Source organism: Microtus oregoni, unplaced genomic scaffold (assembly GCF_018167655.1).
Source record: "Microtus oregoni isolate MIOR12 unplaced genomic scaffold, Mior012 000050F_000, whole genome shotgun sequence".
NCBI classification, from domain to species: Eukaryota; Metazoa; Chordata; class Mammalia; order Rodentia; family Cricetidae; genus Microtus; species Microtus oregoni.
In genome coordinates, this window is record NW_024543224.1 from 42,587 (window position 1) to 105,045 (window position 62,459).

General features: G+C 37.6%; 1 protein-coding gene and 1 pseudogene across 1 annotated transcript; one reads left to right on the plus strand and one right to left on the minus strand.

The window, feature by feature from the left end:
- Positions 1-39,178: 39,178 nt before the first annotated feature.
- Positions 39,179-58,809, plus strand: LOC121436634 (lys-63-specific deubiquitinase BRCC36-like; the record flags this gene model as incomplete). The annotated part of the gene is made up of 4 exons (XM_041636650.1): positions 39,179-39,234; positions 50,587-50,718; positions 51,231-51,274; positions 52,986-58,809. Coding segments are annotated over 4 exons (384 nt in total), but the record flags the coding sequence as incomplete, so codon positions are not given.
- On the minus strand, positions 46,018-46,111 carry LOC121436652 (annotated as a pseudogene).
- Positions 58,810-62,459: the final 3,650 nt, after the last annotated feature.

The window sequence follows — 62,459 nt, forward strand, 5'->3', positions numbered from 1 at the left end:
ACAATGTAGTATAGAGGGGAAGATGATGACAATGTAGTATAGAGGGGAAGATGATGACAATGAAGTATAGAGGGGAAGATGAGGACAATGTAGTATAGAGGGGAAGATGAGGATAATGTAGTATGGAGGGGAAGATGAGGACAATGTAGTATAGAGGGGAAGATGATGACAGTGTAGTATAGAGGGGAAGATGATGACAGTGTAGTATAGAGGGGAAGATGATGACAGTGTAGTATAGAGGGGAAGATGATGACAGTGTAGTATAGAGGGGAAGATGATGACGATGTAGTATAGAGGGGAAGATGATGACAATGTAGTATAGAGGGGAAGATGATGACAATGTAGTATATATGGAGGGGAAGATGGTGACAATGTAGTATAGAGGGGAAGATGATGACAATGTAGTATATATAGAGGGGAAGATGTCAATGTAGTATAGAGGGGAAGATGATGACAATGTAGTATAGAGGGGAAGATGATGACAATGTAGTATATATAGAGGGGAAGATGATGACAATGTAGTATAGAGGGGAAGATGATGACAATGTTGTATAGAGGGGAAGATGATGACAATGTAGTATAGAGGGGAAGATGATGACAATGTAGTATAGAGGGGAAGATGATGACAATGTAGTATAGAGGGGAAGATGATGACACTGTAGTATAGAGGGGAAGATGATGACAATGTAGTATAGAGGGGAAGATGATGACAATGTAGTATATATAGAGGGGAAGATGATGACAATGTAGTATGGAGGGGAAGATGATGACAATGTAGTATGGAGGGGAAGATGATGACAATGTAGTATAGAGGGGAAGATGATGACAATGTAGTATAGAGGGGAAGATGATGACAATGTAGTATAGAGGGGAAGATGATGACAATGTAGTATAGAGGGGAAGATGATGACAATGTAGTATAGAGGGGAAGATGATGACAATGTAGTATAGAGGGGAAGATGATGACAATGTAGTATATATAGAGGGGAAGATGATGAAAATGTAGTATAGAGGGGAAGATGATGACAATGTAGTATAGAGGGGAAGATGATGACAAGGTAGTATAGAGGGGACGATGATGACAATGTAGTATAGAGGGGAAGATGAGGACAATGTAGTATAGAGGGGAAGATGAGGACAATGTAGTATAGAGGGGAAGATGAGGACAATGTAGTATAGAGGGGAAGATGAGGACAATGTAGTATAGAGGGGAAGATGATGACAATGAAGTATAGAGGGGAAGATGAGGACAATGTAGTATAGAGGGGAAGATGAGGACAATGTAGTATAGAGGGGAAGATGAGGACAATGTAGTATAGAGGGGAAGATGATGACAGTGTAGTATAGAGGGGAAGATGATGACAGTGTAGTATAGAGGGGAAGATGATGACAGTGTAGTATAGAGGGGAAGATGATGACAGTGTAGTATAGAGGGGAAGATGATGACGATGTAGTATAGAGGGGAAGATGATGACAATGTAGTATAGAGGGGAAGATGATGACAATGTAGTATAGAGGGGAAGATGATGACAATGTAGTATAGAGGGGAAGATGATGACAATGTAGTATATATAGAGGGGAAGATGATGACAATGTAGTATAGAGGGGAAGATGATGACAATGTAGTATAGAGGGGAAGATGATGACAATGTAGTATATATAGAGGGGAAGATGATGATAATGTAGTATAGAGGGGAAGATGATGACAATGTAGTATAGAGGGGAAGATGATGACAATGTAGTATATATAGAGGGGAAGATGTCAATGTAGTATAGAGGGGAAGATGATGACAATGTAGTATAGAGGGGAAGATGATGACAATGTAGTATATATAGAGGGGAAGATGATGACAATGTAGTACATATAGAGGGGAAGATGATGACAATGTAGTATAGAGGGGAAGATAATGACAATGTAGTAGAGAGGGGAAGATGATGACAATGTAGTATAGAGGGGAAGATGATGACAATGTAGTATAGAGGGGAAGATGATGACAATGTAGTATATATAGAGGGGAAGATGATGACAATGTAGTATAGAGGGGAAGATGATGACAATGTAGTATAGAGGGGAAGATGATGACAATGTAGTATAGAGGGGAAGATGATGACAATGTAGTATATATAGAGGGGAAGATGATGACAATGTAGTATAGAGGGGAAGATGATGACAATGTAGTATGGAGGGGAAGATGATGACAATGTAGTATGGAGGGGAAGATGATGACAATGTAGTATAGAGGGGAAGATGATGACAATGTAGTATAGAGGGGAAGATGATGACAATGTAGTATAGAGGGGAAGATGATGACAATGTAGTATAGAGGGGAAGATGATGACACTGTAGTATAGAGGGGAAGATGATGACAATGTAGTATAGAGGGGAAGATGATGACAATGTAGTATATATAGAGGGGAAGATGATGAAAATGTAGTATAGAGGGGAAGATGATGACAATGTAGTATAGAGGGGAAGATGATGACAAGGTAGTATAGAGGGGAAGATGATGACAATGTATTATAGAGGGGAAGCTGAGGACAATGTAGTATAGAGGGGAAGATGAGGACAATGTAGTATAGAGGGGAAGATGATGACAATGTAGTATAGAGGGGAAGATGATGACAATGAAGTATAGAGGGGAAGATGAGGACAATGTAGTATAGAGGGGAAGATGAGGATAATGTAGTATGGAGGGGAAGATGAGGACAATGTAGTATAGAGGGGAAGATGATGACAGTGTAGTATAGAGGGGAAGATGATGACAGTGTAGTATAGAGGGGAAGATGATGACAGTGTAGTATAGAGGGGAAGATGATGACAGTGTAGTATAGAGGGGAAGATGATGACGATGTAGTATAGAGGGGAAGATGATGACAATGTAGTATAGAGGGGAAGATGATGACAATGTAGTATAGAGGGGAAGATGATGACAATGTAGTATATATGGAGGGGAAGATGGTGACAATGTAGTATAGAGGGGAAGATGATGACAATGTAGTATATATAGAGGGGAAGATGTCAATGTAGTATAGAGGGGAAGATGATGACAATGTAGTATAGAGGGGAAGATGATGACAATGTAGTATATATAGAGGGGAAGATGATGACAATGTAGTATAGAGGGGAAGATGATGACAATGTAGTATAGAGGGGAAGATGATGACAATGTAGTATAGAGGGGAAGATGATGACAATGTAGTATATATAAAAGGGAAGATGGTGACAATGTAGTATAGAGGGGAAGATGATGACAATGTAGTATATATAGAGGGGAAGATGTCAATGTAGTATAGAGGGGAAGATGATGACAATGTAGTATAGAGGGGAAGATGATGACAATGTAGTATATATAGAGGGGAAGATGATGACAATGTAGTATAGAGGGGAAGATGATGACAATGTAGTATAGAGGGGAAGATGATGACAATGTAGTATAGAGGGGAAGATGATGACAATGTAGTATATATAGAGGGGAAGATGATGACAATGTAGTATAGAGGGGAAGATGGTGACAATGTAGTATAGAGGGGAAGATGATGACAATGTAGTATATATAGAGGGGAAGATGTCAATGTAGTATAGAGGGGAAGATGATGACAATGTAGTATATATAGAGGGGAAGATGATGACAATGTAGTATAGAGGGGAAGATGATGACAATGTAGTATAGAGGGGAAGATGATGACAATGTAGTATAGAGGGGAAGATGATGACAATGTAGTATAGAGGGGAAGATGATGACAATGTAGTATAGAGGGGAAGATGATGACAATGTAGTATAGAGGGGAAGATGATGACAATGTTGTATAGAGGGGAAGATGATGACAATGTAGTATAGAGGGGAAGATGATGACAATGTAGTATATATAGAGGGGAAGATGATGACAATGTAGTATATATAGAGGGGAAGATGATGACAATGTAGTATATATAGAGGGGAAGATGATGACAATGTAGTATAGAGGGGAAGATGATGACAATGTAGTATAGAGGGGAAGATGATGACAATGTTGTATAGAGGGGAAGATGATGACAATGTAGTATAGAGGGGAAGATGATGACAATGTAGTATAGAGGGGAAGATGATGACAATGTAGTATAGAGGGGAAGATGATGACACTGTAGTATAGAGGGGAAGATGATGACAATGTAGTATAGAGGGGAAGATGATGACAATGTAGTATAGAGGGGAAGATGATGACAATGAAGTATAGAGGGGAAGATGAGGACAATGTAGTATAGAGGGGAAGATGAGGACAATGTAGTATAGAGGGGAAGATGAGGACAATGTAGTATAGAGGGGAAGATGATGACAGTGTAGTATAGAGGGGAAGATGATGACAGTGTAGTATAGAGGGGAAGATGATGACAGTGTAGTATAGAGGGGAAGATGATGACAGTGTAGTATAGAGGGGAAGATGATGACAGTGTAGTATAGAGGGGAAGATGATGACAGTGTAGTATAGAGGGGAAGATGATGACGATGTAGTATAGAGGGGAAGATGATGACAATGTAGTATAGAGGGGAAGATGATGACAATGTAGTATAGAGGGGAAGATGATGACAATGTAGTATATATGGAGGGGAAGATGGTGACAATGTAGTATAGAGGGGAAGATGATGACAATGTAGTATATATAGAGGGGAAGATGTCAATGTAGTATAGAGGGGAAGATGATGACAATGGAGTATAGAGGGGAAGATGATGACAATGTAGTATATATAGAGGGGAAGATGATGACAATGTAGTATAGAGGGGAAGATGATGCCAATGTAGTATAGAGGGGAAGATGATGACAATGTAGTATATATAGAGGGGAAGATGATGACAATGTAGTATAGAGGGGAAGATGATGACAATGTAGTATGGAGGGGAAGATGATGACAATGTAGTATGGAGGGGAAGATGATGACAATGTAGTATAGAGGGGAAGATGATGACAATGTAGTATAGAGGGGAAGATGATGACAATGTAGTATAGAGGGGAAGATGATGACAATGTAGTATAGAGGGGAAGATGATGACAATGTAGTATAGAGGGGAAGATGATGACAATGTAGTATAGAGGGGAAGATGATGACAATGTAGTATATATAGAGGGGAAGATGATGAAAATGTAGTATAGAGGGGAAGATGATGACAATGTAGTATAGAGGGGAAGATGATGACAAGGTAGTATAGAGGGGAAGATGATGACAATGTAGTATAGAGGGGAAGATGAGGACAATGTAGTATAGAGGGGAAGATGAGGACAATGTAGTATAGAGGGGAAGATGAGGACAATGTAGTATAGAGGGGAAGATGATGACAATGTAGTATAGAGGGGAAGATGATGACAATGAAGTATAGAGGGGAAGATGAGGACAATGTAGTATATATAGAGGGGAAGATGAGGATAATGTAGTATGGAGGGGAAGATGAGGACAATGTAGTATAGAGGGGAAGATGATGACAGTGTAGTATAGAGGGGAAGATGATGACAGTGTAGTATAGAGGGGAAGATGATGACAGTGTAGTATAGAGGGGAAGATGATGACAGTGTAGTATAGAGGGGAAGATGATGACGATGTAGTATAGAGGGGAAGATGATGACAATGTAGTATAGAGGGGAAGATGATAACAATGTAGTATAGAGGGTAAGATGATGACAATGTAGTATATATGGAGGGGAAGATGGTGACAATGTAGTATAGAGGGGAAGATGATGACAATGTAGTATATATAGAGGGGAAGATGTCAATGTAGTATAGAGGGGAAGATGATGACAATGTAGTATAGAGGGGAAGATGATGACAATGTAGTATATATAGAGGGGAAGATGATGACAATGTAGTATAGAGGGGAAGATGATGACAATGTAGTATAGAGGGGAAGATGATGACAATGTAGTATAGAGGGGAAGATGATGACAATGTAGTATATATGGAAGGGAAGATGGTGACAATGTAGTATAGAGGGGAAGATGATGACAATGTAGTATATATAGAGGGGAAGATGTCAATGTAGTATAGAGGGGAAGATGATGACAATGTAGTATAGCGGGGAAGATGATGACAATGTAGTATATATAGAGGGGAAGATGATGACAATGTAGTATAAAGGGGAAGATGATGACAATGTAGTATAGAGGGGAAGATGATGACAATGTAGTATAGAGGGGAAGATCATGACAATGTAGTATATATAGAGGGGAAGATGATGACAATGTAGTATAGAGGGGAAGATGGTGACAATGTAGTATAGAGGGGAAGATGATGACAATGTAGTATATATAGAGGGGAAGATGTCAATGTAGTATAGAGGGGAAGATGATGACAATGTAGTATATATAGAGGGGAAGATGATGACAATGTAGTATAGAGGGGAAGATGATGACAATGTAGTATAGAGGGGAAGATGATGACAATGTAGTATAGAGGGGAAGATGATGACAATGTAGTATAGAGGGGAAGATGATGACAATGTAGTATAGAGGGGAAGATGATGACAATGTAGTATAGAGGGGAAGATGATGACAATGTAGTATAGAGGGGAAGATGATGACAATGTAGTATAGAGGGGAAGATGATGACAATGTAGTATAGAGGGGAAGATGATGACAATGTAGTATAGAGGGGAAGATGATGACAATGTAGTATAGAGGGGAAGATGATGACAATGTAGTATAGAGGGGAAGATGATGACAATGTAGTATAGAGGGGAAGATGATGACAATGTAGTATAGAGGGGAAGATGATGACACTGTAGTATAGAGGGGAAGATGATGACAATGTAGTATAGAGGGGAAGATGATGACAATGTAGTATAGAGGGGAAGATGATGACAATGTAGTATAGAGGGGAAGATGATGACAATGTAGTAGAGAGGGGAAGATGATGACAATGTAGTATAGAGGGGAAGATGATGACAATGTAGTATAGAGGGGAAGATGATGACAATGTAGTATATATAGAGGGGAAGATGATGACAATGTAGTATATATAGAGGGGAAGATGATGACAATGTAGTATAGAGGGGAAAATGATGACAATGTAGTATAGAGGGGAAGATGATGACAATGTAGTATATATAGAGGGGAAGATGATGACAATGTAGTATAGAGGGGAAGATGATGACAATGTATATATAGAGGGGAAGATGATGACAATGTAGTATAGAGGGGAAGATGATGACAATGTATATATAGAGGGGAAGATGATGACAATGTAGTATAGAGGGGAAGATGATGACAATGTAGTATAGAGGGGAAGATGATGACAATGTAGTATAGAGGGGAAGATGATGACAATGTAGTATAGAGGGGAAGATGATGACAATGTAGTATAGAGGGGAAGATGATGACAATGTACTATATATAGAGGGGAAGATGATGACAATGTAGTATAGAGGGGAAGATGATGACAATGTAGTATATATAGAGGGGAAGATGATGACAATGTAGTATAGAGGGGAAGATGATGATAATATAGTATATATAGAGGGGAAGATGATGACAATGTAGTATAGAGGGGAAGATGATGACAATGTAGTATATATAGAGGGGAATATGATGACAATGTAGTATAGAGGGGAAGGTGATGACAATGTAGTATAGAGGGGAAGATGATGACAATGTAGTATAGAGGGGAAGATGATGACAATGTAGTATAGAGGGGAAGATGATGACAATGTAGTATAGAGGGGAAGATGATGACAATGTAGTATGGAGGGGAAGATGATGACAATGTAGTATAGAGGGGAAGATGATGACAATGTAGTATAGAGGGGAAGATGATGACAATGTACTATAGAGGGGAAGATGATGACAATGTAGTATAGAGGGGAAGATGATGACAATGTAGTATATATAGAGGGGAAGATGATGACAATGTAGTATATATAGAGGGGAAGATGATGACAATGTAGTATAGAGGGGAAGATGATGACAATGTAGTATAGAGGGGAAGATGATGACAATGTACTATATATAGAGGGGAAGATGATGACAATGGAGTATAGAGGGGAAGATGATGACAATGTAGTATATATAGAGGGGAAGATGATGACAATGTAGTATAGAGGGGAAGATGATGACAATGTAGCATAGAGGGGAAGATGATGACAATGTAGTATATATAGAGGGGAAGATGATGACAATGTAGTATAGAGGGGAAGATGATGACAATGTAGTATAGAGGGGAAGATGATGACAATGTAGTATAGAGGGGAAGATGATGACAATGTACTATATATAGAGGGGAAGATGATGACAATGTAGTATATATAGAGGGGAAGATGATGACAATGTAGTATAGAGGGGAAGATGATGACAATGTAGTATATATAGAGGGGAAGATGATGAAAATGTAGTATAGAGGGGAAGATGATGACAATGTAGTATATATAGAGGGGAATATGATGACAATGTAGTATAGAGGGGAAGGTGATGACAATGTAGTATAGAGGGGAAGATGATGACAATGTAGTATAGAGGGGAAGATGATGACAATGTAGTATATATAGAGGGGAAGATGATGACAATGTAGTATAGAGGGGAAGATGATGACAATGTAGTATATATAGAGGGGAATATGATGACAATGTAGTATAGAGGGGAAGGTGATGACAATGTAGTATAGAGGGGAAGATGATGACAATGTAGTATAGAGGGGAAGATGATGACAATGTAGTATATATAGAGGGGAAGATGATGACAGTGTAGTATAGAGGGGAAGATGATGACGATGTAGTATAGAGGGGAAGATGATGACAATGTAGTATAGAGGGGAAGATGATGACAATGTAGTATAGAGGGGAAGATGATGACAATGTAGTATATATGGAGGGGAAGATGGTGACAATGTAGTATAGAGGGGAAGATGATGACAATGTAGTATATATAGAGGGGAAGATGTCAATGTAGTATAGAGGGGAAGATGATGACAATGTAGTATATATAGAGGGGAAGATGATGACAATGTAGTATAGAGGGGAAGATGATGACAATGTAGTATAGAGGGGAAGATGATGACAATGTAGTATAGAGGGGAAGATGATGACAATGTAGTATATATAGAGGGGAAGATGATGACAATGTAGTATAGAGGGGAAGATGATGACAATGTAGTATGGAGGGGAAGATGATGACAATGTAGTATGGAGGGGAAGATGATGACAATGTAGTATAGAGGGGAAGATGATGACAATGTAGTATAGAGGGGAAGATGATGACAATGTAGTATAGAGGGGAAGATGATGACAATGTAGTATAGAGGGGAAGATGATGACAATGTAGTATAGAGGGGAAGATGATGACAATGTAGTATAGAGGGGAAGATGATGACAATGTAGTATAGAGGGGAAGATGATGACAATGTAGTATATATAGAGGCTAAGATGATGAAAATGTAGTATAGAGGGGAAGATGATGACAATGTAGTATAGAGGGGAAGATGATGACAAGGTAGTATAGAGGGGACGATGATGACAATGTAGTATAGAGGGGAAGATGAGGACAATGTAGTATAGAGGGGAAGATGAGGACAATGTAGTATAGAGGGGAAGATGAGGACAATGTAGTATAGAGGGGAAGATGATGACAATGTAGTATAGAGGGGAAGATGATGACAATGAAGTATAGAGGGGAAGATGAGGACAATGTAGTATAGAGGGGAAGATGAGGACAATGTAGTATAGAGGGGAAGATGAGGACAATGTAGTATAGAGGGGAAGATGATGACAGTGTAGTATAGAGGGGAAGATGATGACAGTGTAGTATAGAGGGGAAGATGATGACAGTGTAGTATAGAGGGGAAGATGATGACAGTGTAGTATAGAGGGGAAGATGATGACGATGTAGTATAGAGGGGAAGATGATGACAATGTAGTATAGAGGGGAAGATGATGACAATGTAGTATAGAGGGGAAGATGATGACAATGTAGTATAGAGGGGAAGATGATGACAATGTAGTATATATAGAGGGGAAGATGATGACAATGTAGTATAGAGGGGAAGATGATGACAATGTAGTATAGAGGGGAAGATGATGACAATGTAGTATATATAGAGGGGAAGATGATGATAATGTAGTATAGAGGGGAAGATGATGACAATGTAGTATAGAGGGGAAGATGATGACAATGTAGTATATATAGAGGGGAAGATGTCAATGAAGTATAGAGGGGAAGATGATGACAATGTAGTATAGAGGGGAAGATGATGACAATGTAGTATATATAGAGGGGAAGATGATGACAATGTAGTACATATAGAGGGGAAGATGATGACAATGTAGTATAGAGGGGAAGATAATGACAATGTAGTAGAGAGGTGAAGATGATGACAATGTAGTATAGAGGGGAAGATGATGACAATGTAGTATAGAGGGGAAGATGATGACAATGTAGTATATATAGAGGGGAAGATGATGACAATGTAGTATAGAGGGGAAGATGATGACAATGTAGTATAGAGGGGAAGATGATGACAATGTAGTATAGAGGGGAAGATGATGACAATGTAGTATATATAGAGGGGAAGATGATGACAATGTAGTATAGAGGGGAAGATGATGACAATGTAGTATGGAGGGGAAGATGATGACAATGTAGTATGGAGGGGAAGATGATGACAATGTAGTATAGAGGGGAAGATGATGACAATGTAGTATAGAGGGGAAGATGATGACAATGTAGTATAGAGGGGAAGATGATGACAATGTAGTATAGAGGGGAAGATGATGACACTGTAGTATAGAGGGGAAGATGATGACAATGTAGTATAGAGGGGAAGATGATGACACTGTAGTATAGAGGGGAAGATGATGACAATGTAGTATAGAGGGGAAGATGATGACAATGTAGTATATATAGAGGGGAAGATGATGACAATGTAGTATAGAGGGGAAGATGATGACAATGTAGTATATATAGAGGGGAAGATGATGACAATGTAGTATAGAGGGGAAGATGATGACAATGTAGTATATATAGAGGGGAAGATGATGACAATGTAGTATAGAGGGGAAGATGATGACAATGTAGTATAGAGGGGAAGATGATGACAATGTAGTATAGAGGGGAAGGTGATGACAATGTAGTATAGAGGGGAAGATGATGACAATGTAGTATAGAGGGGAAGATGATGACAATGTAGTATAGAGGGGAAGATGATGACGATGTAGTATAGAGGGGAAGATGATGACAATGTAGTATGGAGGGGAAGATGATGACAATGTAGTATAGAGGGGAAGATGATGACAATGTAGTATAGAGGGGAAGATGATGACAATGTACTATAGAGGGGAAGATGATGACAATGTAGTATAGAGGGGAAGATGATGACAATGTAGTATATATAGAGGGGAAGATGATGACAATGTAGTATATATAGAGGGGAAGATGATGACAATGTAGTATAGAGGGGAAGATGATGACAATGTAGTATAGAGGGGAAAATGATGACAATGTAGTATAGAGGGGAAGATGATGACAATGTAGTATATATAGAGGGGAAGATGATGACAATGTAGTATAGAGGGGAAGATGATGACAATGTATATATAGAGGGGAAGATGATGACAATGTAGTATAGAGGGGAAGATGATGACAATGTATATATAGAGGGGAAGATGATGACAATGTAGTATAGAGGGGAAGATGATGACAATGTACTATATATAGAGGGGAAGATGATGACAATGGAGTATAGAGGGGAAGATGATGACAATGTAGTATATATAGAGGGGAAGATGATGACAATGTAGTATAGAGGGGAAGATGATGACAATGTAGCATAGAGGGGAAGATGATGACAATGTAGTATATATAGAGGGGAAGATGATGACAATGTAGTATAGAGGGGAAGATGATGACAATGTAGCATAGAGGGGAAGATGATGACAATGTAGTATATATAGAGGGGAAGATGATGACAATGTAGTATAGAGGGGAAGATGATGACAATGTAGTATAGAGGGGAAGATGATGACAATGTAGTATAGAGGGGAAGATGATGACAATGTAGTATAGAGGGGAAGATGATGACAATGTACTATATATAGAGGGGAAGATGATGACAATGTAGTATATATAGAGGGGAAGATGATGACAATGTAGTATAGAGGGGAAGATGATGACAATGTAGTATATATAGAGGGGAAGATGATGAAAATGTAGTATAGAGGGGAAGATGATGACAATGTAGTATATATAGAGGGGAATATGATGACAATGTAGTATAGAGGGGAAGGTGATGACAATGTAGTATAGAGGGGAAGATGATGACAATGTAGTATAGAGGGGAAGATGATGACAATGTAGTATATATAGAGGGGAAGATGATGACAATGTAGTATAGAGGGGAAGATGATGACAATGTAGTATATATAGAGGGGAATATGATGACAATGTAGTATAGAGGGGAAGGTGATGACAATGTAGTATAGAGGGGAAGATGATGACAATGTAGTATAGAGGGGAAGATGATGACAATGTAGTATATATAGAGGGGAAGATGATGACAGTGTAGTATAGAGGGGAAGATGATGACGATGTAGTATAGAGGGGAAGATGATGACAATGTAGTATAGAGGGGAAGATGATGACAATGTAGTATAGAGGGGAAGATGATGACAATGTAGTATATATGGAGGGGAAGATGGTGACAATGTAGTATAGAGGGGAAGATGATGACAATGTAGTATATATAGAGGGGAAGATGTCAATGTAGTATAGAGGGGAAGATGATGACAATGGAGTATAGAGGGGAAGATGATGACAATGTAGTATATATAGAGGGGAAGATGATGACAATGTAGTATAGAGGGGAAGATGATGACAATGTAGTATAGAGGGGAAGATGATGACAATGTAGTATAGAGGGGAAGATGATGACAATGTAGTATATATAGAGGGGAAGATGATGACAATGTAGTATAGAGGGGAAGATGATGACAATGTAGTATGGAGGGGAAGATGATGACAATGTAGTATGGAGGGGAAGATGATGACAATGTAGTATAGAGGGGAAGATGATGACAATGTAGTATAGAGGGGAAGATGATGACAATGTAGTATAGAGGGGAAGATGATGACAATGTAGTATAGAGGGGAAGATGATGACAATGTAGTATAGAGGGGAAGATGATGACAATGTAGTATAGAGGGGAAGATGATGACAATGTAGTATAGAGGGGAAGATGATGACAATGTAGTATATATAGAGGGGAAGATGATGAAAATGTAGTATAGAGGGGAAGATGATGACAATGTAGTATAGAGGGGAAGATGATGACAAGGTAGTATAGAGGGGACGATGATGACAATGTAGTATAGAGGGGAAGATGAGGACAATGTAGTATAGAGGGGAAGATGAGGACAATGTAGTATAGAGGGGAAGATGAGGACAATGTAGTATAGAGGGGAAGATGATGACAATGTAGTATAGAGGGGAAGATGATGACAATGAAGTATAGAGGGGAAGATGAGGACAATGTAGTATAGAGGGGAAGATGAGGACAATGTAGTATAGAGGGGAAGATGAGGACAATGTAGTATAGAGGGGAAGATGATGACAGTGTAGTATAGAGGGGAAGATGATGACAGTGTAGTATAGAGGGGAAGATGATGACAGTGTAGTATAGAGGGGAAGATGATGACAGTGTAGTATAGAGGGGAAGATGATGACGATGTAGTATAGAGGGGAAGATGATGACAATGTAGTATAGAGGGGAAGATGATGACAATGTAGTATAGAGGGGAAGATGATGACAATGTAGTATAGAGGGGAAGATGATGACAATGTAGTATATATAGAGGGGAAGATGATGACAATGTAGTATAGAGGGGAAGATGATGACAATGTAGTATAGAGGGGAAGATGATGACAATGTAGTATATATAGAGGGGAAGATGATGATAATGTAGTATAGAGGGGAAGATGATGACAATGTAGTATAGAGGGGAAGATGATGACAATGTAGTATATATAGAGGGGAAGATGTCAATGTAGTATAGAGGGGAAGATGATGACAATGTAGTATAGAGGGGAAGATGATGACAATGTAGTATATATAGAGGGGAAGATGATGACAATGTAGTACATATAGAGGGGAAGATGATGACAATGTAGTATAGAGGGGAAGATAATGACAATGTAGTAGAGAGGTGAAGATGATGACAATGTAGTATAGAGGGGAAGATGATGACAATGTAGTATAGAGGGGAAGATGATGACAATGTAGTATATATAGAGGGGAAGATGATGACAATGTAGTATAGAGGGGAAGATGATGACAATGTAGTATAGAGGGGAAGATGATGACAATGTAGTATAGAGGGGAAGATGATGACAATGTAGTATATATAGAGGGGAAGATGATGACAATGTAGTATAGAGGGGAAGATGATGACAATGTAGTATGGAGGGGAAGATGATGACAATGTAGTATGGAGGGGAAGATGATGACAATGTAGTATAGAGGGGAAGATGATGACAATGTAGTATAGAGGGGAAGATGATGACAATGTAGTATAGAGGGGAAGATGATGACAATGTAGTATAGAGGGGAAGATGATGACACTGTAGTATAGAGGGGAAGATGATGACAATGTAGTATAGAGGGGAAGATGATGACAATGTAGTATATATAGAGGGGAAGATGATGAAAATGTAGTATAGAGGGGAAGATGATGACAATATAGTATAGAGGGGAAGATGATGACAAGGTAGTATAGAGGGGAAGATGATGACAATGTAGTATAGAGGGGAAGCTAAGGACAATGTAGTATAGAGGGGAAGATGAGGACAATGTAGTATAGAGGGGAAGATGAGGACAATGTAGTATAGAGGGGAAGATGATGACAATGTAGTATAGAGGGGAAGATGATGACAATGAAGTATAGAGGGGAAGATGAGGACAATATAGTATAGAGGGGAAGATGAGGATAATGTAGTATGGAGGGGAAGATGAGGACAATGTAGTATAGAGGGGAAGATGATGACAGTGTAGTATAGAGGGGAAGATGATGACAGTGTAGTATAGAGGGGAAGATGATGACAGTGTAGTATAGAGGGGAAGATGATGACAGTGTAGTATAGAGGGGAAGATGATGACGATGTAGTATAGAGGGGAAGATGATGACGATGTAGTATAGAGGGGAAGATGATGACAATGTAGTATAGAGGGGAAGATGATGACAATGTAGTATATATGGAGGGGAAGATGGTGACAATGTAGTATAGAGGGGAAGATGATGACAATGTAGTATATATAGAGGGGAAGATGTCAATGTAGTATAGAGGGGAAGATGATGACAATGTAGTATATATAGAGGGGAAGATGATGACAATGTAGTATAGAGGGGAAGATGATGACAATGTAGTATAGAGGGGAAGATGATGACAATGTAGTATAGAGGGGAAGATGATGACAATGTAGTATATATAAAAGGGAAGATGGTGACAATGTAGTATAGAGGGGAAGATGATGACAATGTAGTATATATAGAGGGGAAGATGTCAATGTAGTATAGAGGGGAAGATGATGACAATGTAGTATAGAGGGGAAGATGATGACAATGTAGTATATATAGAGGGGAAGATGATGACAATGTAGTATAGAGGGGAAGATGATGACAATGTAGTATAGAGGGGAAGATGATGACAATGTAGCATAGAGGGGAAGATGATGACAATGTAGTATATATAGAGGGGAAGATGATGACAATGTAGTATAGAGGGGAAGATGGTGACAATGTAGTATAGAGGGGAAGATGATGACAATGTAGTATATATAGAGGGGAAGATGTCAATGTAGTATAGAGGGGAAGATGATGACAATGTAGTATATATAGAGGGGAAGATGATGACAATGTAGTATAGAGGGGAAGATGATGACAATGTAGTATAGAGGGGAAGATGATGACAATGTAGTATAGAGGGGAAGATGATGACAATGTAGTATAGAGGGGAAGATGATGACAATGTAGTATAGAGGGGAAGATGATGACAATGTAGTATAGAGGGGAAGATGATGACAATGTTGTATAGAGGGGAAGATGATGACAATGTAGTATAGAGGGGAAGATGATGACAATGTAGTATATATAGAGGGGAAGATGATGACAATGTAGTATATATAGAGGGGAAGATGATGACAATGTAGTATATATAGAGGGGAAGATGATGACAATGTAGTATAGAGGGGAAGATGATGACAATGTAGTATAGAGGGGAAGATGATGACAATGTTGTATAGAGGGGAAGATGATGACAATGTAGTATAGAGGGGAAGATGATGACAATGTAGTATAGAGGGGAAGATGATGACAATGTAGTATAGAGGGGAAGATGATGACACTGTAGTATAGAGGGGAAGATGATGACAATGTAGTATAGAGGGGAAGATGATGACAATGTAGTATAGAGGGGAAGATGATGACAATGTAGTATATATAGAGGAGAAGATGATGACAATGTAGTATATATAGAGGGGAAGATGAGGACAATGTAGTATAGAGGGGAAGATGATGACAATGTAGTATAGAGGGGAAGATGATGACAATGTAGTATAGAGGGGAAGATGATGACAATGTAGTATATATGGAGGGGAAGATGGTGACAATGTAGTATAGAGGGGAAGATGATGACAATGTAGTATATATAGAGGGGAAGATGTCAATGTAGTATAGAGGGGAAGATGATGACAATGGAGTATAGAGGGGAAGATGATGACAATGTAGTATATATAGAGGGGAAGATGATGACAATGTAGTATAGAGGGGAAGATGATGACAATGTAGTATATATAGAGGGGAAGATGATGACAATGTAGTATAGAGGGGAAGATGATGACAATGTAGTATATATAGAGGGGAAGATGATGAAAATGTAGTATAGAGGGGAAGATGATGACAATGTAGTATAGAGGGGAAGATGATGACAAGGTAGTATAGAGGGGAAGATGATGACAATGTAGTATAGAGGGGAAGATGAGGACAATGTAGTATAGAGGGGAAGATGAGGACAATGTAGTATAGAGGGGAAGATGAGGACAATGTAGTATAGAGGGGAAGATGATGACAATGTAGTATAGAGGGGAAGATGATGACAATGAAGTATCGAGGGGAAGATGAGGACAATGTAGTATACAGGGGAAGATGAGGATAATGTAGTATGGAGGGGAAGATGAGGACAATGTAGTATAGAGGGGAAGATGATGACAGTGTAGTATAGAGGGGAAGATGATGACAGTGTAGTATAGAGGGGAAGATGATGACAGTGTAGTATAGAGGGGAAGATGATGACAGTGTAGTATAGAGGGGAAGATGATGACGATGTAGTATAGAGGGGAAGATGATGACAATGTAGTATAGAGGGGAAGATGATAACAATGTAGTATAGAGGGTAAGATGATGACAATGTAGTATATATGGAGGGGAAGATGGTGACAATGTAGTATAGAGGGGAAGATGATGACAATGTAGTATATATAGAGGGGAAGATGTCAATGTAGTATAGAGGGGAAGATGATGACAATGTAGTATAGAGGGGAAGATGATGACAATGTAGTATATATAGAGGGGAAGATGATGACAATGTAGTATAGAGGGGAAGATGATGACAATGTAGTATAGAGGGGAAGATGATGACAATGTAGTATAGAGGGGAAGATGATGACAATGTAGTATATATGGAAGGGAAGATGGTGACAATGTAGTATAGAGGGGAAGATGATGACAATGTAGTATATATAGAGGGGAAGATGTCAATGTAGTATAGAGGGGAAGATGATGACAATGTAGTATAGCGGGGAAGATGATGACAATGTAGTATATATAGAGGGGAAGATGATGACAATGTAGTATAGAGGGGAAGATGATGACAATGTAGTATAGAGGGGAAGATGATGACAATGTAGTATAGAGGGGAAGATCATGACAATGTAGTATATATAGAGGGGAAGATGATGACAATGTAGTATAGAGGGGAAGATGGTGACAATGTAGTATAGAGGGGAAGATGATGACAATGTAGTATATATAGAGGGGAAGATGTCAATGTAGTATAGAGGGGAAGATGATGACAATGTAGTATATATAGAGGGGAAGATGATGACAATGTAGTATAGAGGGGAAGATGATGACAATGTAGTATAGAGGGGAAGATGATGACAATGTAGTATAGAGGGGAAGATGATGACAATGTAGTATAGAGGGAAAGATGATGACAATGTAGTATAGAGGGGAAGATGATGACAATGTAGTATAGAGGGGAAGATGATGACAATGTAGTATAGAGGGGAAGATGATGACAATGTAGTATAGAGGGGAAGATGATGACAATGTAGTATAGAGGGGAAGATGATGACAATGTAGTATAGAGGGGAAGATGATGACAATGTAGTATAGAGGGGAAGATGATGACAATGTAGTATATATAGAGGGGAAGATGATGACAATGTAGTATGTATAGAGGGGAAGATGATGACAATGTAGTATATATAGAGGGGAAGATGATGACAATGTAGTATAGAGGGGAAGATGATGACAATGTAGTATAGAGGGGAAGATGATGACAATGTAGTATAGAGGGGAAGATGATGACACTGTAGTATAGAGGGGAAGATGATGACAATGTAGTATAGAGGGGAAGATGATGACAATGTAGTAGAGAGGGGAAGATGATGACAATGTAGTATAGAGGGGAAGATGATGACAATGTAGTAGAGAGGGGAAGATGATGACAATGTAGTATAGAGGGGAAGATGATGACAATGTAGTATAGAGGGGAAGATGATGACAATGTAGTATATATAGAGGGGAAGATGATGACAATGTAGTATATATAGAGGGGAAGATGATGACAATGTAGTATAGAGGGGAAAATGATGACAATGTAGTATAGAGGGGAAGATGATGACAATGTAGTATATATAGAGGGGAAGATGATGACAATGTAGTATAGAGGGGAAGATGATGACAATGTATATATAGAGGGGAAGATGATGACAATGTAGTATAGACGGGAAGATGATGACAATGTATATATAGAGGGGAAGATGATGACAATGTAGTATAGAGGGGAAGATGATGACAATGTAGTATAGAGGCGAAGATGATGACAATGTAGTATAGAGGGGAAGATGATGACAATGTAGTATAGAGGGGAAGATGATGACAATGTAGTATAGAGGGGAAGATGATGACAATGTACTATATATAGAGGGGAAGATGATGACAATGTAGTATAGAGGGGAAGATGATGACAATGTAGTATATATAGAGGGGAAGATGATGACAATGTAGTATAGAGGGGAAGATGATGACAATGTAGTATATATAGAGGGGAAGATGATGACAATGTAGTATAGAGGGGAAGATGATGACAATGTAGTATACATAGAGGGGAATATGATGACAATGTAGTATAGAGGGGAAGGTGATGACAATGTAGTATAGAGGGGAAGATGATGACAATGTAGTATAGAGGGGAAGATGATGACAATGTAGTATAGAGGGGAAGATGATGACAATGTAGTATAGAGGGGAAGATGATGACAATGTAGTATGGAGGGGAAGATGATGACAATGTAGTATAGAGGGGAAGATGATGACAATGTAGTATAGAGGGGAAGATGATGACAATGTAGTATAGAGGGGAAGATGATGACAATGTAGTATAGAGGGGAAGATGATGACAATGTAGTATATATAGAGGGGAAGATGATGACAATGTAGTATATATAGAGGGGAAGATGATGACAATGTAGTATAGAGGGGAAGATGATGACAATGTAGTATAGAGGGGAAAATGATGACAATGTAGTATAGATTGGAAGATGATGACAATGTAGTATATATAGAGGGGAAGATGATGACAATGTAGTATAGAGGGGAAGATGATGACAATGTATATATAGAGGGGAAGATGATGACAATGTAGTATAGAGGGGAAGATGATGACAATGTATATATAGAGGGGAAGATGATCACAATGTAGTATAGAGGGGAAGATGATGACAGTGTACTATATATAGAGGGGAAGATGATGACAATGGAGTATAGAGGGGAAGATGATGACAATGTAGTATATATAGAGGGGAAGATGATGACAATGTAGTATAGAGGGGAAGATGATGACAATGTAGCATAGAGGGGAAGATGATGACAATGTAGTATAGAGGGGAAGATGATGACAATGTAGTATATATAGAGGGGAAGATGATGACAATGTAGTATAGAGGGGAAGATGATGACAATGTAGTATAGAGGGGAAGATGATGACAATGTAGTATAGAGGGGAAGATGATGACAATGTAGTATAGAGGGGAAGATGATGACAATGTACTATATATAGAGGGGAAGATGATGACAATGTAGTATAGAGGGGAAGATGATGACAATGTAGTATATATAGAGGGGAAGATGATGACAATGTAGTATAGAGGGGAAGATGATGACAATGTAGTATATATAGAGGGGAAGAGGATGACAATGTAGTATAGAGGGGAAGATGATGACAATGTAGTATATATAGAGGGGAATATGATGACAATGTAGTATAGAGGGGAAGGTGATGACAATGTAGTATAGAGGGGAAGATGATGACAATGTAGTATAGAGGGGAGGATGATGACAATGTAGTATAGAGGGGAAGATGATGACAATGTAGTATAGAGGGGAAGATGATGTCAATGTAGTATGGAGGGGAAGATGATGACAATGTAGTATAGAGGGGAAGATGATGACAATGTAGTATAGAGGGGAAGATGATGACAATGTAGTATAGAGGGGAAGATGATGACAATGTAGTATAGAGGGGAAGATGATGACAATGTAGTATAGAGGGGAAGATGATGACAATGTAGTATAGAGGGGAAGATGATGACAATGTAGTATAGAGGGGAAGATGATGTCAATGTAGTATAGAGGGGAAGATGATGACAATGTAGTATAGAGGGGAAGATGATGACAATGTAGTATAGAGGGGAAGATGATGACAATGTAGTATAGAGGGGAAGATGATGACAATGTAGTATAGAGGGGAAGATGATGACAATGTAGTATAGAGGGGAAGATGATGACAATGTAGTATATATAGAGGGGAAGATGATGACAATGTAGTATATATAGAGGGGAAGATGATTACAATGTAGTATAGAGGGGAAGATGATGACAATGTAGTATAGAGGGGAAGATGATGACAATGTAGTATATATAGAGGGGAAGATGATGACAAGGTAGTATAGAGGGGAAGATGATGACAATGTAGTATAGAGGGGAAGATGAGGACAATGTAGTATAGAGGGGAAGATGAGGACAATGTAGTATAGAGGGGAAGATGAGGACAATGTAGTATAGAGGGGAAGATGATGACAATGTAGTATAGAGGGGAAGATGATGACAATGAAGTATAGAGGGGAAGATGAGGACAATGTAGTATAGAGGGGAAGATGAGGACAATGTAGTATAGAGGGGAAGATGAGGACAATGTAGTATAGAGGGGAAGATGATGACAGTGTAGTATAGAGGGGAAGATGATGACAGTGTAGTATAGAGGGGAAGATGATGACAGTGTAGTATAGAGGGGAAGATGATGACAGTGTAGTATAGAGGGGAAGATGATGACGATGTAGTATAGAGGGGAAGATGATGACAATGTAGTATAGAGGGGAAGATGATGACAATGTAGTATAGAGGGGAAGATGATGACAATGTAGTATATATGGAGGGGAAGATGATGACAATGTAGTATTTATAGAGGGGAAGATGTCAATGTAGTATAGAGGGGAAGATGATGACAATGTAGTATAGAGGGGAAGATGATGACAATGTAGTATATATAGAGGGGAAGATGATGACAATGTAGTATAGAGGGGAAGATGATGACAATGTAGTATAGAGGGGAAGATGATGACAATGTAGTATAGAGGGGAAGATGATGACAATGTAGTATATATAGAGGGGAAGATGATGACAATGTAGTATAGAGGGGAAGATGATGACAATGTAGTATAGAGGGGAAGATGATGACAATGTAGTATATATAGAGGGGAAGATGTCAATGTAGTATAGAGGGGAAGATGATGACAATGTAGTATATATAGAGGGGAAGATGATGACAATGTAGTATAGAGGGGAAGATGATGACAATGTAGTATAGAGGGGAAGATGATGACAATGTACTATATATAGAGGGGAAGATGATGACAATGTAGTATAGAGGGGAAGATGATGACAATGTAGTATATATAGACGGGAAGATGATGACAATGTAGTATCGCGGGGAAGATGATGACAATGTAGTACATATAGAGGGGAAGATGATGACAATGTAGTATAGAGGGGAAGATGATGACAATGTAGTATATATAGAGGGGAATATGATGAAAATGTAGTATAGAGGGGAAGGTGATGACAATGTAGTATAGAGGGGAAGATGATGACAATGTAGTATAGAGGGGAAGATGATGACAATGTAGTATAGAGGGGAAGATGATGCCAATGTAGTATAGAGTGGAAGATGATGACAGTGTAGTATGGAGGGGAAGATGATGACAATGTAGTATAGAGGGGAAGATGATGACAATGTAGTATAGAGGGGAAGATGATGACAATGTAGTATAGAGGGGAAGATGATGACAATGTAGTATAGAGGGGAAGATGATGACAATGTAGTATAGAGGGGAAGATGATGACAATGTAGTATAGAGGGGAAGATGATGACAATGTAGTATAGAGGGGAAGATGATGACAATGTAGTATAGAGGGGAAGATGATGACAATGTAGTATAGAGGGGAAGATGATGACAATGTAGTATAGAGGGGAAGATGATGACAATGTAGTATAGAGCGGAAGATGATGACAATGTAGTATATATAGAGGGGAAGATGATGACAATGTAGTATATATAGAGGGGAAGATGATGACAAGGTAGTATAGAGGGGAAGATGATGACAGTGTAGTATAGAGGGGAAGATGATGACGATGTAGTATAGAGGGGAAGATGATGACAATGTAGTATAGAGGCTAAGATGATGACAATGTAGTATAGAGGGGAAGATGATGACAATGTAGTATATATGGAGGGGAAGATGATGACAATGTAGTATATATAGAGGGGAAGATGTCAATGTAGTATAGAGGGGAAGATGATGACAATGTAGTATAGAGGGGAAGATGATGACAATGTAGTATATATGGAGGGGAAGATGGTGACAATGTAGTATAGAGGGGAAGATGATGACAATGTAGTTTATATAGAGGGGAAGATGTCAATGTAGTATAGAGGGGAAGATGATGACAATGTAGTATAGAGGGGAAGATGATGACAATGTAGTATATATAGAGGGGAAGATGATGACAATGTAGTATAGAGGGGAAGATGATGACAATGTAGTATAGAGGGGAAGATGATGACAATGTAGTATAGAGGGGAAGATGATGACAATGTAGTATATATAGAGGGGACGATGATGACAATGTAGTATAGAGGGGAAGATGATGACAATGTAGTATAGAGGGGAAGATGATGACAATGTAGTATATATAGAGGGGAAGATGTCAATGTAGTATAGAGGGGAAGATGATGACAATGTAGTATAGAGGGGAAGATGATGACAATGTAGTATATATAGAGGGGAAGATGATGACAATGTAGTATAGAGGGGAAGATGATGACAATGTAGTATAGAGGGGAAGATGATGACAATGTAGTATAGAGGGGAAGATGATGACAATGTAGTATAGAGGGGAAGATGATGACAATGTAGTGTAGAGGGGAAGATGATGACAATGTAGTATAGAGGGGAAGATGATGACAATGTAGTATAGAGGGGAAGATGATGACAATGTAGTAAAGAGGGGAAGATGATGACAATGTAGTATAGAGGGGAAGATGATGACAATGTAGTATAGAGGGGAAGATGATGACAATGTAGTATAGAGGGGAAGATGATGACAATGTAGTATATATAGAGGGGAAGATGATGACAATGTAGTATATATAGAGGGGAAGATGATGACAATGTAGTATATATAGAGGGGAAGATGATGACAATGTAGTATAGAGGGGAAGATAATGACAATGTAGTATAGAGGGGAAGATGATGACAATGTTGTATAGAGGGGAAGATGATGACAATGTAGTATAGAGGGGAAGATGATGACAATGTAGTATAGACGGGAAGATGATGACAATGTAGTATAGAGGGGAAGATGATGACACTGTAGTATAGAGGGGAAGATGATGACAATGTAGTATAGAGGGGAAGATGATGACAATGTAGTATAGAGGGGAAGATGATGACAATGTAGTATAGAGGGGAAGATGATGACAATGTAGTATAGAGGGGAAGATGATGACAATGTAGTATAGAGGGGAAGATGATGACAATGTAGTATAGAGGGGAAGATGATGACAATGTAGTATAGAGGGGAAGATGATGACAATGTAGTATATATAGAGGGGAAGATGATGACAATGTAGTATATATAGAGGGGAAGATGATGACAATGTAGTATAGAGGGGAAGATGATGACAATGTAGTATAGAGGGGAAGGTGATGACAATGTAGTATATATAGAGGGGAAGATGATGACAAGGTAGTATAGAGGGGAAGATGATGACAATGTAGTATAGAGGGGAAGATGAGGACAATGTAGTATAGAGGGGAAGATGAGGACAATGTAGTATAGAGGGGAAGATGAGGACAATGTAGTATAGAGGGGAAGATGATGACAATGTAGTATAGAGGGGAAGATGATGACAATGAAGTATAGAGGGGAAGATGAGGACAATGTAGTATAGAGGGGAAGATGAGGACAATGTAGTATAGAGGGGAAGATGAGGACAATGTAGTATAGAGGGGAAGATGATGACAGTGTAGTATAGAGGGGAAGATGATGACAGTGTAGTATAGAGGGGAAGATGATGACAGTGTAGTATAGAGGGGAAGATGATGACGATGTAGTATAGAGGGGAAGATGATGACAATGTAGTATAGAGGGGAAGATGATGACAATGTAGTATAGAGGGGAAGATGATGACAATGTAGTATATATGGAGGGGAAGATGGTGACAATGTAGTATAGAGGGGAAGATGATGACAATGTAGTATATATAGAGGGAAAGATGTCAATGTAGTATAGAGGGGAAGATGATGACAATGTAGTATAGAGGGGAAGATGATGACAATGTAGTATATATAGAGGGGAAGATGATGACAATGTAGTATAGAGGGGAAGATGATGACAATGTAGTATAGAGGGGAAGATGATGACAATGTAGTATAGAGGGGAAGATGATGACAATGTAGTATATATAGAGGGGAAGATGATGACAATGTAGTATAGAGGGGAAGATGATGACAATGTAGTATAGAGGGGAAGATGATGACAATGTAGTATATATAGAGGGGAAGATGTCAATGTAGTATAGAGGGGAAGATGATGACAATGTAGTATAGAGGGGAAGATGATGACAATGTAGTATATATAGAGGGGAAGATGATGACAATGTAGTATAGAGGGGAAGATGATGACAATGTAGTATAGAGGGGAAGATGATGACAATGTAGTATAGAGGGGAAGATGATGACAATGTAGTATAGAGGGGAAGATGATGACAATGTAGTATAGAGGGGAAGATGATGACAATGTAGTATAGAGGGGAAGATGATGACAATGTAGTATAGAGGGGAAGATGAGGACAATGTAATATAGAGGGGAAGATGAGGATAATGTAGTATAGAGGGGAAGATGATGACAATGTAGTATATATACAGGGGAAGATGATGACAATGTAGTATAGAGGGGAAGATGATGACAATGTAGTATAGAGGGGAAGATGATGACAGTGCAGTATAGAGGGGAAGATGATGACAATGTAGTATAGAGGGGAAGATGATGACAATGTAGTATAGAGGGGAAGATGATGACAATGTAGTATAGAGGGGAAGATGATGACAATGTAGTATAGAGGGGAAGATGATGACAATGTAGTATATATGGAGGGGAAGATGGTGACAATGTAGTATAGAGGGGAAGATGATGACAATGTAGTATATATAGAGGGGAAGATGTCAATGTAGTATAGAGGGGAAGATGATGACAATGTAGTATAGAGGGGAAGATGATGACAATGTAGTATATATAGAGGGGAAGATGATGACAATGTAGTATAGAGGGGAAGATGGTGACAGTGTAGTATAGAGGGGAAGATGATGACAATGTAGTATAGAGGGGAAGATGATGACAATGTAGTATATATAGAGGGGAAGATGTCAATGTAGTATAGAGGGGAAGATGATGACAATGTAGTATATATAGAGGGGAAGATGATGACAATGTAGTATAGAGGGGAAGATGGTGACAATGTAGTATAGAGGGGAAGATGATGACAATGTAGTATATATAGAGGGGAAGATGTCAATGTAGTATAGAGGGGAAGATGATGACAATGTAGTATATATAGAGGGGAAGATGATGACAATGTAGTATAGAGGGGAAGATGATGACAATGTAGTATAGAGGGGAAGATGATGACAATGTAGTATAGAGGGGAAGATGATGACAATGTAGTAAAGAGGGGAAGATGATGACAATGTAGTATAGAGGGGAAGATGATGACAATGTAGTATAGAGGGGAAGATGATGACAATGTAGTATAGAGGGGAAGATGATGACAATGTAGTATATATAGAGGGGAAGATGGTGACAATGTAGTATATATAGAGGGGAAGATGATGACAATGTAGTATATATAGAGGGGAAGATGATGACAATGTAGTATAGAGGGGAAGATGATGACAATGTAGTATAGAGGGGAAGATGATGACAATGTTGTATAGAGGGGAAGATGATGACAATGTAGTATAGAGGGGAAGATGATGACAATGTAGTATAGAGGGGAAGATGATGACAATGTAGTATAGAGCGGAAGATGATGACACTGTAGTATAGAGGGGAAGATGATGACAATGTAGTATAGAGGGGAAGATGATGACAATGTAGTAGAGAGGGGAAGATGATGACAATGTAGTATAGAGGGGAAGATGATGACAATGTAGTATAGAGGGGAAGATGATGACAATGTAGTATAGAGGGGAAGATGATGACAATGTAGTATAGAGGGGAAGATGATGACAATGTAGTATAGAGGGGAAGATGATGACAATGTAGTATAGAGGGGAAGATGATGACAATGTAGTATAGAGGGGAAGATGATGACAATGTAGTATAGAGGGGAAGATGAGGACAATGTAGTATAGAGGGGAAGATGAGGACAATGTAGTATAGAGGGGAAGATGAGGACAATGTAGTATAGAGCGGAAGATGATGACAATGAAGTATAGAGGGGAAGATGAGGACAATGTAGTATAGAGGGGAAGATGAGGACAATGTAGTATAGAGGGGAAGATGAGAACAATGTAGTATCGAGGGGAAGATGATGACAGTGTAGTATAGAGGGGAAGATGATGACAGTGTAGTATAGAGGGGAAGATGATGACAGTGTAGTATAGAGGGGAAGATGATGACAGTGTAGTATAGAGGGTAAGATGATGACAGTGTAGTATAGAGGGGAAGATGATGACAATGTAGTATAGAGGGGAAGATGATGACAATGTAGTATATATAGAGGAGAAGATGATGACAATGTAGTATATATAGAGGGGAAGATGATGACAATGTAGTATAGAGGGGAAGATGAGGACAATGTAATATAGAGGGGAAGATGAGGATAATGTAGTATAGAGGGGAAGATGATGACAATGTAGTATATATACAGGGGAAGATGATGACAATGTAGTATAGAGGGGAAGATGATGACAATGTAGTATAGAGGGGAAGATGATGACAGTGCAGTATAGAGGGGAAGATGATGACAATGTAGTATAGAGGGGAAGATGATGACAATGTAGTATAGAGGGGAAGATGATGACAATGTAGTATAGAGGGGAAGATGATGACAATGTAGTATAGAGGGGAAGATGATGACAATGTAGTATATATGGAGGGGAAGATGGTGACAATGTAGTATAGAGGGGAAGATGATGACAATGTAGTATATATAGAGCGGAAGATGTCAATGTAGTATAGAGGGGAAGATGATGACAATGTAGTATAGAGGGGAAGATGATGACAATGTAGTATATATAGAGGGGAAGATGATGACAATGTAGTATAGAGGGGAAGATGGTGACAGTGTAGTATAGAGGGGAAGATGATGACAATGTAGTATAGAGGGGAAGATGATGACAATGTAGTATAGAGGGGAAGATGATGACAATGTAGTATATATAGAGGGGAAGATGATGACAATGTAGTATAGAGGGGAAGATGGTGACAATGTAGTATAGAGGGGAAGATGATGACAATGTAGTATATATAGAGGGGAAGATGTCAATGTAGTATAGAGGGGAAGATGATGACAATGTAGTATATATAGAGGGGAAGATGATGACAATGTAGTATAGAGGGGAAGATGATGACAATGTAGTATAGAGGGGAAGATGATGACAATGTAGTATAGAGGGGAAGATGATGACAATGTAGTATAGAGGGGAAGATGATGACAATGTAGTATAGAGGGGAAGATGATGACAATGTAGTATAGAGGGGAAGATGATGACAATGTAGTATAGAGGGGAAGATGATGACAGTGTAGTATAGAGGGGAAGATGATGACGATGTAGTATAGAGGGGAAGATGATGACAATGTAGTATAGAGGGGAAGATGATGACAATGTAGTATAGAGGGGAAGATGATGACAATGTAGTATATATGGAGGGGAAGATGGTGACAATGTAGTATAGAGGGGAAGATGATGACAATGTAGTATATATAGAGGGAAAGATGTCAATGTAGTATAGAGGGGAAGATGATGACAATGTAGTATAGAGGGGAAGATGATGACAATGTAGTATATATAGAGGGGAAGATGATGACAATGTAGTATAGAGGGGAAGATGATGACAATGTAGTATAGAGGGGAAGATGATGACAATGTAGTATAGAGGGGAAGATGATGACAATGTAGTATATATAGAGGGGAAGATGATGACAATGTAGTATAGAGGGGAAGATGATGACAATGTAGTATAGAGGGGAAGATGATGACAATGTAGTATATATAGAGGGGAAGATGTCAATGTAGTATAGAGGGGAAGATGATGACAATGTAGTATAGAGGGGAAGATGATGACAATGTAGTATATATAGAGGGGAAGATGATGACAATGTAGTATAGAGGGGAAGATGATGACAATGTAGTATAGAGGGGAAGATGATGACAATGTAGTATAGAGGGGAAGATGATGACAATGTAGTATAGAGGGGAAGATGATGACAATGTAGTATAGAGGGGAAGATGATGACAATGTAGTATAGAGGGGAAGATGATGACAATGTAGTATAGAGGGGAAGATGTGGACAATGTAATATAGAGGGGAAGATGAGGATAATGTAGTATAGAGGGGAAGATGATGACAATGTAGTATATATACAGGGGAAGATGATGACAATGTAGTATAGAGGGGAAGATGATGACAATGTAGTATAGAGGGGAAGATGATGACAGTGCAGTATAGAGGGGAAGATGATGACAATGTAGTATAGAGGGGAAGATGATGACAATGTAGTATAGAGGGGAAGATGATGACAATGTAGTATAGAGGGGAAGATGATGACAATGTAGTATAGAGGGGAAGATGATGACAATGTAGTATATATGGAGGGGAAGATGGTGACAATGTAGTATAGAGGGGAAGATGATGACAATGTAGTATATATAGAGGGGAAGATGTCAATGTAGTATAGAGGGGAAGATGATGACAATGTAGTATAGAGGGGAAGATGATGACAATGTAGTATATATAGAGGGGAAGATGATGACAATGTAGTATAGAGGGGAAGATGGTGACAGTGTAGTATAGAGGGGAAGATGATGACAATGTAGTATAGAGGGGAAGATGATGACAATGTAGTATATATAGAGGGGAAGATGTCAATGTAGTATAGAGGGGAAGATGATGACAATGTAGTATATATAGAGGGGAAGATGATGACAATTTAGTATAGAGGGGAAGATGGTGACAATGTAGTATAGAGGGGAAGATGATGACAATGTAGTATATATAGAGGGGAAGATGTCAATGTAGTATAGAGGGGAAGATGATGACAATGTAGTATATATAGAGGGGAAGATGATGACAATGTAGTATAGAGGGGAAGATGATGACAATGTAGTATAGAGGGGAAGATGATGACAATGTAGTATAGAGGGGAAGATGATGACAATGTAGTAAAGAGGGGAAGATGATGACAATGTAGTATAGAGGGGAAGATGATGACAATGTAGTATAGAGGGGAAGATGATGACAATGTAGTATAGAGGGGAAGATGATGACAATGTAGTATATATAGAGGGGAAGATGGTGACAATGTAGTATATATAGAGGGGAAGATGATGACAATGTAGTATATATAGAGGGGAAGATGATGACAATGTAGTATAGAGGGGAAGATGATGACAATGTAGTATAGAGGGGAAGATGATGACAATGTTGTATAGAGGGGAAGATGATGACAATGTAGTATAGAGGGGAAGATGATGACAATGTAGTATAGAGGGGAAGATGATGACAATGTAGTATAGAGCGGAAGATGATGACACTGTAGTATAGAGGGGAAGATGATGACAATGTAGTATAGAGGGGAAGATGATGACAATGTAGTAGAGAGGGGAAGATGATGACAATGTAGTATAGAGGGGAAGATGATGACAATGTAGTATAGAGGGGAAGATGATGACAATGTAGTATAGAGGGGAAGATGATGACAATGTAGTATAGAGGGGAAGATGATGACAATGTAGTATAGAGGGGAAGATGATGACAATGTAGTATAGAGGGGAAGATGATGACAATGTAGTATAGAGGGGAAGATGATGACAATGTAGTATAGAGGGGAAGATGAGGACAATGTAGTATAGAGGGGAAGATGAGGACAATGTAGTATAGAGGGGAAGATGAGGACAATGTAGTATAGAGCGGAAGATGATGACAATGAAGTATAGAGGGGAAGATGAGGACAATGTAGTATAGAGGGGAAGATGAGGACAATGTAGTATAGAGGGGAAGATGAGAACAATGTAGTATCGAGGGGAAGATGATGACAGTGTAGTATAGAGGGGAAGATGATGACAGTGTAGTATAGAGGGGAAGATGATGACAGTGTAGTATAGAGGGGAAGATGATGACAGTTTAGTATAGAGGGTAAGATGATGACAGTGTAGTATAGAGGGGAAGATGATGACAATGTAGTATAGAGGGGAAGATGATGACAATGTAGTATATATAGAGGAGAAGATGATGACAATGTAGTATATATAGAGGGGAAGATGATGACAATGTAGTATAGAGGGGAAGATGAGGACAATGTAATATAGAGGGGAAGATGAGGATAATGTAGTATAGAGGGGAAGATGATGACAATGTAGTATATATACAGGGGAAGATGATGACAATGTAGTATAGAGGGGAAGATGATGACAATGTAGTATAGAGGGGAAGATGATGACAGTGCAGTATAGAGGGGAAGATGATGACAATGTAGTATAGAGGGGAAGATGATGACAATGTAGTATAGAGGGGAAGATGATGACAATGTAGTATAGAGGGGAAGATGATGACAATGTAGTATAGAGGGGAAGATGATGACAATGTAGTATATATGGAGGGGAAGATGGTGACAATGTAGTATAGAGGGGAAGATGATGACAATGTAGTATATATAGAGCGGAAGATGTCAATGTAGTATAGAGGGGAAGATGATGACAATGTAGTATAGAGGGGAAGATGATGACAATGTAGTATATATAGAGGGGAAGATGATGACAATGTAGTATAGAGGGGAAGATGGTGACAGTGTAGTATAGAGGGGAAGATGATGACAATGTAGTATAGAGGGGAAGATGATGACAATGTAGTATAGAGGGGAAGATGATGACAATGTAGTATATATAGAGGGGAAGATGATGACAATGTAGTATAGAGGGGAAGATGGTGACAATGTAGTATAGAGGGGAAGATGATGACAATGTAGTATATATAGAGGGGAAGATGTCAATGTAGTATAGAGGGGAAGATGATGACAATGTAGTATATATAGAGGGGAAGATGATGACAATGTAGTATAGAGGGGAAGATGATGACAATGTAGTATAGAGGGGAAGATGATGACAATGTAGTATAGAGGGGAAGATGATGACAATGTAGTATAGAGGGGAAGATGATGACAATGTAGTATAGAGGGGAAGATGATGACAATGTAGTATAGAGGGGAAGATGATGACAATGTAGTATAGAGGGGAAGATGATGACAATGTAGTATAGAGGGGAAGATGATGACAATGTAGTATAGAGGGGAAGATGATGACAATGTAGTATAGAGGGGAAGATGATGACAATGTAGTATAGAGGGGAAGATGATGACAATGTAGTATATATAGAGGGGAAGATGATGACAATGTAGTATGTATAGAGGGGAAGATGATGACAATGTAGTATATATAGAGGGGAAGATGATGACAATGTAGTATAGAGGGGAAGATGATGACAATGTAGTATAGAGGGGAAGATGATGACAATGTAGTATAGAGGGGAAGATGATGACAATGTAGTATAGAGGGGAAGATGATGACAATGTAGTATAGAGGGGAAGATGATGACAATGTAGTATAGAGGGGAAGATGATGACACTGTAGTATAGAGGGGAAGATGATGACAATGTAGTATAGAGGGGAAGATGATGACAATGTAGTAGAGAGGGGAAGATGATGACAATGTAGTATAGAGGGGAAGATGATGACAATGTAGTAGAGAGGGGAAGATGATGACAATGTAGTATAGAGGGGAAGATGATGACAATGTAGTATAGAGGGGAAGATGATGACAATGTAGTATATATAGAGGGGAAGATGATGACAATGTAGTATATATAGAGGGGAAGATGATGACAATGTAGTATAGAGGGGAAGATGATGACAATGTAGTATAGAGGGGAAGATGATGACAATGTAGTATATATAGAGGGGAAGATGATGACAATGTAGTATAGAGGGGAAGATGATGACAATGTATATATAGAGGGGAAGATGATGACAATGTAGTATAGAGGGGAAGATGATGACAATGTATATATAGAGGGGAAGATGATGACAATGTAGTATAGAGGGGAAGATGATGACAATGTACTATATATAGAGGGGAAGATGATGACAATGTAGTATAGAGGGGAAGATGATGACAATGTAGTATATATAGAGGGGAAGATGATGACAATGTAGTATAGAGGGGAAGATGATGACAATGTAGTATAGAGGGGAACATGATGACAATGTAGTATAGAGGGGAAGATGATGACAATGTAGTATATATAGAGGGGAAGATGATGACAATGTAGTATAGAGGGGAAGATGATGACAATGTAGTATAGAGGGGAAGATGATGACAATGTAGTATAGAGGGGAAGATGATGACAATGTACTATATATAGAGGGGAAGATGATGACAATGTAGTATAGAGGGGAAGATGATGACAATGTAGTATATATAGAGGGGAAGATGATGACAATGTAGTATAGAGGGGAAGATGATGACAATGTAGTATATATAGAGGGGAAGATGATGACAATGTAGTATAGAGGTTAAGATGATGACAATGTAGTATATATAGAGGGGAATATGATGGCAATGTAGTATAGAGGGGAAGGTGATGACAATGTAGTATAGAGGGGAAGATGATGACAATGTAGTATAGAGGGGAAGATGATGACAATGTAGTATAGAGGGGAAGATGATGACAATGTAGTATAGAGGGGAAGATGATGACAATGTAGTATAGAGGGGAAGATGATGACAATGTAGTATAGAGGGGAAGATGATGACAATGTAGTATAGAGGGGAAGATGATGACAATGTAGTATAGAGGGGAAGATGATGACAATGTAGTATATATAGAGGGGAAGATGATGACAATGTAGTATATATAGCGGGGAAGATGATGACAATGTAGTATAGAGGGGAAGATGATGACAATGTAGTATAGAGGGGAAGATGATGACAATGTAGTATGGAGGGGAAGATGATGACAATGTAGTATAGAGGGGAAGATGATGACAATGTAGTATAGAGGGGAAGATGATGACAATGTAGTATAGAGGGGAAGATGATGACAATGTAGTATGGAGGGGAAGATGGTGACAATGTAGTATAGAGGGGAAGATGATGACAATGTAGTATAGAGGGGAAGATGATGACAATGTAGTATAGAGGGGAAGATGATGACAATGTAGTATAGAGGGGAAGATGATGACAATGTAGTATAGAGGGGAAGATGATGACAATGTAGTATAGAGGGGAAGATGATGACAATGTAGTATAGAGGGGAAGATGATGACAATGTAGTATAGAGGGGAAGATGAGGACAATGTAGTATAGAGGGGAAGATGAGGACAATGTAGTATAGAGGGGAAGATGAGGACAATGTAGTATAGAGCGGAAGATGATGACAATGAAGTATAGAGGGGAAGATGAGGACAATGTAGTATAGAGGGGAAGATGAGGACAATGTAGTATAGAGGGGAAGATGAGAACAATGTAGTATCGAGGGGAAGATGATGACAGTGTAGTATAGAGGGGAAGATGATGACAGTGTAGTATAGAGGGGAAGATGATGACAGTGTAGTATAGAGGGGAAGATGATGACAGTGTAGTATAGAGGGTAAGATGATGACAGTGTAGTATAGAGGGGAAGATGATGACAATGTAGTATAGAGGGGAAGATGATGACAATGTAGTATATATAGAGGAGAAGATGATGACAATGTAGTATATATAGAGGGGAAGATGATGACAATGTAGTATAGAGGGGAAGATGAGGACAATGTAATATAGAGGGGAAGATGAGGATAATGTAGTATAGAGGGGAAGATGATGACAATGTAGTATATATACAGGGGAAGATGATGACAATGTAGTATAGAGGGGAAGATGATGACAATGTAGTATAGAGGGGAAGATGATGACAGTGCAGTATAGAGGGGAAGATGATGACAATGTAGTATAGAGGGGAAGATGATGACAATGTAGTATAGAGGGGAAGATGATGACAATGTAGTATAGAGGGGAAGATGATGACAATGTAGTATAGAGGGGAAGATGATGACAATGTAGTATATATGGAGGGGAAGATGGTGACAATGTAGTATAGAGGGGAAGATGATGACAATGTAGTATATATAGAGCGGAAGATGTCAATGTAGTATAGAGGGGAAGATGATGACAATGTAGTATAGAGGGGAAGATGATGACAATGTAGTATATATAGAGGGGAAGATGATGACAATGTAGTATAGAGGGGAAGATGGTGACAGTGTAGTATAGAGGGGAAGATGATGACAATGTAGTATAGAGGGGAAGATGATGACAATGTAGTATAGAGGGGAAGATGATGACAATGTAGTATATATAGAGGGGAAGATGATGACAATGTAGTATAGAGGGGAAGATGGTGACAATGTAGTATAGAGGGGAAGATGATGACAATGTAGTATATATAGAGGGGAAGATGTCAATGTAGTATAGAGGGGAAGATGATGACAATGTAGTATATATAGAGGGGAAGATGATGACAATGTAGTATAGAGGGGAAGATGATGACAATGTAGTATAGAGGGGAAGATGATGACAATGTAGTATAGAGGGGAAGATGATGACAATGTAGTATAGAGGGGAAGATGATGACAATGTAGTATAGAGGGGAAGATGATGACAATGTAGTATAGAGGGGAAGATGATGACAATGTAGTATAGAGGGGAAGATGATGACAATGTAGTATAGAGGGGAAGATGATGACAATGTAGTATAGAGGGGAAGATGATGACAATGTAGTATAGAGGGGAAGATGATGACAATGTAGTATAGAGGGGAAGATGATGACAATGTAGTATATATAGAGGGGAAGATGATGACAATGTAGTATGTATAGAGGGGAAGATGATGACAATGTAGTATATATAGAGGGGAAGATGATGACAATGTAGTATAGAGGGGAAGATGATGACAATGTAGTATAGAGGGGAAGATGATGACAATGTAGTATAGAGGGGAAGATGATGACAATGTAGTATAGAGGGGAAGATGATGACAATGTAGTATAGAGGGGAAGATGATGACAATGTAGTATAGAGGGGAAGATGATGACACTGTAGTATAGAGGGGAAGATGATGACAATGTAGTATAGAGGGGAAGATGATGACAATGTAGTAGAGAGGGGAAGATGATGACAATGTAGTATAGAGGGGAAGATGATGACAATGTAGTAGAGAGGGGAAGATGATGACAATGTAGTATAGAGGGGAAGATGATGACAATGTAGTATAGAGGGGAAGATGATGACAATGTAGTATATATAGAGGGGAAGATGATGACAATGTAGTATATATAGAGGGGAAGATGATGACAATGTAGTATAGAGGGGAAGATGATGACAATGTAGTATAGAGGGGAAGATGATGACAATGTAGTATATATAGAGGGGAAGATGATGACAATGTAGTATAGAGGGGAAGATGATGACAATGTATATATAGAGGGGAAGATGATGACAATGTAGTATAGAGGGGAAGATGATGACAATGTATATATAGAGGGGAAGATGATGACAATGTAGTATAGAGGGGAAGATGATGACAATGTACTATATATAGAGGGGAAGATGATGACAATGTAGTATAGAGGGGAAGATGATGACAATGTAGTATATATAGAGGGGAAGATGATGACAATGTAGTATAGAGGGGAAGATGATGACAATGTAGTATAGAGGGGAACATGATGACAATGTAGTATAGAGGGGAAGATGATGACAATGTAGTATATATAGAGGGGAAGATGATGACAATGTAGTATAGAGGGGAAGATGATGACAATGTAGTATAGAGGGGAAGATGATGACAATGTAGTATAGAGGGGAAGATGATGACAATGTACTATATATAGAGGGGAAGATGATGACAATGTAGTATAGAGGGGAAGATGATGACAATGTAGTATATATAGAGGGGAAGATGATGACAATGTAGTATAGAGGGGAAGATGATGACAATGTAGTATATATAGAGGGGAAGATGATGACAATGTAGTATAGAGGGGAAGATGATGACAATGTAGTATATATAGAGGGGAATATGATGGCAATGTAGTATAGAGGGGAAGGTGATGACAATGTAGTATAGAGGGGAAGATGATGACAATGTAGTATAGAGGGGAAGATGATGACAATGTAGTATAGAGGGGAAGATGATGACAATGTAGTATAGAGGGGAAGATGATGACAATGTAGTATAGAGGGGAAGATGATGACAATGTAGTATAGAGGGGAAGATGATGACAATGTAGTATAGAGGGGAAGATGATGACAATGTAGTATAGAGGGGAAGATGATGACAATGTAGTATATATAGAGGGGAAGATGATGACAATGTAGTATATATAGCGGGGAAGATGATGACAATGTAGTATAGAGGGGAAGATGATGACAATGTAGTATAGAGGGGAAGATGATGACAATGTAGTATGGAGGGGAAGATGATGACAATGTAGTATAGAGGGGAAGATGATGACAATGTAGTATAGAGGGGAAGATGATGACAATGTAGTATAGAGGGGAAGATGATGACAATGTAGTATGGAGGGGAAGATGGTGACAATGTAGTATAGAGGGGAAGATGATGACAATGTAGTATAGAGGGGAAGATGATGACAATGTAGTATAGAGGGGAAGATGATGCCAATGTAGTATAGAGGGGAAGATGATGACAATGTAGTATAGAGGGGAAGATGATGACAATGTAGTATAGAGGGGAAGATGATGACAATGTAGTAAAGAGGGGAAGATGATGACAATGTAGTATAGAGGGGAAGATGATGACAATGTAGTATCGAAGGGAAGATGATGACAATGTAGTATAGAGGGGAAGATGATGACAATGTAGTATATATAGCGGGGAAGATGATGACAATGTAGTATAGAGCGGAAGATGATGACAATGTGTAGTATAGAGTGGAAGATGATGACAATGGATTCCAATTTGCCTCAGTCTCAATTTTTATACTTATATTACAATGCTCTATTTCACTAGCCTTTTTTGTCTCTTGAAAGTCTTCTGGTTTGGTTATCCTTAATGAGGACCAAAATGTAATGGGAACTAGTTCTTGAAAGGCCTTTACTTTGCCTCTGTGTTGGGGAAGCCATTATAGGGTGGCTTTATATCTTAATAGAATTACTCTAGGTATTATATTGCTAGTGGACTGGACAGGATTGGAGTGAGAAGGGTAAAATTAATGGCACCAGTGAAACCAGTTAGGGAGATATTGCCAGTAATCTAGGCAAAAGATAATAAACCTTTGATCATGGTGTGTAGAAGATAAGTGTGCTAATAATGAATATTTTCCATGAGTTCACTGTCTTTCAGAAACACTAGAATTCAGTATCTGGAACTTTATAATTTTTTTGAAATGCTTATGGTTTTTTTCACAATTTAATTTGCATATTGTCCTCAAATAATAAATGAGGTTAATCACTTTCCTGGTTCTCGTATTTGTTAGTAATTGTTTCATGAGAAGATGTTTGGCTGTGATTTATGTTAATTGTGTATGTGATCCTTCTCACAGAAATTGATTTATTATGGCATATTCTATAACCTTTGGAATCTCTTTTAGCCTTGTATGTTCATAAAAGCCTTTGAGCTTTAAGTTAGAGTCTACTAAATTGCTATGAAATTTCCAACTCAAAAATGATTACACATGGTGATGGTGTCTCATGCCTTTAATCTAATCCTAGCTCTCAGGACACAGAGGCAGATGGATCTCTGTGAGTTCAAGAACAGCCTAGTCTATAGATCGAGCTCCCCGACAGCCTAGGCTATTCCTCTTTGTCTTAAAAAAACAAACAAAATGATTAATAGTTAAAGATAGAAATGCTTGTTATACTGAGTCAGTTATTATACATTGTATATGTATATTGAATATTATAATGTACTCTGTAATGATATCCAGATATTTTGTCTCAAGAAAAAAAAATAAATCCTTTTGTGTATTACATTTCATTTCTATTTTTTTAAATAGACTGGTCGGGTACTCTACACTTGCTTCCAATCCATACAAGCCCAAAAAAGCTCAGAGTAAGTATGACAGAGATGTTATTATTTATGGACTCCTAGTCATGAAATTGATTGTTCTGTTTCATTTAATTTTTCTCATTAGTAAGGCACTAATAGTACTATATTTCTACTCTTACCTACTAACAATTCTTAAAAAAATAGAATTTCTTTAGTAGTTTGTGTATTCTGAAAGTCTAGGAAGCTGAAGTCAGACACATAATCTTGGTCCATATTTCCTAAATTGTGTTGTACTGCTAGTTTTCCTTTCTCTGGTGTGTTCTAAAGCAAAGACCAAAAGTGAAGAAATTTAGAGATTTTTATAGATAATTCTCTGTTGCTACAGAAACTTTTTCAGTTTTGCTAAGGATTGGACCCAGAGTCCCATAAATACTAGGCAAACATTTACCATGGATATGTAAGTCCTCTCTGCCATAAAAGTCATTTAGTATTTCATTCAGATGTTTGTATGGATTAATATTCTCTTTAAAGCATGGTAGTCAGAGGCTGGAGAGATGGCTCAATGGTTAAGAGCACTGACTACTCTTCCAGAGGACCCGGGTTCATTTTCAGCTCCTACATGGCAGCTTGCAACTGTCTTTAGTTCCAGTTCCAGTGGATCTGGCACCTTCACACAGACATACATGCAGGCAAAACACCAGTGCACTAAGAAAAGCAAACAAAAAAAAAAACATAGTAATCTATTGCTAGGTATGGTGGTATGTGCTTTTAATTCCACCCAGTACAGAAGAAGCAGAGGCAGGTGGATCTCTGTGAATTCCAGGCTAACTGGGGATACGTAATAAGATCCTATCTTAAAAAACAAAAAACCAAAACGAAATCAAAACAAACAACCAAAACTCTGTCTACTTTTTTTTTTTTTTTTTTTTGCTGTCACAAATAAAGATGATGGTCACTGATACCATCCCACTTCCATTCTCCAAAAATGTAGTTACTATGTTTTCATTTTTGGGGTTACTTTTCTAATCTTTAATAAAGTTCGATTCTTTTTATTTTTGTGTTTTGAAACAGGGTCTTATGTACTCCAGTCTGAGCTCATGATCTTCCTCCTTGTGCCTCCTGTGTTGAGCTTTCCAGACATGGGCTACCATACCCACCTAAAGTTTGCCTTTATATTTTATTAACAGTTGACATTAGACAATATTGATTTGTCTCTCCATGATTACTAAATTTTCATAGTTACAAGCATCTCTGCTCAAGATTATAAACATAATTTCATTGCATATGTTTTGTGTATTGATTAAATTATAATAGAAAATAAATTTTATCATTACAATTAGGTAAATGTTATTCCCTCTTCAACTAACTAATATGAACTATGTATTATTAATGATGTTTTTTGCATAGATTTTGTTTTGTTTTCTTTTTATTTGCTTTTTGCTTTTACATAATGTTTTGAATAGATTTTTTTCCTTCATTTTTATCACTTCCTTAAGTTCTAAACTCTTAGGAATAATGTGAAAACATTTGGAATCTCCACATTTGAAGGATTATTCCATGAAACCATCCTAACCTGATCTGACATCTTACTTTGGCTTGCTGTTCAACTGATATCCAGGGTGGTGGGGGGCTTGTTTCTTTATTTATTCTCCCGAGTTTTATCCATTATAGGGTTCTTGATTTATTGTCATTTTTCTGGAGAGATCCTCTAGTAAGTTCCTAAGAATGGTGAGACTTTTTTTCTGAGTCCCACTTCTCTGAAATATTTTGTTCTTTTTTTGGTTTTTCGAGACAGGGTTTCTCTGTAGCTTTGGTGCCTGTCCTGGAACTAGCTCTTGTAGACCAGGCTGGCCTCCAACTCCCAGAGATTCGCCTGCCTCTGCCTCCCGAGTGCTGGGATTAAAGGCGTGTGCCACCACTGCCCGGCTGTTTTATTCTTAATAATAGTTATGAGAATTGAGGCATAAGTCCTGAACTCAAGGTTAGCATTCTCTTTAACTTATCTAACACATTCCTGTCTTATGGACTTGACATCCTAGCAGAAGCAGGTCCATTATCAGCTTCTCTCACAACTTTCTCTTTCTTAGTAGGACACGTCAATTTCTTTCCCCCCATCCCTCTATATTTGCTCCCTTTCTCTTTAGAGAACTAGAAATAGAAGGGAACTTCTACAACATTTATGGGCATTTATTAAAACTGTAAATTAGATGTTATATACATTGTTGACAAAGAAAAGTTTGCCACATAAACAATTGGCACTGTTACTCAACATTGAACTGGTAATTATGACCAGAGCAAGAGGTTCAACATCAAAATTAGACAAAGTTTCATGGTTCATGTTCAAAACACAAAATCAGTTGTTTGTATTTATCAACATTTTACAAATGAAATATGGGAAAATAATTTTATTTAAAATAGCATTAAGTTTAGTAAAAGATATAAGAGAAAATTTAACCAAGGCGAGAAGAAATTTGATGCATTAGAACTAGAAAGTACTAAAAGAAATAAAAGAATTTACACATACATATTTATATGTATATGTATGTGATTGAGTTTGCTTCTTTATTTCAGTGATAAAACAATATTAAAACAGTTTGGGGATTAAATGGTTTGTTTCACCTTTTATCTTATAGCTTACTATTAAAGGGAGATATTGCCGGAATTTAAGATAAAAACCTAGAGCAGAAACTGATGCAGAGGTCATGAAGGAGTGTGTGACTTACTGGCTTGCTCAGCTGTTTTCTTATAACACCCAGGACCACCTGCCCAGGGGTGGTACCATCTACAGTGGGCTGGGCCATCCCATATCAATCATTAATCAATAAATTTCTCTCATTGATATTCCCACAGACTAATTTGATGAATGCAATTTTTTTTTAAAATATTTATTTATTTATTATGTATACAGTATTCTATCTGTGTGTATGCCTGCAGGCCAGAAGAGGGCACCAGACCTCATTACAGATGGTTGTGAGCCACCATGTGGTTGCTGGGAATTGAACTCAGGACCTTTGGAAGAGCAGGCAGTGCTCTTAACCACTGAGCCATCTCTCCAGCCCTGAATGCAATTTTTTGATTAAGGTTTCCTCTTTTCAGGTTACTTGAGTTTGTGTCAAGTTAACAAAAACTAACACAGTGATATATAGAATACTTGATATTGTTAAATGATAGTAGTCCCTAAAGATATCTAGAGTCAATGAAATACTTATATTCCAAAGGTCCTTTTTGTTGCATACATGGAAAAGATAATTATAAAATCTAAGATATATGGAATAACCAATATTGATAAAAAGAAGACAAAATCAGATAAATAAGTTTTTTAAACTTAATATATAGCTTGCATAGTGTGAAACTAATATATATATATATATATATATATATATATATATATATATGCCAATGGAATGAACTGAGTGATTCAAAATAAAACCAAATCAACCTTTGGCAAGGGTGCCAATGTCACTGAATGAGAAACAAATATTTTCTTCTGAGTGGTGCTTTAATAATTATATATACATAACAGTAAAGTTGGAACCCCCACTTCACAGCATATATAGAAATTAACTACAGATAAACTAGTGAACTAAATATGTAATCTAAAACCATAAATACTTAGAAAACGTAGGTTAAATCTGATGACATTTGAGCTTTGCAATATGACAAGTTTTCATAGCTGTGATAGCAAAACATGAATAACAGAATAGATCCATTTGTAAAACAAAACTTGTTTATGAGAAGATATTAAGAAAGTGAAAAGGCAGCCTATAAGATTGAAAATATTTGCCAATTTTATAACTAATAAAGGTAAACTAGGGGCTGGACAGATGGCTCGGCGGTTAAGAGCATTGCCTGCTCTTCTGAAGGTCCTGAGTTCAATTCCCAGCAACCACATGGTGGCTCACAACCATCTGTAATGAGGTCTGGTGCCCTCTTCTGGCCTGCAGACATACATGCAGGCAGAACACTATACATCATAAATAAATATTTTTTAAAAAGGTAAACTATCTGGAATATTAGGAGAAAAATTTAACATTAGACATGATAGTTCATTCCTGTAATCATAACACTTAGGAGGCTGATTCTGGAGGATTGCAGTGAGTTAGAAGAAAATCTCAATTGCATAATGAGTTCAGCTAGGCCACACCATGACATCATTGCCAAACTTTGTCTCAAACAAGTCTTAATATTGGATCTGGTGGTAAATCACTATAATCTACCAGTATTTGTTAGGTGGAGGCAGGAGAATCAGAAGTTCAAGATTACCTTGGCTGCTGAGCAAGTTCAGTGACAACTTGGGCTAAACGTCAAAACAATAAAGACAAATTATCAATAAAAAGATGAGTGAGCCAGACATGGTGGTGCATATCTTTGATCCTAGCACTCAGAAGGCAGAGTTAGGTAAATCTCTATGAGTTCAAGGCCGGTGTGGACTATATAGTGAGTTCTAGGCCAGACAGGGCCACACAGTGGGACTGTCTTAGTAAAGAAATGAGAAACAGGAATCACCAATGTAATAATATAATAATGAAATTGTTGACATGTCTATATATTTATAGATAGTTTTAAAAAGCAGTAATAAGGAACTACGGAGATGCCACCATAGCAAACTATATAATACTCCTATCCAGAGAATAGAAGACCAAGATTACCAAGAATGTCATGGACTAAAACTGGCCAGTGGTATCAGAGTGGCTCTGATCAGTGATCCCACCACAGACAAGTCATCAGCAGTACTTTTGAACATAAATTGTTAGACTCTCCAAATATTTCTGGCTTAAGTCACTTTTTGAATATACGCTGTTTGGTAAATATCATAAAGAAAATGAATATAGTCAGTTTCTCAGTGAACATGATGGAAATCAAAGTGTCTTTTCTTAGCAGAGAATGCACCAATTACTATTTTAATGTTTTCAGTGGACAACAAGAAGGAACCCTGGACAGGTTTGCTAGTTTTTCCTATGCCCCTTGTTTGATTCTAGTTGTAAAGATAGAGAGGTGAATACAGTTAATTCAGAACATGGGAAGAATGTGATGAATGACACCTGGAAACTCTTTCAGTCAGAAAAAGCTACAGGGGATCCTAAACATCCCTTTAACAAATTTTGGATAGTTAACAATATATTGTAGAAACTTGACTCAATTAAGAAGACGTTGACATAAGACCAAAAAATACTGAAATTCCATTCTACTTATTCATCCAATCTGATGGCTATTTCTGTTTTAGGTCAATAGAGGAATTCTTCAAATATTTCATAGAGGGGGCTGGAGAGATGGCTCAGAGGTTAAGAGCATTGCCTGCTCTTCCAAAGGTCCTGAGTTCAATTCCCAGCAACCACATGGTGGCTCACAACCATCTGTAATGGGGTCTGGTGCCCTCTTCTGGCCTGCAGGCATAGACACAGACAGAATATTGTATACATAATAAATAAATAAATATTTAAAAAAAATATTTCATAGAAAATTGGTAGGTTTTTCCCATTTTGAACTTTTTATAAGATATTAGAAAGATATAAGGTAGAAGTGTTTGTCTTCTCATAGTCTTTTGAAAGTGGTCTACAGATGAGTTTCAATTTTAACTGGCTGTTAAAATTTAGATGGTTTAGATGGTTCTAAGTGAAGAACTGAAGAACATATGAATTACTGGTAGGTTTTCTAAGTATATCAGGGGAATGGTGATTGGTGGAAGACTGGTAGGTTTGACCATATAGCAGTTCAAAAATCTGTAAACAAAATGAAAACATGGATGAAAATAGATGACAGAAATTATTTGTAAAAACAAATGTTTTATTTTTAAATGATTTTTAGTGATAACATGTTGCTTTTCCTGTCAAATTGTCATAGTTTTATTTTCGCTTTAAATATTGCTCAGTTTGGATGTGGCTGCTGTTCTGTATTGCTGGTGGTAAATGGAACTCCCAACTATTCTAGTCTTTCTGAAGGACAATTTATTTTATTGTTATTTAATGCCAGGTCTCACTGTGTAGACCAGGCTGGCCTCAGACTTGTGGCAATCCTCCTCATCCTGCTTCCTGAATGTTGAGATTACATATACAAACATGGCCCAAAATTCTAACAGTTACATTTGTGTTAGATACAAGCCAGAATGGAAACAAAAAAAAATTATGAATGTGTTGTGGCAGTTATAACTCACACACTGGAGTCCAACCTGACTTTGAAGATTAAATATACTGTCTACTTAGCCCTGTGACTGTGAACTCACAAAGTTAGTGTAGTTTTTTAAACATCTCCTTTTTTTTTCTTGGGACAGTGTCTCACTGTGTAGCCCCCCTGGCTCTCCTGGAACTCAAAATATAGACCAGGGTGACCTCAAACTCACAGATATCCATCTGCCTCTGCCTGTGCCTCCCAAGTGCTGGAATTGAAGACATGTTCCACCATACCCAGCTAAACATCTGATTTTTGTATTTGTAAAAAGAGGTAATGGGCTGGAGAAGTGTATCAATGGTTAAGAGCATTTGCTGCTTTTGTAGAGTCCCTAGGCTCAGTTTTCAACACCTACACAATGGCTCACAATCTTTTGCTACCCCAGTTCCAGGGGGTCTGATGTCCTCTTATGACCACTTTGGGTACCAAATATACTGTGAAGAGACATACGTGTAGCCAAAAACACTCAGACACATAAAAAAAAACTTTAAAAGTAAAAAATAATAGATTAATAAATAAGACGGAAGTGATATTGCATGCCTGTTGTGAGACTTAATGCAGACAAAATATTTTCCATATTTATATTTGGCACATAGTAGTGTTTCATAAATATTAGCGACTCTGGTACCCCATAATTATGAGCGTATGGGTAATTATTATCTTTTATTTATTTATTTTTTTGTAACTATGGAACACTTCATGAGTTTGTATGTCACCCTTGTTCAGGGACCATGCTAATCTCTGTATTTAGTATATGTGCTGCCAAAGTGAGCACTTAAACTTTTTTTGTCTTATTTATTTATTTTTTGTTATTAATATTTTTGTAATTAGAGGTTAACTTTGCTGAGCTGAGTGTGGTGGCTCATACTTAAAGTCCCAGCATGTGGACCAAGGCTATTAAGCTTAGCATCTTTAGTTTGATCCTCCTGCCTCCTAAGTGCTGGGATTAAAATCATGCACAACTACCGCCTGGCATTCATTCATTTTATTTGTTTGTTTAGGCTTTTTGGTACAGGGTTTCACTGTTGTACCCCCCACTGTCCTGGAACTCATTCTGTAGACCAGGCTGGCCTCAAACTCACAGAGATCCTCCTGCCTCTTCCTCCAGAATACTGGGCTTAAAGGTACACACCACCACTGCCTAACATTTATTTGTTTGTTTTGGGCTTTTGGTGTAGGGTTTCTCTGTGTACCCCTGACTGTCCTGGAACTCACTCTGTAGACCAGGCTGGCCTTGAACTCAAAGACATCCACCTGCCTCTGTCTCCTAAGTGCGATTAAAGGCGTGAGCCACCATGCCCAACTTTAAAAAATATTTATCACACATATGTACATGTTTGTGTTATTTTTTTCATTAGAGTTACAGGTTCAACTCTGCAATCTTTGTTTGTATTTCCTGTGCATTTTGGAATATACAAACTCTAGTACTTTACTCTTCCTTTCTTGTCAGCCCATTCCTCCCTATGCGCCATGAGGCCAGGCATGAGCTTTATTGGAAATCAGTTTCTTACTGTTAGTGACAGATTGGTGTTACATACTTGCCACAAAAGTAATTAACACACCAGATTTCTCTGTTTTGGGTTTTAATGCTTTTGTACATTTTGATCCTATGCAGATCTTATGTCTGCTACCTCAGACTCGGAATACCTATGACTGATAGTGAAGTTGAGGCTGGAAAACGCTGTTGCTATGGATTTATCTGCATGTTTGTGTTTTGCATGCACATATTTATTATATGTGGAGGTGTGCTATACCATGGTATACATGTCAGGGTTAGAGAACAACTTTCTGCAGTTCTCCATCTACTGTTTGGGTCCTGGAAATCTGATTCAGGTCATTATGCTTGTGCAACAAATACCTTTACCCACTAAGCCATCTTTCCCTGTTAATTCTTTTTCAGTGTTCATGGCTATAAATAATGGGTTAACTTTCTTCAGCATATTATTTTTGCTTCATTTCATAATAGATTGTTTTCATTTTCAGTTGTTTCAGGTTTTCTTCTAATTTCTCTTATGAGTTTTTTTAACCCATTTGTTGTTTAAGAGTATCTTGTTTAACTTATTCATCTATGGATTTTCTACTTTTCCTTATGCCATTCATTTCTAGTTTCCTATGCTATAATCAGAAAAAAATTACTTTTAAATTTTGCATGTGGTCTATCCTGGGGAGAGCATTCCATGTACATTTGAGAATAGATAAGAACCAGGTATGATAATGCAAGCCTATAATCCCAGCACTAGGAAGCCTGAGAAAGAAAGATCACAAGTTTCAGACCAACCTGAGATACTAAGTGAGTTTCAGGTCTGTTTGAACTATATCGAGAGGCCCTGTCTAAATTTTTTAAAAGAGAATTAGTTCATTATATAAATTTTAAGACTTATAATTTCCATCCATTCAGAAGTTATTTGGGTCAGAACTATATTCCTACTTCATTTTTTTAAATTCCTTTTTTCCTTTCTTTTTATTTCTTCTCTCTCTTTCTCTTCCTTTCTCTCTTTATTGCTGGGATATGAGCACAGGATGACATCTGTCCAATGGTCATCACATTTTCCATGTATAGCATGAGTTTTAGATTTAAGAAATATAAAATGCTGAAGATTTCTCTGCTTTTCAGCTCAAATCTCATTCTCTATGTTCTTAGCAAAGCTTGTGGTTTAAATTTGATGATGGAGTTGAATTAATTCTATGCTTAAGGTTTCTATATTTTTCAGTCTAGCAATACTCTTGTATAATTACATGCCTTCTTCATTTCTCCTTACTTGTAGCAAAGTTAAGTTTTAGGCAAAGCCTATCATGTACTTTTTCTCTTTCTCAAATGAAAGAGTGGTCACTGATCTCTACTCATAATCTATTCATTGTTTCTTTCTAGAACATAATTTATTTGAAATTACTTTTATTTTCACAGTTAATAGATATTTTTCCTTTATATCTCATTATTTGATATTTTTCGTTATAGTGAAGGTTTGGGTGGCTTTCTAAATTCTAGCTAGTATAACTACTAGATCACTCTGTATTTAGTTAGGAATTGGGATAAGTCAAGTCTAGGCTTTTAGTTCCTATATAGTTGTCTCAGGTAGGGTTTTTATTGCTGTAACAAAACACCATGACCAAAAAGCAAGTTGGGGAGGAAAGAGTTTATTTGGCTTACTCTTCCAGATCATAGTCCATCATTGGAGGAAATCAGGATAGTAACTCAAACAGGGCAGGATCCTAAGTTTTATCAGAGACTGCAATTTAATTTTTCAGCCACCCATACAAAAACTGTATTAATTACAACACTATTTGGCCAATGGCTCAGACATATTCCTAGCTAGCGCTTACATCTTAACCCATTTCTATTAATCTGTGTATCACCACTAGGCTATGACTTCCTGGAACGGTAAGGTTCTGCCATCTTTCTCCTTCAGCAGCTACATGGTGCTTGCATGACTCAAACTTCTTTTGTCCTCTTTCTCCTTGGATTTTCCACCTTGCTTTATTCTGCCCTGCCATAGGCCAAATCAGTTTCTTTATTAACCAATGGAAAAAAAAAACATATTCACAGCATACAGAGGAGAATTCCGCATCACCTAAGGCAGGAGCTGTTGCAGAGGACATGGAGGAGTGCTGCTGGCTTCCTCCTCCTGGCTTGCTCAGCCTGCTTTCTTATAGAACGGGACCTCCACCCTAGGAATAGCACCACTCACCTCCTCTATTGATCACTAATTGAGAAAATGACTTACAGCTGAATCTCACGGAGGCGTTCCCATAACTGGGAGTGCCTTCTTCCATGATGACTCTAGCTTGTGTCAAATTGACACACAAAACCAGTCAGTATACTGATGGAGTTCTATTTTTGTTCCTAGTATGTTTACCATCATATGCCTGAGAATAGTTTACAGGTCTTCTCTACCCTTGCATTTTCTCAGCTATAATTTTGTCATCCTGAACTCACCAGTACTTTTGAAACTATTTGCAACTTCTAATCCTATAAATTTCCTTGTTTAGAATCATACTTTTCTGGGAAAATTGGATCTGTGAGAATCACCTCTGAAATTTTCTCCCTGTTGGTCCCATTACTTATTGTCTTGGCAGCTCTCCAGTGACTACTGTCAGACAGATTTTTCTTTAATGTGTTTTAATTGTTTTTAGTAGGAAAACTTGTTATAAAAACTAGTTTATTATCAGAGGCAGAATCTCTGTCATTAGCTTTAGATACTTACGGTTTTATCCTGGTTCTAGGTTTTAAATTTTAGTCAACTGACAGAAACTCTGCAGTTTCTTTCATGAATTTATGGAAATGTATGTTCCATATTGTATACTGTTGAGACCATTTCTGCTTATACACCCAGAAAATTTAATTGGAAACCTTGTTAAGAGAACTAAGAGTAGCCTACTGACTTCTTTAGTGTTTCTGGACCCATCATTAATATTAATCACTGTATTTTACTCCCCAAAGGCTACTATTGTATGTTGTTTCATTAACTCTCCCCTAATTATGTGAATATGGATAAAAGAAAGATAGTTGTAATTTCTTGTATGTTTCATCTAAATCATGATATAGGACCAAAAGACACTTTTAGTGGATAGGAAGAGAAGGGAGCAGAAAACTAGATCTTATTCTACTTTACTGCCATGTATCCATGGATTTCATAATGTAGAGGGTCCCCAGACTGGATCATCCTCTGACCCCACTGTTAATGTAGACTTTAAGCATATTGGGAATGAGAAATATATACAAGGAACTTGACTGAACTTAGACAAACCTGTCTGTACCTTCCATTCTACCATGAAATGGAAGTATGTGTAAATATCTTACCTAGTTTTATCCATAGAAGAGAATAAAAATTGAGGAATGATATTTATGTGAGTAATTCCATCTACAAAATGAATCTGATATTGTCACTGAAGTATCTGCATTTGAGTCAGTTTATTCAGATTCATGCAACTTTTTGACTAAAAGCAGTATTAGTTGTTTCTTTTATTTAAACAGTTGGTCATATTGATTTTGAGTTCCTAAAGGCTTATGTTAAATTTACAGAACTGGATTCATAATCTCTAAGGGACTAGAGAATAATGAGTGCACAAATAGACTTCTAATTTGCTCTCCAGAAAAGCCTAATTTGAACTCTGTCTACTTTCAAATTGAGTAACTTAATGAATTATAGTAATATGTAATCTTTGAAGCATTCCATATTCCAAACTCATTAAAGTGTAAATAACTTATTTTAATTAAAGGATAAAATGTGATCTTAATTGGTTGTCTTACAGGTATGAGAGAATTGAAATCCCAATCCATATTGTACCTCATATCACTATTGGGAAGGTATGCCTTGAATCAGCAGTAGAACTGCCAAAGATCCTATGTCAGGAAGAACAGGATGCATATAGAAGGATTCATAGGTAACACTTCTTCAGTGTTTCTGTTGTTAACTTCAGTGAAGACCCTTTATCTTTAGCAGCTCAGCTTTTGAGGCCCCTTTCCTTTTACCTGTCTGGGAGAGAGCTTTACAGCAGCTTCAAATCATGTTTCTCACACTATATTATAATGATCTCTTTACTATCTTGCCTCATATATTTTGGATCCTTCAAGACAAAACACATTTCCTTTTCTGGTTGTGAAAAGAAACCACAACATCCTAGTGATCCCACTGTGTATTACTGGGCCATATTTACTAAATGTGTAATGTATCAAGAGCTTTAGAAGAGATAGTAGTTTCATAATTATGTCTTTGAATTATCTTTTGAATTTTCTAATAAATCATATCTCCCAAATTAAACTTAAAGTTAACCATGGTGGGAACTCAGATCATCTAATCAAATTGGCAAAGTTCTAATGCAGGTTATGATTTTGTTAAACACCTGACCATTTTGATTCTGCGTTGTTGCTAACCTAAAGTACCTTATCCCTTTAGCCTTACACATCTGGACTCAGTAACCAAGATCCATAATGGCTCGGGTAAGTTTTTTTTCTCTGGAGTATATGGAGCGATTTCTGAAATACTCATTTTATAGAAGCAATTTTAATTCATCTTTAAAGTTTTCAGTTTCCTTCTCCAGAAATTTAACTAATCTTGCTCCGTACATTTCCTTGAAACCCTATAGACACTTAAATACTATAAATGTGGTCTTATGATAAGACAGAAGGAAAACTAGAAAAGCTTTTTTATAGACTAGCTCAGTAGTGTGCTGGTATGTTTAAACACTATCTCTTAGGGAATCCCAGTTGCCATAGTATTTCATAGCATGGATGTTTAATAACTTCCAGAAATTTTAGAAATCTGCCATTATGAACTGGTTTTATCACATTACTACCGACCTATTTTATTCTTGTAGCAGAGACAAGCAGGTAGAGGAAAGGGAATACATCAGGCAGGATATTTTCCATGTGAATAAATAGAGAAGGAATTCCTGGGTAAGTCGAAGGATCAAAAAATAAGTATATATGTACCAATTTATTTTCTTCAACTTACACGTACCTCTAGCTACATCTATCATTCAGCTAACCCAGATTTTCCTACTTAATGACAAAACAGAGTAGGGCGTTGCATGTCTGTAGTGCCATTTCTGGTGAGGCAGAAGCAAGAGGGCTGCCATAAGTTTGAGGCCAGACAAGTTTACACTGAGATCCAGAATAAAACCTGGCTACTGAGTGACTTAAAAAAAACTAAAACAAACAACAACAAAACATTTATGAACTAAATTGCTGGTGAAGAACATTGGAATGCTTTCTTTTCTATTTTATGTATTTATTTGTTTATTTTGAGTCAGGGTCTTTCTATGTAGCCTTGGCTGTTCTGGAACTCAAGATGTAGACTACTATGTTCTCAAGTGCTGGGCTTAAATGTATACACTGCAACAATCATAAAAGGTTTCTGATTGGTAGATAATTTCTTTGTGAAAACCAAAAGGGAAGCTATATCTCATTATTTATATCTCAGTAAAACATGGCAAAGAGTTAAGATTGGTAATGTTGGTATATAACCATATTCTAAAATCACAATAATTTAAAAAATATACTAACATCTCAAAAGTAATCAGACTGATCAATGTACCTGGGCAGTGCCTAAAGACAGGTGCATATATATGAAAGAATTCATATTTAATTGATACTTTGAAATTAGTGAGAGGTAGGTTAGTCACTAAATATCATCATTCATCTGTTTATTCATCCAAAAAAGCCATTTAAGTACTCTTTCCCTGCTAGATAACCTTCTAGGCACAAGCCTAAAGTGCTGATCAGAAGAGACAAGCTTGGATTCTGTGGACTTAATTCTGTTCCATTTGAGGAAACAGTAGAGTCCTGCTGGAGACAGGAACCCTTCTGTGCTTTCTTAGCCCTTTAATATGAAGAAATGAAGAGCTAGCCATCTTTTTCCTTTTTCAAATTTAATTTTATTTTTTTACATAGATTTCTTTTTGGCTTATGGATCTAGGGCTTCAGAATATGTACCTGCTTTGCTTAGCTCTTTTCCCCCTTGTTGACTACTGGAAATCATTTACCAGTTCTACTTTAGAACTTTAGTTTAGTACTTTAGAAACTTGTTTCTTCAAGCCCTTTTTTTCTGTGCCCAAAACTAAGATATTGTTGGTAGTATAGTAGGAACATGCCAGTGTATAGTTCTTTTTATAGTTATCTTATAATTATGTTTTTTCTTTTCTTATTGAAGTGTTTACCAAGAATTTATGCAGTCAGATGTCAGCAGTCAGTGGGCCTCTACTACAGTGGTTGGAGGACAGATTGGAGCAAAACCAGCAGCATTTGCAAGAGTTGCAACAAGAAAAAGAAGAGCTTATGGAAGAGTTGTCTTCCCTAGAATAAAGCAAGAGGACAAAAATGTGATAATATTGTTTCTCAGTTTGTGCACTGAATATGGTTCAAAACTATATACAACTCCTATGTAGGCAGATAATTCAGGAGCACTTTTTATATCCCAACAGATAGTTTTATGTATATAAAAATACAAGATGTCTTCCTAAAACTTTTCCAGAGCGTATAGAATCCTCTTGCCTACAGTTGCTGTAAAAGAAAACATGCAAGATGATTCACAGAATATGAAAGTTATTTTGTAAGGGTTATAAGAGATGCATTAGCAAGGAATATCTGGGAATAAAATATTTGATAAGTTTATTCTAAATGTTAAGAACATTTATTCTAATTTTGAGCTGAAGTGTCAATATGCATCCCTATTTGTCCTGGAACTCACTATGCATACCTCACTAAGCTGCCCTCAAACGCAGAGATCCACCTGCCTCTTCCTCTGTAGTGCTGGGAATAAAGATGTGCACCACCTACCATGCTTGGCATTAAATGCCTATTCTCAATGAAAATACCTGACATAAAGTTTTTTTTTTTTTGAGACAATGTCTCATTATGTAGCTGTGGCACGTCTGGGACTCACAAAGATCCACTTCCCGCTAAATTAAAGATGTGCACCAGCAACATAAACTTTTTAGAATTTTAAGTCTTTGTTTTTATTTTCAGATATCCATCCTGTATAATTTAAAGGAAGAACACTTGGTATTTCATTTTATAGTGTGATATTCGTGTTAGGCAAGTGAATCATAAGTACTGTAGGGTTAATGTAAAGACATGCAGGGCTTATCGCTACCCACCTCTGTTGATTATTCTCACTTAGAATCATGTGTTAGGACTTCCTTCTTGATCTCTAAATACATGTTATGGGATAGCTAAACTTGAATTCTGTGTGGATGCACTCTTAAGCAAACAATTGAGTTCTAGCTTATTTGAGTCTAAAGCAAATTCTTACTGATCCTGTATATCTAAGATTCAATTATAATATGACCATGATTTTTTTGGATTTAGGTTATAGTAGAAATCATACTTCAAAAATATGATGATTGTATTTTATTATTCATTCATATGTAGCCACTAATTGTATATTTGTGTATTCAGAAAAATGTTGAGCCTTTTGCATACTGGAAACTGAAGTGGGAATTGGAAAAATGAGTATAAGGAAAGAAAACATTATCAGTCCCAACCATAGTGATAACTGGGGGTTTTGGTTTGTCTTTTTATTTTCCCATAGATTATTGTTTTTCAAAATCCCAGAAATACTTGCATCAGAATCACTTGCAGTTCAAAGTTCAAATTCAATCTTTGAGGCTAGAACCCAGAAATCTATATGACCTACTCAGCTGATTCTGGGGCATACTTATATTTGAAAACAAATATTCTTAGGGCATATGGATGTAAATGCTGTATTTTCTCTAATTTCCTTCCACCATAATTGTTCTTTATTCATTTTCTTTTTTATAGGGCATATGAAAATACTGGGTGCACAATTTATTAAACTAAATCAATTTTGAATAATATAAAGGTGGAGGGCCCACATTATTTAACTTCAAGACTTACTATATAGCTGCAGTAATCAAGACGCTATGATATTCGCAGAACAGATGTATAAATCAATGGAACAGGAAAGAAAATTCAGAAATAAACACACAATAATATGCTTAAATGATCAAGAAGAAAGGACAGTCATTTCAACAAATTAAATTTTCACAAATTAACAAAATATCTTATAAAAGTACCTCAAAATGTGTCATGAATTTTAATGTAAGCTGGAAACTTAAGGGAAAAAATCATTTAAAAATTTTTTAGGAGTCAGGTATTAATCTTCAACTCAAAAGGCACCATCTATAAGAAAATGAGTAGATATTTGGACTGCATCAAAATTAACACTTTTATTCCACAAAATCTTAAGAAGAGGAAAGGTAAACCATGTAATATCTGATCAATGGAAAAGATAATATGCTCAAAACTCAAAAATAATACCAGTAGAAAATGAAAAAAGACACATTTTTACTAAGGAGGGTAAATAGAAGTAATTATGTGAATATATATTGACCCTCATAAGTCATTGGGAAATGCAAATTAAAACTACAGTGTGGTATGGTATACACTTATCAGAATTGCTAAGAGAAAATTGTGAAAATGCTAAGTACTATGGAGAATGCAAACAATGACAGGAATGTAAAATACAGATAGTGGGTAGAAGAGTGGAAATTTTTATAAAGTTAAGCATACACTTACCATGAGCCAGCTGTCATACTGCCTCGGCACAAAAACTTTTACAAATTTTTTCTTGGCAACTTTATCTGTGATAGCTGTAAATTAGAAGTAACCCAAATGTTCTGCAGTGGGTAAATGTCTAAACAAACCATTCCTACCATGGAATACTACTCTGTAGTGGAAAGGAACATATTACTAATATCTATATAATTTAGATGAGCCTCGGGACATATAGTAAATGAAAAAAATGAGTCTTTAAAGGTCACTTACTGTATGGTTACATTTCTGAAGTGTTGTTGAAACGTCAGAATTAATGAAAAGAAAGAACAGATTAATGATTTCCAGAGTCAGGGGCTGGGCATTATATATGCATTGTTGTTACAGTGTAACATAAGAGTTCATTTAGGCTAATGAAACAGTTTTGTATCTTAAATTTAGTGTTTAGTACATAAATCTGTTCCTGTGCTAGCATTTTACAGATTTATATACATAAAAATCAGTACATGTTAAATCTGGTAGAAGTGAATAACGTCTGTAGCCTACTCCTCAGTATTATACCATTACCATAATATTGGTTTTGAAGTTCTATAGTTGTAGAAGATCTTACAAGTAGGACAAATTGGGTAAAGGGTACGTGGGATTATGTACTATTTTTTACAATTTCTGGTAAGTCTATAATTATTGCAAAATAAAAATTTATAGGTTTAAATAATAAGAAGTAAGGTTCTTATGAAATAAGACTGATTGATAAGCCATGTGTAGTGGCAGGTGCCTGTAATCCTAGAACTCAGGAGGTTGAGGTGGGAGACTTATCACAAGTTTAGAGCCAGCCAGTTGGCCTAAACCTTGTCTCAGAAAAAAAGGGGGGGAGGAGGGAAGGTAATATAAAGAAGACCTCGGAGGGGGAAATAAAATGATTTGTATATTAGGCCAACTATGAATACATGTTTGTTTCATTTTCATAGGTAAAATGAGATTATAGTAGACCATGAAGGTTACTTTTCAGTGTTCATATTTTAAAAATGTTGATCATCAGAAAGAACAATGATCTGCATGAGATGTGATTATTTTCCCAATTACACCTAAGTAGTTTACCTTTACACAAAATATTGCATTCCAATACACAGCCTTGTATCCCTTCTGCCTTTTCAATCACAATCAAAACTGATTGGAACAAAAGGTACTTGTTTAGATAGGTGTGTTCTCCTTTTTTTTAAGCTTGTCTTGAGATAGGGTCTTATGCTACAGCTCACGTTGGCCTCAATCTAGAAGTTTTCTTGCCTCTGTCTCCCGAATGCTAAGATTACAGACATAAAACACCATGCCTGACTGCTTCCTTATTTCCTATACTTGGAACCTGCATTCTGAGCTTGTCTACACTGCCTTTGAATCCATTCCTCCTAAAGTTACTGATAACCTCCACATAGTCAAACTCATATTCTTTTATTTATTTTTTTTGAAAACTGCCATTAATAAACCTGTGGCTTGACACAGTTGGTCCTTCTTCCAAATTTACCACTTTGTTATCATGTATTGTGTTATTTTCTATACCCTATCTGTCCCCTCTAAAAATTCATTCATATCCCTCTCCATGCAGTTACAAGCAAATCCATTTCTCTCTCTACACCTGTCTGAATTCCAGACTTAGATTTCTAGCTACCCATTATATATTTCCATTAAGCAGTCTTATTACCACGTTGAATTTGATAAATCTAAATTTAATATGTTTATGGTTCAACCTATATTCTTTTTTACTTTCTTACCTCACTGAAGGGGAACATCCATATGCACAAACTGGAATCCAAGCAGGCAACCTCAATATCTCTGTCACCTTTTTAACTGTTTGTATTGGGACAGAGTTATAACAATTTGGATTTTTTTGTAATCTAATCAGAGTTGATTAGAATGTATAGAATAGGTATGTATGAGGAGGAATGCATGGTGCCTAGTGGCTAGGATTACTTCATGAAGGCCTAAGAGTTCTTATCTTTGTAGCAGGGCAGGATCAAGATCTAGTGAAAGTTGTCCTGTGTCAGTACCCTCACAATAAAGAGACAATGATCTCTTACATTAAATAAAATAATTGAGCAAATAAGTAAATGCGTTGAGGGAAATTGAAGCAAGCTTTTTCATGCTTGAGACATTTTTTTACAGATACGTAAAAAAGAAGAGTAAAATTACCCCCATGATGTTAAATGGAAATAGAAAGTTGATATGATTGCTTTAAAAGGGAATTGCATGTGTCAATTGAGAGAATGAGTGGTGTACCTGTATACCTCCAATTCTTACCTCTAAGCATTGAGGGGGAATAGAAATGGCACTTCAGTAGCTAATGAGCACACCTGCCACCAAGTTGCTGGACTTCAAGTACTATTCTCCACTAACAGTGAATAGGATGGACTCCAGAAATAAATGCATATGTATATGGTGAAGTGATTTTTAACAGAAATGACAAGACAATTGAATGGGAGAAAGCATAGTCCTTTTAACAACTGGTGATTTGACAACTAATATCTGCACAGGATAATGAAGCTGGACCCCACCCCATAGCATGCATGAGTGCTAACTAATAATGTGTTAAAGATTTAAATATAAGAATTTGTAACTATTAAAATGTTAAAACATCAGTAAATCTCTATGACTTTGGTGTTAGCAGTGACATTTTAGAAAAATCACAAAAAATAGTTGTTGGACCTGATGAAAATTTAGAAATGTAGATTAAAAATATAAAAAAAGAAAACTCAAAATAAAAAATGAAAGCTCAGAAAGCTTTACAAATGCTTTATCTAAGAATCTAGTATCCAGCCAGGCAATGGTGGCACATGCCTTTAATCCCAGCACTTGGGAAGCAGAGGCAGGCGGAACTCTGAATTTGAGGCCAGCCTGGTCTACAGAGTGAATTCCAGGACAGGTTCCAAAGCTACACAGAATAACTCTGTTTTGATAAACTAATCGATCAATCAATAAATAAATAAGAAAAAAGGAATCTAGTATCCAGAATATATAAAAACTCAGATAACAACAGCAAAAAAGCAGCCCAATTCCGAAGGAGACAAATCATACCAATTGATAACTATATAGAATAAAAATGTATACCCAGTCTTCTGAAGAAATGATAGACTAGCAGCTGTGTGACCTAATGAAGAGTGAGAATAAAATAATTATTCCAGCGAGAGGAAGAGCTTTATAAACCACAAAGTTAACAATAGAACATCTTAAAAATGGGAAGAGAGATGGGTGGTGCACTGTAAAGAAGCCAAGCTGAACACAACTCCACCCTCATTACTCTCTGGCAAGGGGAAGAGAAGCAGAAGCCTTCTTCAAGAGGTAATCTAGGCCACATTGAGGAAAATAGATGGGTAGTTTTTCTATAGTGATATTTATGTTTTTTTTTTTATAAAAAAAGCAAAGCAGCCAAGTCACTAGAGAGCTCTTACCTCTAAGAAGTCCTCAGACTGAACGAGAAGGAGTTTCTGTCTCATCCTGGTTTATATAGACCTCTCTAGTACTGGGATTAAAGGTGTGAGCCACCACCACCTAGGTCTGTTTCTGCATTGATATTTTGTAGCCCAGGCTGGCCTTGAACTCACAGGGATCCAACTGTCTCTGCCTCCCAAGTTCTGGGATTAAAGGTGTGTGTCACCACTGCCTGGCCTCTAGTGGCTTAGTTTTACTTTTTGATTTTCAGGCAAACTTTATTTATAAAAATAAATAAAATATCACTATAGTTCTCCCTTCAGAACACTCCCATAGCCCTCACAAACCTCAAATCTTGTAGGTTTGGCAAGGCAATGATTCCTCTGTTGGATGGGTCAGCGGTGGAGAGGAAAACATTTTACCGCTCTGTAAGACTTCATTGCACTGGACTAGTGTCATTTTAAGAAAACTTAAAAACTGAACTACCCTGGGACAAGAAAACAGGAAACAATCACAAACCAGGGATCCTAAATTTAACATGCCTCAGCTCCAGAGTGAGTGACAACTCTGGGGGGAGTTGCAGGTGGTAGAATAGCTGGATACTAACAAATCAAAGACAACAAGAAGCTCATCTCAGTAAGGCTAACGGAAAATATCTTCTCCCTTAGTGGCCAGAAACAGAGCTCACCTATGAATAACCCTGGAGTATGATAGTTCTGAGCTGCATGTCAGTGGATAAAACAACTTCTGGGATCTCATAATGCCATTCACTACTGTAGAGTCTGAGAACTCAGAAGCTCCAGGGTTTTACCTGAAATTCATTGCTGCATCCCTTCATCATGGTGATACATAGGAAAACACAAAGACATATCTTTCTCCCTGTTACAGACCTTAGTGCTGGACTGTTTCCCATACTTCCAGCACACTTCGGAGACATTCTCTAAGTAGAAAATTAATCATTCCAGAAATTCCAATCTGAGAACTGTTAGGCAGGTGGGAGAATATTTTCAAATATTATTAGGAATTTCCAATATAGATTTAACAACAAAATACACAAATAAACTGAAAGAAAGAAAAATATGATCATTTCATTAGATGTGGGAAAAGCATTTGACAAAATTCAACACCCCTTTATGATAAAGGTCTTGGAGAGATTAGAGATACAAGGGTCATACCTAAATATAATAAAAGCAATATACAGCAAGCCGACAGCTAACATCAAATTAAATGGAGATAAACTTAAAGCCCTTCCACTAAAATCAGGAACAAGACAAGGCTGTCCACTCTCTCCATACCTCTTCAATATAGTGTTTGAAGTTCTAGCAATACCAATAAGACAACATAAGGAGATCAAGGGAATTTGAATTGGAAAGGAAGAAGTCAAACTTTCATTATTTGCAGATGATATGATAGTGTACATAAGCGACCCCAAAAACTCTACCAAAGAACTCCTACAGCTGATAAACACCTTTAGTAATGTGGCAGGATACAAGATCAACTCCGAAAAATCAGTAGCCCTCCTATACACAAAGAACAAAGAAGCAGAGAGAGAGATAGCCACAAATAGCATAAAGTATCTGGGGGTAACTCTAACCAAGGAAGTGAAAGATCTATTTGACAAGAACTTTAAGTCTTTGAAGAAAGAAATTGAGGAGTGAGGGGAGGGGGAGAGGGATGGGAGGAGGGGGAGAAGGGTGGGAGGAGGGGGAGGGAAGTGGGAGGCTGGGAGGAGGTGGAAACTTGTTTTTTTTTCTCCTTTTCTCAATAAAAAAAAAAATGTTAAAAAAAAAGTTAAAAAAAAAAAGATACCAGAAAATGGAAGGATCTCCCGTGCTCGTGGATTGGTAGGATCAACATAGTAAAAATGGAAATTCTACCAAAAGCAATCTATAGCTTCAATGCAATCCCCATCAAAATCCCAACAAAATTCTTCACAGACCTTGAGAGAACAATAATCAACTTTATATGAAAAAACAAAAAACCCAGGATAGCCAAAACAACACTATACAATAAAAGTACTTCCAGAGGCATTACCATCCCTGACTTCAAACTCTATTACAGAGCTACAGTAATGAAAACAGCCTGGTATTGGCATAAAAACAGAGCTGTTGACCAGTGGAATCCAATCGTGGACCCAGATATTAGTTCACAAACCTATGAATACCCGATTTTCGACAAAGGAGCTAAATTTTAGAATGTGAATCTGTAAAGACTCATGTGGTCAGAAAAGGAGTGATATACAGTAAAGTCAGATTCAAAGATGAAGAAAACATCTAAATGGTTTACTGTGTGTTAAAAAATATATGCAGGCTTGGGAGAGAAAAGAAAAAGGTTAAAGTCCTTAAAATTAAAACAAAAGGAGAGTGGTGGTACACACCTTTAATCCCAACACTTGGGAGACAGAGGCAGACAGACCCGTGTGAGTTCAAGGTGAGGTGGGACACATCTTTAATCCCAGCACTTGGGAGGCAGAGGCGGGCAGATCTCTGTGAGTTCAAGGGCAGTCTGGTCTACAGAGTAAATTCCAGGACAAAGATACACAGAGAAATTCTGTCTCAAAAAAGCCAAAAATTAAAAATAAAAAAATAGAGGTTAAAGTAAAGCCACATAATGATGAAAAATACACAGAGTCTCGATACTGTATGTTATTATGTTCTCTTTGAATTGTTTGAATGCTGAGGAAGTAGCAACAGCTGCTAAAAGATATTTGTTTATAAATGCTGCTGAATTAATCAAGATAGGTATTTTGCAAATGCCTTGACTTCAAAATTGAAGTCAAAAGATATGTTACTTTGGAGAAGAGGTTTTGTTTTTGTTTCCGCAGAAAATGAGAAGCTATGGATTTATTCTGAATTAAGAAAAATCAGGTTTGATCAAGGAAGACCACCTGAGAAATCTCCAGTAGGAGCAGATGGCCCAGATGTCTGAGTTCTACATCTAGAACAGATTCAAGACTGCTGCCTGAGATGATCAAGCCTCACAGGATACTTCAGTCAGGACTTGGTCATAATTCTAATTTTTTTTAGGTTCCTATAAGATTATCAGAGCCCCAACCAGCAGGAAGTAGCCTGGAAAACTATGCCCACATTCCCCGAAAATGGACTATGGATATTTTCCTTCATTTAGGATGTTGCTCACAAATTGTTATGACTAATGGTCAGGACAAAAGCTAAACAAAGGCTATTAGATTTAGAGTTCTTGTTATTTAAAAAAGGGGGGAAGTAGTGTGGGACAATTACCTATATTCTGTCAGTTATATTTTAAATAAATGCTGGTTGGACAGTAGCCAGTCAGGAAGTTATACGCAGGACAAATAGACAGGAAGTAGAGGTAGGTCAATGAGAACAGGAAAATTCTGGGATAAAGGAAGTTCCTCAGCAGTTCTGACCCAGCCACAGAAGAAGCAAGATGTGACTGCCTTGTTGAAAAATGTATCGAGCCACATGGCTATCACAGATAAGAATTATGGGCTAATATGAGTTATAAGTGTTAATAAGAAGCCTGAGCTAATGGGACAATCAGTTTATAGTTAATGTAGACCTTTGTGTGATTTCTTTGGGACTTAACAATTGCAGGAACCGGGCAGGACAGAAACCCCGACAACAGTGAACTAACTCTAGGTTTTCAACTTTCATTAGCCACCATCCATGCTGGGGTGGGCTTTTGGGGATGCAGCTGCCTTTGAGTCATT